This window comes from Erythrolamprus reginae, chromosome 2 (assembly GCF_031021105.1).
Source record: "Erythrolamprus reginae isolate rEryReg1 chromosome 2, rEryReg1.hap1, whole genome shotgun sequence".
NCBI lineage: Eukaryota > Metazoa > Chordata > Lepidosauria > Squamata > Dipsadidae > Erythrolamprus > Erythrolamprus reginae.
In genome coordinates, this window is record NC_091951.1 from 285,433,853 (window position 1) to 285,499,440 (window position 65,588).

Consider the following 65,588-nt stretch of genomic DNA (forward strand, 5'->3'; position numbering starts at 1 on the left):
CATTAGAATACTCTATTGTCCCTGTTTTCCCTTTCATAATGGGAATTGAATCTTCCTAGTGCCGGCAAAACTGACCTCCCAAAGATGTATATATCCCATTCTCTTCCCACTGGTACTGGCAGAAGTAAAATAGAGACACTGTAGGCACAGTGAGTACTGTGCTGCTGTCAATCAGTAGCTAAAACCCAGAGTGGAAGGTGTGTCGGCAGAATACTCAGATGGCTAATAGGAGTGGAACAAGTGCTAAGATGCACTTCAGCTTAGATGAACCAAATGGCAGAGTTTATGCTGGAAGAAGCTGGAAAACATCATGTTAAAACCAAAGCAGAAAAAGATTCTCCAAGGGTTGAGGGTGAACTGAATATGATGTTGTCTTTGTTTTTTAGAGAATCTGTTTGCCAAAGCAAAGCCAATCACAGATAGCAGCTTGTGTAGAAGATCAATAAAAAAGAATGTGCATGGGGGAATTGAAACTTTCCCTTCCCCCTAGGCTTAAAAAAATTATGCATGGTATGTCAGTATGTATGATTGGTTTCTTAAATTGGGTTTTTTTAAATTAACTTAAATATTAGATTTGTTTACATTGTATTATTATTGCTGTTAGCCACCCCGAGTCTACGGAGAGGGGCAGCATACAAATCTGATAAATAAATAAATAAATAAATAAATAAATAAATAAATAAACACTGCAAATGAAAGTGATCTACGTGTAATTTATGTCAATTGAAGTGTAGTTGGATTTGATATTTGTCCTGATAGCTGTTGATCTTGTAAGTATGCCATTATCAGGAATCCAGAATGATATTTAGAAAACTGTATCACTGATGCAAGTTCACCAGTGGAGAGGCCAAAAACTCCATCACTGGACTGGAGTACCGTTCACTGGAGAAAGAATTGCCGGTGAAAAAAACAGAAGTGTAGGGAGATGGAGAAAATGTAAAAAGAGGATGAGAAGGAGGGAGGAATAGATTGGATGAAGTTAAACCTTGTGGAAAGCTAGAAAGTGACTGCAGATAAAGTGGAGGAAAGCAAAGACCTCTAAAAGAGAGGACTGAATAGTGGAGAAGATTATGTCAGAAATGAGGAATGCACTAGATGAGAAGAGTGAGGTCATCAACCAGACATCTAAAGAGGATGTATGGGAGGATAAAGGATTTACTGAGAGGATGTATGAGAGGATAAAGACTGCTGGACCTGGGGGGCCCTTCACTCCTCCACTCGAAACAGAATACCATACGAGACTAGACTATCAATCCTGGGCCTAGAAAGCTTAGAACTAAGATGCCTTAAACAAGATCTAAGTATTGCCCATAAGATCATATGCTGCAACATCCTGCCTGTCAGCGACTACTTCAGCTTCAACCACAACAACACAAGAGCACACAACAGATTTAAACTTAATATTAACCGCTCCAAACTTGACTGTAAAAAATATGACTTCAATAACCGAGTTATCTAAGCGTGGAACTCATTACTGGACTCCATAGTGTCATCCCCAAACTCCCAACACTTTACCCTCAGATTATCCACGGTTGACCTCTCCAAATTCCTAAGAGGTCAGTAAGGGGTGAGTACAAGTGCACTAGAGTGCCTTCCGTCCCGTCCTATTGTCCTATCTCCTATACCTTTCTTCTATTCCTATATCTCTTCTTCTATTCTTTCATTGATATGTTCTATTACTATATCCTCTTTTCTATTCTTTCTTAGATATATTTTACTAGGAGTATCTCTTCTATAACCTTCATCATGTATTTTACTACGTGTGTATATATATATATATATACCCACTAAAACCCTCATTGGACAAAATAAATAACAAAATAAATAAAAAAATATGGAGGAACTGCCCAGATTTGGGCCAAGTGCACAGGACCAGAATCTGGGTTGTTGGGCTGGGCCACTGGGCCTCGGCATTGCTGCCGTCATGAATTGTGGGCTGCACTGTGATTGCAACATATCCTGCTAGAGAAGCGAGACAACCATTTGTACCAGTGGTGGGTTGCTACCGGTACGCCCCAGTTCGGGTGAACTAGTAGCAGAGGCGGGAGGCTCCATCCTCCTGCCCAGATGTCATCACAGGCAATCTGCACATTCACAGAATGCACATGAACACATTCACAGTTCCAAATCAGTTACAAAAGTAAGTGATCAGAAGTTTCAGTGGATAACTGGCAATAAGAGAGGCAGTTGAGAATCCTCCTCTGTAGTGACTCTTGATGATCCAACTCTTATAAGAGGCAGATATGAGGTTGAGATTTATTTGTTCGTTTGTTTGTTTATTAGATTTGTATGCCGCCTCTCTCCGGAGACTCGGAGCGGCTCACAACAACAAAACCGTACACATCCAATAGTTAAAAACAATTTAAAACCCTTAATATAAAAAACAATCATACATCTCATACACACCATACGGAAACGGCCCAGGGGAATCAATTTCCCCATGCCTGGATGGTAAGATAGTTGATGCAAATCAATAGAGATGATGTAAAATTTGGGTGTGAGAAAATCAGGAAGGTAGAGTGACTAATTCCAAGTTGCTACTGTACCAGATTGCATGTGAGGCTTGAATGGGATTTGCCTTCAGGTAATGGTGATAAGATGCTGAGCTTGTTGATCAGGTCGGCAGTTCAGTGGTTCAAATCCTTAGCACTGCACAATCAAGTGAGCTAGTGTTACTTGTCCCAGCTTCTGCCAACCTTGCAGTTCGAAAGCACTTAAAAATGCAAGTAGAAAAATAGAGACCACTTTGGTGGGAAGGTAATAATGTACTGTGAGCCTTCAGCATTTAGTCATGCCAGCCATATGACCATGAAGACATCTTCAGACAACGCTGGCTCTTCGGCTTAGAAAGGGAGATGAACACCACCCTTACAGCTGGAAATGACTAGCACACTTGTGTGGGGGAACTTTTACCTTTACCTTAATGATGATTCATTAGGAGCTATCCATCTTCCTGTTATCAGAATCACAAGCCTGAGGGGGAGAAGATAGAAAAGCAGATTGTGTTCATGACTGATAGGATTATGATTAAAATGCTGGGCTATTAAAGTGAAGAGAGTCCTGCAATTACTTCTGGTTCCCACTGGGTGACTTCGAATATCAGTCTGCTGTTGATAAATTCCTGACCATGTCTTATCAATTACTGTGTTAACAAAATCATTCATTACTAGATGCATTAACAAAATCACATTCTACTAAATATGTTAACAAATGAAGACCAATAGAGTGTGTATGCATCATCGTTTTTACATTAATTTATATTACACTGAAGTTATACATGTGAACTCTTATAACTTCTAATATTAGTACTAATGGAGACTGGAAAAAGATGGACTTTGTGGTTATAAATTTCTGAGGCAAAATGAAATCACTTTTTTAAAAAGTGAGCTCTGGCACATATATAATACTATATGAGTATCAAAAATGATTTACAGGAAATCCTTGTCTTACACTTGTAATGAAGTCTGCCCGTGATGGTTATAGGTCATGATGGATATAGAACAGGTCATATGACTGATCTGATTTAATAGCTTTTTTGTGGTGGTTGTTAAGTGAATCACTGCATTTGTTAAGCAAACACTGCAGTTTGTTAAGTAAAATTTATTGAGGGGATACAAGCAATAAAACTATCGACATCCCATGTGAAATATTTTTTTCTAAACCAAAAATGAACCTTAAAATCCAGAAGAGTACTTGAGACTTATTTTACTTAAATACCCAAAATGTTGCTATTTTTTTACTGCAATCTACTATACCAGTAAGTTCAGTTTGAATATTGTATAGACAAAGTGCACACATCTGTAAATGATTGAAAAATTGGACACAATACCACGATCATTCTATCCTAAATACATACAATAATTATAATCCAGTCACCCAAAATTGAAATTCCTAACTGAAATATAATAGTATTGATTAGGATTATACAGTATGTTGTGTTGGTGTCCCAGTTTCTTGAAAAAACTGCTATTGGCCAAAGTCACACAACTCACTACTGTACTACCAAACTAAGAAACAAAACAAAATGATATTACTGACCAATTTGTTAACCTGAATCTTCAGAATTCCAGGTGACAGGAACTCTGAATTCATAACATTTAGGGATGTGTAAATTATTCATATTATACACACATTTAATTCTGGTTAAAAAGCAGATTTATTTCAATTTTAATTTCAATTTGGGTTAAAATGTAATTTACTATGTTATTCAAGCTATAGGTTTTTTAAAAGGATTTAAACTCTTGCCAAACATCTTGTAAATCTGTTGCAATACACAATGATTAGATATTTACCCATTAACTTGTAAAGTATTTAAATGTAAACAAACGCCAGGCAAGGACATGAGGTAAACAACTTGACTGGATGCTTAGTGGGATAAGATTGTCTTGGAAGCATATATCCTGGTACATGGGATTTCTGAGCAGCAAGAAATGCCAGCATTTATACAGGGAAAACATTTAAATATTTTAATAGATTAAAATATTTAAAGGCAGAAGCAAGTTACTGTATGTAACATGAGGCCCTAATGTAAGTTACAGAGTTCAACATATTAATATGCCAGCAGATTCCTGTTCCCAATCTTCTGTGGGAATCTATAGTGTCATAAAATTTCTTGCATTCACCAAATGGTTGTCAGTTTTTCTCCAGTCCACCAAACTATGTAAATTATTCTTATTATGGTCTTGCAAAAAAAAAATCCTATTTAGATAATTTTATTGCCAAATTTTAGGCAAAATGTGACCAAATTATTTAGGTTTCTTTACAGCTATTGTTAGAATGCTTTAGAGTTAGGGCTATCAACTGCTCTTTGTCAGATGTTTAGAGACATAGATTAGACAGTAAAAAGCATTTCCTATTTTAGCTACTTTAAATCAATTTTCTGCTCTGGTTAGAAATTAATTAACCTTTTCTATTTAGAGAATGCAGGAGATCCAGAGTTCAGAATTTTTACTTTGACATGAAGTACAGTATTTAATTAGATTTCTATTATAAATTGAATGGATCCCTGTATTGGGCATCATTTTGCAATGTATTTAAAGGAATAAAATATAAATATTTATATTTAAAAAGTGAGGCACAGTATAAATATGCTATTTGAAAAAAAACTTGTCACGTTTAATAGAATTCTTTATTGGCCAAGTGTGATTGGAATCACAAGGAATTCATCTTTAGCGCATTATAATACATAATATGGTACATAATAGTACATTAATCCATACTACAGTATGTGTTAGAATTCTTGCTCAGATTCTTGCTCTAATTGAGATATTCAGATCTAAAGTTGAAAGATAATTTAGATATAAAATTAGATTTAAGACATGGCAGGAGATAAGGATTACTGCCAATTCCATATAATATTTATGGTTGCTCCACTAATACCTGTAATTCCTACTTGTCACCTGCATTAGATAGTAAACTAATTTCTTTCTAACTACTCAGTTGAGATTTAAAAACTATTGTGAATAAAATTTATGAGTAGAAATATTGGAGTTGGAGCATATCTTTTTTCTCTTGATGGAAACTCTTGCCTCCAAATTCTCTTTAAATAACTTTACACTTGTTAAATTCAGCAGAGAATTTAACAGCTTAACAGCTTTTTCTTATAGCAAATGCTAAACTCTCTTAAAATGTAAAAAATGACAAAATTAAATTTGATAATTCATAGGCACAGATACAGAGACAGAAGTCTGATTAGATTTTTGTTGTTGTTGTTGTTCTTATCTGTTGGTTATCAGGAACAGCTCATGGATTATTTTGTGTTTCAACATCAGCCCTGGTTCAAAATGTTTCTGAGTGTTTGAAAGTGAAAACAGTAACAGTTTGGAAGTGCTACAAGGCTAAAACTTAAATTTACTTTTCAAGGAGTATGCTCTATTGAATTCACTGCTACTAAACTTCCAAGTTCTATTGTTCAATTGATTGTTCTAAAGATTTCATGAAAAAGCTTTAAAGCTCTGTAGATAACTCCAAGAATACGCTACAACTTAAAAAGAAGCATGTTGCTATGTAAATGCTATCTCTTAAAAAAAAAAAAGAATAATTTGTGAGTAGAATCCCTTTGAACTGCTGAGGGAAAGTTCATGTCTTAACAGAGAGGTAAACTCTTAACACAGGAAAATAGAAACCTTTGAAGAACGGTTAAATCTATTTCTCTTCCCTAGTGATTTGGAAGCGTGCACTTTTTCACCCACCCTCTGCACATGCACAGGCAGCTTTGTGCACACACAGAGGGTTAAAAAAAAGAAAATTGTGATATCTGGGTGGGTAGGCAGAGCGTCGTGCTGCTGCCTCTACCAGTTCTCTGAAGCACCGGCAGCCGCCCCTACCAGTACGCCCAAACTGGGCCGAACTGATAGCATTTCACCTCTGCTTTGAAGTTAAGACAAGCAGAATGTAAGAAGGAAAAAAAGACAAAACCTACATTTCAAATGTTATGTGGGGAAGCAATGTACGTACTTAGAAAAAGTTTTAGCAATTTTAAAAAGTTGGCCCTACTGAAAACAGTGAGAGTGAAAATGTGTATAAGTAGTTCTCAACTTATGACCACGATTGATCTCAAAATTTAGGTTGCTAAAGGAAACATTTGCTAAGTGAGTTTTGTCCCATTTTACAACTTTTTTTGCTACAGTTGTTATGTAAATCATTTTAGTTAAGGTAGTAACATGGTGATTGAGTGAATTTGGTTTCCCTATAGACTTCGTCAGAAGATCGCAAAGACTGATCACATGACCTCAGAACCCTGCAATCACCAAAAATATGAGTCAGGTGCCATTTTGATCACATGAAAATGGGAATGCTGCAATGGTCATGTGACCATTTTTTGCGTGCTATTGTAACTTTGAATGGTCACTAAATGAACTGTTGTAAACTGAGGACTATTGTACACAATTTTTCAGGCTTCACCTAGTCAACATCGTCAAAGCATTTTACTGTAATTCCCATCATTCAAAGATACTGAAAACTGGAGATTAGAACTACAGATAGTCCTCAACGTATGACCACAATTGAACCCAATGTTTCTGTTCTTAAGTGAGACATTTATTAAGTTATTAATACCCCATTTTCTGACCTTTCTCGCCAGCTGTTACAATGAAACACTTCAGTTGCCAACCTTAAGTGAATCTAGTTAAGCGAATCTAGCTTCCCTGCTGATTTCGTCAGAAGGGAGCAAAAGGTGATAGCATGACCTTGGGATACAGCACCAGTCATGGGCCAGTTGCCAAGCACCTGAAGTTTGAACACATGATCATGGGGATGCTTCAAAGATTGTAACTGTGAAAATCTCCATAAGTCACTCATTTCAGTGCAGTTGTAACTTTGAACTGTTGCAAGTCAAGGACTACCTGTGTAATCTGTCAGAGCTCATAAAATTGAGAAAGACTGACTGAGTCACCGTTTTTCCCAATGTTGGAAAGTCCGTCCGAGGGAGGAAGATTTAAACCAACTTTTGATGGTGCAGAGTTGAGACTGCCTAAGTGCACCAGCATGCCTGCCATCGGGCACCCCATCCTAATATTTCTCTTACTAGTATCTTGTATATAAACATTGTTATATCTTTGTATACTACCAATACCTACTTGACAAAACAAAGAAATAAATAAATAATAAAGATTTCTGGTCGGAAATGCTGGAGCCATGTGGGGGTGAAAACTGGACCCTTGCAGCCACACCCTCTCAACAGAAGATCCGGATCACTTCCCTCTTTGAAGACAATAGAGGGAATGAAACAGATTTTTTTCCTTAAATGTCTGCAAATCCTACCTGCAAGACTATCTCTCGGTGACTTTAGGAAAGGAATGAAATGACCGCCCGATGTATTACTGATTCTAGAACGCGATCCTCGTGGACTTTTATTTTTAAATACCCCCACTTTTTATTGTAGTTCTGGACTCCAGAATTGGTTTGACTCAATTCTTGAATGAAATTCATGGCAAAGAATGAAAACGAAGCGGGCAGAAAAATTGTTCTGGAAAAAAAATTACAAGAGATGGGTACCTATGCGTGAAGAGCAGCCATTACGATAACAAAAGGGGTTTTTTTAAAAGAAAAAACAGCTCTTGGCCACCACCCCGCCAGAGAGATTGTAATCGTATATCATTCCTTCTGCCCCCCTCAGAGGCAGGTAGACAAAACCCGCCCGGCCCCAATAAACCAATGTCTGAACGTTGTAAGTGCACCAGCGTGCCTTCCGTCCCCCTGTCCTAATGTTTCTCTCTTACTAGTATCGTGTACTGTATATAAACATTGTTTTGTATACAGTACCACCAATACGTACTTGACAAAATTAAATATATAAATAAAAATAAATCAATTAACATGGCAAGCGAGTGTCTCTAGCCGCCCCTCCCCCATTGCCCCCTCGACGTCTCCGCGCTCTGATTGGTGGAAACGGAAACAAACCCTAGGGAAGAGAGTCAAATGGCAACAGACCCAGGCCACGTGACAGCGCGCGCACTCATTAGTCCGGGACTCCCTTCCAATCAGCGCCGAGATGTCGGATTCAAATTGGGACGGGTACTCTGTTCCCTTCACGGCAGTCGGTTAGTGACGAGCTCAGGGCCCGGAGAGGGGGATTTCGCTGTGGTCGCCGTCGCCATTCCTCTCATAATGGCTCATAAGCAGATTTATTATTCGGATAAATACTTCGACGAGAACTACGAATACCGGTACGAGAACGGGAGTGGGTGGGGCTGAGGGACACGTTTTACTTCGTTTGTGCCGTGGGGTGGGGCGGGGGGGGGAATGGCTGAAGTCGGCTTTCGATCCATTTGCCTTTGCCCGAATACGCAGAAGAAACAACGAGCAATTGGTCCCCTCAAATATAAAAAGGAGAGGCGGGGAGGTTTTCAGGGCTTATTTATTTAGGAAATGCCGGAGAAAGATGGCATCAATGCCCACCAAAATCATCTTTATATCGTAAAAGCCGCCAGGCAAAAGAGCTGAGGCGCTGCTAAGAATACAGTAACCGCCTGTGGTTTTCATACACACTGGACCTCTGAGGGAGTAACTTTTCTCTCATTCCACCCTGAACTCTTTATCCTGACCGCAGGTCTGAGGGGGGGAAATAAAAAATTGGCTGAGTCGGGGTTAACTCTCGGGGAAACCTAATGACCAAGTGGGCGTTGGCTGCACCGATGGCTCTTTCTTGTGCATCTTCTAGATTTGGGAAAATAGCTTTGACTGTGCATGGTGTGAATAGTGAAGACTTGTTTGTGGAACTGCAAATTTAACATAACACTAGATGCTCCTTCGAAAGGATCTGAATGCTACCCATGTTTACAAAAGTAACTTCAGGATTCTAAATTGGATCACTTCCAAAAAGCAATGGATTTTTATAAGAAACTATTTTGCTCATGAGTGGGTTCATGCATATAGAGCCAAACTAACCATTTTATGTGTTGAGTTTGATGTATACATTTTAATTGTGATAGGCATGTGATGCTGCCAAGAGAGCTCTCAAAACAAGTACCAAAAACACATTTAATGACTGAAGAAGAATGGAGAAGGCTTGGTGTTCAGCAGAGTCTTGGCTGGGTCCACTATATGGTTCATGAACCAGGTAAAATAAATGCAGACATTACATTTCAAATGAGTTACATTATATTACAAATGAGCCAGTTGGGAAGTGCAGCATAGAAATATAAATCAATAAATAATTTTTGGAAGCTATTTTCCCTAGAGACTTCGTGTTGCATTGATGCGAATGGGGAATGTTTGCATAACTACTGAAATTTCTGTGTATTTTAATTGTGGTCAATATTTTTCCCCTTGTGTAATTGGGAATTGTAGCAAAAAATACAAATGTATAGAGTCCTATGTAAATTAAGCTAAATTGTATAGTTCTTGCTTTGGAGAAGTAAACTTAGTTGTAACATATATATAGTGTGATACAAAATATTTTGAATTAAACATGCTTACATTTCTTTTAATAAATATGAACTATTTAGTTGTGATATGACTTCACAATTTGTTTTGAACGTGTTGGAGGGGATTGATTATCCTTCCCAAGTCAGTTACAAAGGCAGTGATAATGGGATGGGTTTAATCAGCATGATTGGCAAGCTTTCAGAACAGGTATAAACAAATTTCTATTTTTCTCTTGCAGAACCACATATCCTCCTTTTTAGAAGACCACTTCCAAAAGGCCAACAAAAATAACTTCTCTAAATTTCTGAAATTTTATGTACAAATGTATATATGTTGGTAGTATTCAGTGAATACTTGAGAAAAATGTACAAATAAGTCATTACCTGTGCATGAGCTGTATTATTCACAGCAACAGAGCTCAGTAAAATGCAAAGTTAAGTTGGCTGCTATGATCTTGAACTCTCATTGTTAACAAGTGCCTATTTGCTCTTGTCAATTTTGTTCAATAAAGTTTACAACTTACATGTAATGTGTTGCTTATAAAAATTACAATGATCTTTGGTTTATATTAGCAATGTGTCTTTATATAATTGTTAGAGCAAGTCATTCTGTGGCTTTTCAACTCCTAAAATAGGTCTGAAGAAATAAATCTATTCTTAAAATTAAATCTTGGTATGTATTTCATGGATATTAATTTTTTAATAACAGCTGGCTTATTTCTCAGATCCTACCTACCTATAGACCTGAGATTTCCTAATAGATGAGCTGGTCATAAATACCACCTGCTGTGAAACTAAGAAATTATCCATATCAAAAAAAGACTTATGGGAAAAACCAATTGACAAATTCACTGATTTGTGGTAATAGCTTGTTTGCAAAGTGCTTATGGATCAATTGCTCTGTTACATCTAAATCTTCCCCAATGTTGATATTAGAGTGAGTTTTACTGTTCCTGGGAAAACCTTCAATTTTTGAGAATTGGGGTGGTCTGTTTCAGTAATCTCTCATTTTCTGAAGGATAAATATTTAGCACGATTACAGTAAATTCCTTAAATCCTCTATGATGCAATTCACCAGAGATTTAAACTTATCAATTTAAACCTATTTATCAATCTCATACTTCAACAGGCTGGAAGAGTGAACTGAGAGTACCAAGATATCCTTTAATATAGCTAATTGTTAAAAGTATTACATTTAGAGATGGCAAAAATATAGGGCTTACATATAAAGGAACAATAGCTTGGAAACTACATTTTAGCAGGACTTGGGTGTGGTCATTGACAAGATGAATCAGTAGTATGATACACCTATGAGAAGGTACGTAACAGACTTGGCTTGCATTATAAGAATTGTGCCAAGGGTGCATGAAGTCATTCCATTTGTTACTGGTGCAATCACATCTGGAATTTCATGTATGATTTAGAGGTCTACATTTCCTGGATAATGATAGGTTATTGTACAGCAGGTTGCATGTGGTCCTGGATAGCTATAAGTTTGTAAAGTTTTATAATATATTTTTAGTGATATTTATATGAATTATATTACTGTACATACTTTATATGCAACCTGAGACAAGCCAGCCATGCTGTAGAGCAGAGGTGTGAAACTCCTATTGTAGGCTGTATCAGAAGTACTTCCTGGAGGGCTGGGATGGGTGTGGCTTGGTCATTGTGGCTGACTGGGTGGGTGTGGCTGTGGGAGGGGGGGCAGCAGGAGCGGGTCTGTTTCTGGTACGGTCTTTCAGGCCAACCCCTTGACCTATCAGGCCAGATCCAGCTTGCAGGATGCATGTTCAACATATATTGTACCCTGAGTCCTCGGAGAGGGGTGGCATATACAGGGTGCGTTCCAAAAGTAATGCAATTGAATTTCCAGCGCTGCTCCTATTGGTCGGAGTGGGACTGAAGCACTTGGAGTAGGTGGGGGGATTAGATTTATTGGATTTATATGCCGCCCCTCTCCGCAAACTCGATGCTAAACTTTGCCGCAAAACCGGTCTCAATGCTCTCCAAGCTGTGGAAGCGGCAGGAAGTCAGTTTTGTAAACCTCTGTGCGCTGATCGTGTCGCGAAAAAAAAAAATTGAGCAATTTATGCGATTAAGTTTTCTGCTAAACTGAAAAAATCTCTTGAGACTAACAAAATAATTTGTGAGGCTTACGGGGACTCTGCTCTGTCCTACTCACACATTTTGAGGTGGTTAAAGGCCTTTAAGGAGGGTCGGGAAGAGGTTCACAACGAACAACGCTCTGGGCAGCTGTCAATCAGCAAAACCGACAACAATGTGGCTCGTGTTCGACAATTGTTGGACTCTGACCGTTGATTATCAAGATGGTTGCCAATGAACTGAACTTGTTGTCCACTGTTGTGTTTCACATTTTACTGAAGATTTAGCGATGAGGAAAGTGTGTGCCAAGCTCGTGCCCAAAGTGTTGTCAGATGACCAAAAGACCAACCGAGTAGAAATTTCAAGTGAACTTTTGCAACATATAGAAATTGAACCCGATTATTTGGACAATGTCATCACTGGTGATGAAACCTGGGTTTTTGAATACGATCCAGAAACAAAACGCCAAAGCTCTCAGTGGCACACTGACCAGTCCCCCAAGCCCAAAGAGGCAAGACTGAGCAAATCAAAAGTCAAAACAATGCTCATTGTCTTTTTTGATAGTAAAGGAGTGGTCCATAAAGAGTTTGTTCCTCAAGGACACAGTTAACGCTGCCTACTACGCTGGAAAGACTCCGAAAAAGGCTCATCAGGATGAGAAAAGACATCTCTGCTACCTGGCAACCCTATCATGACAATGCTCCTTGCCACAATGCGCTATGAGTCCGTAAGTTCCTGGCCAAACACCAGGTGCCAACGCTGCCCCACCCCCCACTATAGTCCTGACGTCGCCCCAGAAGACTTCTTTTTGTTCTCTGAGATTAAGGCAGCCCTGAAAGGAACCCGTTTTTCATCCATAGAAGAGATCCAATCAGCTGTGACGAAGACCTTACGAGAGGTCCCCGAAGACATCTTCCGGGGCGTGTACCGGTCATGGCAGTCACCGGAAAAAATGTGTAGAGGCCTAAGGACAGTACTTTGAAGAATTTTAAGTGTTTGTGAAAATCTGTTCAATAAATTACTTTTAAAAAAATAATTGCATTACTTTTGGAACGCACCCCGTAAATCCAATAAATAAATAAATATAGTGTAAAGGATTCAGAGGAGATAATGAAAATTGTATTGAGACGACATGCAAATAGGCTGAAGGAACTTAAAAGTTGTCTCTTTTCCCCAGCCCCTCTGTTTGGCGGTGGGGACAACCAAGGGAGGCATGATTTAGAGCAAAAAGAAAAGTCAGAACATGTTTGAACATTTCCATGGCCACAGAAACTGATGAGAAATAGGTACAAGTTGCAGCTGCTTGTATAATGTTTAAATAACTTTCTAATAGAGTTTTATATAGGCTCCTTTTGAAGATTGGAGATCTCTATATATGGACATTTTTAATAACTGGGCGGCCATTTATCATGGATGTTTGTTTTCTGCGCATCACACAGGGCTGGGCTTAGATCTTTATGATCCCTTCCAACTTTACAATTCCATGGTACAGTCCTACTAAAACTTCAGAGCATAATGACAGAACATCCTTTTCTAAGCCTGAAACCTCTGAGCAGTGCTACTTTTCCTGGGTTGTTTTCTCCCAGCGTTTGGAATACTGATTCCCTTTTCTAAACCAACCCCTGATCTTTATGTGGTGTGCCTGTATTGACAAAACAATGTATTCTCAGGCTCAAATCCCCATTTATCTAGAACTTGTTCAACACAACTTCACACAGAATATTAAGAGGATGAATGAAACCATGCAAGGCATATGCCACTTTTAAGCCTTCCAAATAAAATTTGAAATACTGTATACCCTTAAAATACATGCAGTGCATTTAATGAGGCAAAAGAATGTTTTCTGTTTCGGAAAGTCAAATATAAGTAGATGAGATTTTACTGATACATAGTAGTATAGGCTTGCTAAATATCAAGTGTCGAATGGAAGAGCAGATTTCCAGGGCAATTCAGATGTATAGAGTTTTATGCGACTTAATTTTGAAGGGACTAAAAGCGTCAACTGACACGAACTTCCAGAAAAATTGGAAAATAGCATTGTATTGTAGAGTCGTAGTATTGTAGTCACTTCCTCTCAGAGATTGCGTTCCAAAAGCCCTCATGGCAGCCTGCTCTGCCTCTGCAGGCGGAGGCGTCTTCCCTCCCGCGCAACCGCGACCTGGCGCGACCGGTCGCGGTTGCGCGGGAGGGGAGCCGTCTCCGCCTGCAGAGGCAGAGCAGGCCGTCATGAGAGCTTTCGAACGCTTCCGCCCTACAAACTTCTCTTTGCCTCTGGCGTCATGGCGACCGTCATGTGACAACCGCGCCGCTTGCCGATTGGCCGCGGGCTCCGGCGGTTCCGGCGTCGCTTCCACGGACGCCTTTTGTGCGCGCCAGCTGGGTTTGTGGTGGAGGGTAGGGTAGGAGTCGCCGTTAGCGAGGCCCTTACCTTTGCTTGCCCCTTTCTTTTACCCCCGCTCCCCCGCCATGACTTCAGAACGGGGAGCGGGCAATGAGGTAAGCGGGGAAACTGCGGTCAGGCTGGGTCTGCGGAGGACTAAAAAATTAAGACCGGCTTTTCTTTTAAAGTCGCCCTGGCCGTTGTTATGTAACCGGCACCGAGAACTAAGCTCCCCCTCCCACCCCCGCGCTCCCGGTAAAGAGAAAGAAAAGGAAGCCTCTGCCTGAGGTATCTTCTTGATAAAACCCCGTCGCTTGCTTTTCGACGGGAGCCTCGAAGGGAAGGCGGAGAGTCCTTCTCTGCGGAAGGCAAAGCAAAATACCAGCGAAGAGCTGGTGGATGCAGCCAGTGACCCTTACGTGTGTGTTTTCACAACCCGCTAAATCGTAGTTAACAGAACTATAGCCCAAAGTCCGAAACCAAACAAAGTGCGTCACATTATAAACCATAGTGCGGCTATTTTCGTTTTAGATCAGCAATTGAATACAAACCGATGTGTTTGTTAACCGTGGCTTGCTGTTTAAAATATTCTGTGAACGTAGCAAATATACTGTGAATATTATCATTACGAGAAATTAATGGATTCCAAGGTGGCTAAAATTAAAATGAATCTTGCCTGTGGAATATTTTTCCCCAATAGTGTATTTGGTCTTGAACCTAATTTCAGTTCTCTTTTAAAAGTACAGTAGTTGAAAGTGTTGCCTTTTCTCTCCATTTGTTCGTTTTTTAAAAGGACATGTTTTTAAGGTCATGTATTAATGCCAAAACTTCTCACAAAATGCTAAAGTTCAGGAGACAGGGCTTTTTTTCCAATAAAAGGAACCTATTTTTATTCACTGGGTATACACTGCTCAAAAAAAATATAAAGGGAATAAACAACACAATATAACTCCAAGTAAATCAAACTTGTGTGAAATCAAACTGTCCATTTAGGAAGCAACACCGATTGACAATCAATTTCACATGTTGTTGTGCACATTCAACTTTGTACAGAACAAAGTATTCAATGAGAATATTTCATTCATTCAGATCTAGGATGTGTTATTTGAGTGTTCCCTTTATTTTTTTGAGCAGGATATTTTATCTGACTTTAAAGACTTGTCTCAGATAACATGAGGAATCTTACAATATAAAACAGTATTGTAATTTTATTTGCAAATGTAAATTATATCAAATAAGATGAATTAAAATAAGCAAAAACAACTTCCTTAAATTGAGTTCCAAACTTAGGAATTCGATAATATGCAACAATATCATTTTCTTCATATTAATATACAAATGGTTTTACCTAGTATAATTGAAATAATTGACACAACTATTTAAAGAGGGAGAGGGAATGATAGCAGTTACTGTAGGAAATATGAAAGCTGAAATTGGACTTTTCTTAGTATTATTTTAATCTGTAGGAAATACTTCTTATGTAACAGGTACTTCTTTTAAGGATTACAAATATAACAGTTAAACATTTTTAACCACTGCATGGGCATATGATCAAATTTTGTGTGCCTGACAATAATGAAGCCCGAAATAAGAGTAACGTTGGCAAAACTGTCAAAGATAACTTTATCAGAAACAGATGGCAGCAAGTAATGATCTTTGCATATATATAGAAGATTATTTAAAATAATATTGGTAGCCAAATTAAAACTAGGTAATGCAATAGGTCATTAGAAAAAGCTTATCTGCATTTGCTAGCTTTTCTTCTGAGAGCAAAGTGTATCCAGGGAAAAAGTAATCTCTGCTTTAATGTTGCCTGACACTTCTAGTAAGAGAGTTCTTGTTATTTAAATTCATTCCCATCCTCTGTGGTTAGCAGTGCTAAGAATATTTTGTGGATAACATGATACCTTCAAAATGAAGCAAAGATTATTCCACTTGGAGAAAGAATCAACAAGTGTGTGGTTCCATATGGCTTAATAGAACATACACAAGCACCATAACTACATACTGTGATTACTCACAGAATAAACCAATTTACTTCAACAGTATGACTGGGAATGTTGTAGAAATTAAAGATAACTGAGTCTAATGTCTTGGCTCACTACATAGTATAGAACAATGGGAATTGCAAGTACTGTACAAATATTTAATATTTCACTTGGATGGAATGGTGGCCTTTTACACACACACTTTGGCTAAGGTTTCAGTTTTTAATTTATGAATTATTTATTTCATCAAAAGGATAATTATGATTGTTTTTTAATGATAGTGGGCTTTTAACTTTAGTTTTAACTATTAGATTTGTGATGTATTGTTATTGTTGTTGCAAGTCCTCAGAGAGGGGCGGCATACAAATTATTATTATTATTATTATTATTATTATTATTATTATTATTATTATGGTTAGTTGCTGAAAAAATCTGATGTACAGTTGTAAAATTTTCAATATTATTTCAATGTATTCAAATTGTCAGAAATATAAAAATTATTCAGTAAGCATACTTTAGCTTAATATTTTTGCAATGTGATTTAATGTGTATATTTCAAAATTTGATTAAATGTGCACTTACAAGCAATCAGTATAAATTTGCCAGATTATGACTGCACTAATTGCAAAAAATAAATAATTCATATTCTTGACTGAAACACTTAGGTTTCCTGCAATATCTCTAGAAATAACCACTAGAGGGTGCACAGTGTATGTGTACTGATAGCTGAATAACTTGCTTCAGTTTGGTGGCTGCTTTATAAATGAAAGTTAACATTGAGCCAATGTAAACATACCCCAGTGTATATGCATATTATAATTTTTAGCTCAAATTAGCCGACTTCAAGTTAAAAAAATTTCTCACTGAATGTTACAGATTATAATCTGTGGTGGTCTATTAGGAATTGGTAGATATTTTTTTTATCTCCCCTAACTAGGGGTGAAAAGAGTGACTGGCCCAAAGTCACCTGGCAACTTCTGTGTTTAAGGGAAGATTAGAATCTTATCTCTCTACTGCTTGTCCAGCACCTTAGCTGCTACACCATGCTGATATTCTCTTTCTCTCTACATATACAAACATGCATACATACATAGAAATAGATACATATGGGAGTGTGTAATAAGATCACATGTTTCCTCTTGCACAAGCATCTACTTTAAATTACATCTCACATTTAACTAGTGCAGGACCATAGCAGGGTAAAAGTAGAGAGATTCCTGCAAAAGAAGAGAGGTTGCAGAAAGGGAGAAAATCCCTAAAGCCTATAGAAAGTCTTTTAACCTAATTTAATAGCAAAGATAGAAAAAGCACGTGTCTCTACTGCCTGTAATATCTTTCTTACTGATTGTAATTACCAAGAGAATATACAGTTGGCATTTTAATGTCTTCATTCTTTTTTTTGAAGAGCAGAAGAATCATATTTTTTCTCATGTGCATGCATAATGTTATAACTGATTGTGGATCATCTGAAAGTATATGTAATCAAAACTTATTTTGTAAAGCAGGGCATCAAGTTATCAGCAGAGGTCAAACCATTTGTCCCCAAATTTGCAGCAGTAACAGTGGCATGGTCAGAACCCTCAGAAGCATGTGTCTTTCCTGGATATTATACAACATGTTACCCATATGTTCAGGAGCCATCAATGAATAAGTATGTACCCTATATGTCTCATTTTTGAGGAAACTATTAACTTCACAAGATCCTGAATTAATTTTTTAAAGTTTGGTGTATTACATTTATTGGTTATTTATTTATTTATTTAATTTTGCAGAAAATGTTTTTTTTGTCTGTTGCTAGAATCTCTTTTTTAAAATAAATATTTTTATTAATTAAAAGCAAAATAAACAACCCTTGTATTTACAAATATGCATATGGGTCAAAGAAAACAGTATGGTTACTTATTGGTTATTTATTTAAGCAATGTATATGGCTCTCCATTCCAACAATAATTCTAAGTGGTATCATTGAAATGTTTCTTCAATAATTTAGACTACAGTATTTAGTGTATTTCTTAAGACACTTTAAAGTTGATGAGTGACTTAGGGCTTTTTCTCATCCCTAAATGTCTTACTTTTATTACCAGGTCCTTTTTTTGTTAGATTATTTTGCTGTTGGAACAAAAATATAGCTTACCATTTAATCATTAAAGGGAAAATCTTCATTGTCAACCTTCAATCTTGAAAGACTATGGTATTGTGTTCTGGAAAGAGTTCCTAGAATAGCATCTAAGTGTGGCTAAAAAGGCCAAACCAAGAGTAGTAATTCCTTCCATATTGAGCACAGATCCATTCTGTCCCCTGCCTGGCTCCTGGATTTTGCTGGTTCCAGTACTGCCTCTTTGTCTCAACCTGCCGAACAAGTGTCTCCTCAAAATGGAGAAGGCCATACTGCATCTTTAGCCTTTCAAGCTGAACAATCAGCAATCAAGGTTTCCCAGCTGTTAACGTCCATTCTCAGGGCTTTTAAATCCCTCTTACAGATATCCTTATATCGCAGCTGTGATCTCCCTCTGACCACTTTCCCTGCACTAGTTCACCATATAGGAGATCTTTTGGAATCCGCCCATCATCCATTCTCACAACATGCTCAAACCAGTAAAGACGTCACTGTTTCAATGCTAGAAATTCCAGCACATTTCAAGGCTGTGCTATTTGGAACTTTGTCTTGCCAATAATGCCAATGATACTTTGGAGACAGTGTATATGGAAAGTATTCAATTTTCTCTCTTGCTGTGCGTAAAGGGTCCAAGACTCGGTGCAATACAAGAGTATGTTCAAGACATAGGCGCTATAAACCTGGATCTTTGTATATTCTTTCAGCTTCTTATTAAGCCATAGTCTGAGTCTAGAGTGAGTCTAGAGAATGCTTTACCAATACTTTTATTCAGCTCAGTATCTTGAGAGTGAGTGTCGGCGATGGTTGAGCCAAGATACACATTCATGGATGACTTCCAATTCTTGTACAGGAATTGTAATATGGGGAGGTGAATCCATGACTTGCGTTTTTTTTTCAGGCTGATTGTTAATCCAAAATCTTGGCAGGCCTTGCTAAAACAGTCAATGAGTTGTTGAAGGTCTTTGGCAGAATGAGCAGTAACAGCATCATCATCAGTGAAGAGGAAATCCCATTAACATCTCAGCTGGACTTTAGACTTTGCTCTCAATCTATTGTGGCTACAGAGTTTTCCATCTGATCTGGTCTGGAGAAAGACTCTGTTACAGTTCCAAAAGCATGCTTCAGCATGACAGCACAAAAGATCCCGGATAGAATTTGTGCAAGGACGCAGCCCTGTTTCACTCCACTTCGAATGTCAAAGGAATCTGATGTTAAGCCATCAAAAACTACCGTGTCCTTCATTTTCTCATGAAAGGACCTGATGATGTTGAGGAGCTGGGATGGACAGCCGATCTTGGGGAGGATTTTGTAAAGGCCGTCCCTACTAATCAGGTCAAAAGCGTAAGAGCTATAAAAAATGGCTGTCTTTGTTCCCTGCATTTCTCCTCAGCTGTCTAAGAAAAAATACTGTATCGGTAGTAGAGCTGTTGGCTCAGAATCCACACTGTGATTCTGGATAGACTCTCTCTGCAAGCACCTGGACCCTCTTCAATACGACATGGGCAAGCAGTTTCTCTACCATACTAAGAAGAGAAATGGCATGGTATTGTTACAGTCACCCCTGTCACCTTTCTTCCTATATAGTGTGATTATATTTGCATCCTTCATGTCCTTTGGTACTCCACCTTCCCTCCAACAGAGACAGAAGATTGCATGCAGTTCTGTGGGGATGATCTCTACAGCACTTCAAAACTTCAGCAGGGGTATTACCTTTCTCCGGTGCCTTGCCTGAGGCGAGGGAGTCTAGAGCTGTGTTTAGTTCCTTCAAGGTTGGCTCACTGTCAACCTCTTTCAAAACAGGCAGGCACTCAATGCCATTCAAAGGCTTGTCAGTTATCACATTTTCTCTAGAATATAACTCAGAGTAGTACTGCACTCAGCGTGCCATCAGCTGCCTTGGATAACCTCACCTGTAGCAGACTTCAAAGGGGCAGATTTCTTCTGTGTTGGTCCTAAGGCCTGCTTGATGCCATCATACATCCCCTTGATGTTAACTGTCAGCTGCTATCTGGATCCGAGAGCAAAGCTACAACCAATAGTCATTTTCAAATCTCCTGGCAGCCTGTTGGACTTTGCTATGAGCAGTTTGCAGAACCTGTAGATTGCTTACACTGGAGCAGGCTTTATATGCAATCAGTGCTCTCCTTTGTTCCTTGATGGCTGGTATCAGCTCCTTTGAGTGGGCTTCAAACCAATCTGCTGTCTTTCTGATCTTACCAAATACTAACAGGGCGGTGTTATAGACCACATTCTTGAAATATTCCCATCTTTAGGACACGTTTGCTTCAGCCGGGCCTGAGAGCGTTTCCTGTAGTGCGTGTGCAAATTCCTCCACTTTGCCCTGGTTGCAGGTCTTGCTGATGTCAATTCATGGTCTTCCTTCCTTCTTTGAGTGATGCAATCTCTTTGTTTGCAATTTCATTCTGCTGCACACCAAGGAGTGGTCTGTATCGCAGTCAGCACCCTGTTAGCTACGTGTGATTGTAATATTGGGAAGATTAGAATGCCTGGTCAGTATCAAATCGAGCTGGTGCCAGTGCCTCAATCTTGGATGCCTCCAAGAGACTTTGTGTTGAGGTTTTGTTTTGCTAACACATAACCTACAGTAGCAGCAAAACTCCAGCAGGTGTTGGCCATTTTCATTCATCTTCCCAACGCCAAACTGACCTAAACAGGTAGGCCAAGAATTATAATCGGCTCCGACTTGAAGGATAAAAAGTGATTCTTTTTCAGGGACTTAATTGTTAGTGGTGACCAGATTGTAAAATTGTTTTTTAGATTCTACTGACAATGATAAAGTTAGTGCATATGTGCTAATAAGAGTGACTGGTCCTGCTAGCGAGTGGAGCTTTAAGGACAGAATCCTCTCGCTCCCTACAGCAGGTGGACTGTTGAATCCTGGTAGGGTGTTTTTGACCACAAAGTCCTCTCCGTATTCTCTAGTCTCATTTGATGGTTTTCCTTGCCAAAAGAATGAGAAGTTTCGCTCCTTAACAGATCCTGAGTCTGAGAGCCTTGTCTCTTGAAGGACAACGATGTCTATTTGCAGTCTGCTCAGCTTCATATCAATAACAGCAGTCTTGCGTACGTCATCTATTTCTTGCAGATCGTCAGAGAAACCGACAGTCATTATCCGAACATTCCAACTTTGGGGCTAAAGTTTTTTTTTTCATGGTTATTGCAGAGTGCAAAGTTATTAATCCACTTGTTGTTATGCCAATGAGGCATATTGACCTCTTCCACTGTCGAAAGCAACCCCTGGTGTCACGCTCTATGCCAATCAAGCAAAGACTTAAACCAGTGACTGCTGCTTTCTGTGTTGTTTCAGTGCTGTATGCAAAGCTGAAATCTCCTCTCCAGAGCATGAGGCCTGAGTAGGTTGGTGTATAGAGGATAGACTGTTACCCAAGCTGCAGATCCCCTCTCCCTATGTCACTTAAATAATCCAATGGAATGGCACAGCCGATACGTTTGGTTCCAGCTGCATTGCAGGAGTTATCAGAATGTGGCTGTACACAGTCACAAACTGTGGATTTTGCCTCAAGGTTTACTCCTGAAGCCTTTTCCAATGATGGATATAGCCACAAGGCAGTGGAAGTTTGGAATCAGTGTTTCCCTTCTCCTAGAAGATAGTTTAAGGGAAAATCCTATTGATATAAAATAATTCATTTCCAGAAACATACAGATAATTGTTGATACTTTCACAACTTGTGATGTTCATTATAATGTTCTGTTACATGTGAATCAGAAATCTAAACATCTAGTGCTAGCATTTATAACTGAAATATTTTCCAGCTATCCTCTTTTCTTTCTTGGTGTAGTACTGCTTGCAATTTATGGAAGAAATTCTACACCTGTAACCTAACAAGTATTTTTGAATTTTGTGAATCAGCTTTCATTCCATATCCCATGTCATTTTATGTTTCTTTCTTCTCAAAAAAATTCTTAGCAAAATAAACTAAGTGATTTGTGACAGTTTTAGAAAGCCATGTTTCTGCATTACAACAATTATTTCATAAATTGTTTCATTTGAATGCCACACATACTATGATATAAAATAAAAACATGTCTCTACAGTGAGATTATTTTCTTACTATAAAATGTTGATATGTTTGAGTAACCCATTCTGCTAAAAATCAATATGCTTATTCTGTTTAAGACAACAGCTATATATTGAAGAAGTACCATGGGATACCAACACCTGTCTTTCTCAGCGTGCATCTCAAAATCTTACAGGATATCCTTCTCTTGAGTACAATTCTTCATATTCTCCTACTGCCACACCAAGAACACATGCAGTTTCCAGCTTCCAGAGTCCAAACATTCCTAGTAAACAGGGTAGAGAGTACACCCAACATACTTCTTTTATCAGAAAAGAATGCGCCACTTTATCCAGGGTAAGTGATAATAGCTTAGCTATTTTCTGCTCTTTCTGTATTCTCGCCTCTTGCTCTTCATTTCCAAAGGAGGAATTAATACTGTTGAAAAGAGTCAAAATGGGAGCCTGTGGTCTGCATTCCGGCATGCTTTTTGATTCTTGGCTGTCATTGGATTCACAAGTAATGACTGCAGTAAAGAGCCCAAATACACAATTAGATCCACTGTTTCACCTGCAACCTTTCCTAAGACAAATCCAATGTGCTAACCCTTGTTCATGCTTTGTATTTCAATGCATCTATTACAAAAAGCATTTGGACTTCAGCTCTTTGCTGGCTGAAGAATTCTGGGAGTTGAAGTCCACAAGTCTTAAAATTGCCAAAGTTGGAGATCCCTGCTAAGATAGTCCTTGACTTACAGGCAAACTTTTGGGATCAGAACTTCCATTGCTAAGTAGGGAAATTGTTAAGTGACTGGCAGTCAATTTTACAAGGTTTTTTTTGGGGGGGGGGGGCACAGCTATTAATTAAATCACCTCTGTTGCTAAATACATCCCTCACTGACTTTGTTGGAAGTTCCCTGGGAGAGTTGCAAATGGAGATCACATGATTCTGTGCATTTTATGATAGCTGCTATCATAAAATGCATGCAAGTTGCCAATCACCCAAATTTTGACCACATACCTTTGGGGATGCTGCGATTGTTATCAGTGTGAGCATCAATCAGAAGTCACTTTTTTTAGTATCGCCGTAACTTTGAAAAGTTGCTTAAATGAATGGCTGTAAGTCCTGGACTACTTGCACATAGGGATCCTTGATAAAAGCCCAGTAGCCTGAATTAATAAAAATGCAAGAGCTGAGCTGCAAACCAATACTTGAATCATACAGCTGTATCTGTATTGCTGCAATTTATTTTATTAGCAGAAATGAAGTAGTAAATATCAACCATTTTTAATGTTTAGAGGATTACTGAGAAATCATCTTTCCCATATGAACATGTCTGATTATTAGGATTTTATTTTTTTTAAAAAAATTTTTTGTCAAGTACATATTTGTAATATACATAGATATAACATTGTTTATATACAAAATGAGTACTGATAAGAGAGAACAATTGGACAGTAGGCAAGCTGGTGTGCTTATGCACACCCCTTACTGACTTCTTAGGAAACGGGTGAGGTCAACAGTGGACAATCTAAGTGTAAAGTTTTGGGGGTTTGGTGACGAAACCACAGAGTCAGGTAGTGAGTTCCAGGCATTAACTACTCAGTTGCTAAAGTTGTGTTTTCTACAGTCACGTTTGGAGCAGTTCACTTTGAGTTTGTATCTGTTGTGTGCTTGTGTATTGTTGTGGTTGAAGCTGAAGTAGTCGTTGCCAGGCAGGATGTTGTAGCAGATAATTTTATGAGTATGCTTAGGTCGTGCCGAAGGCAATGTAGTTCTAAGCTTCCTAAGCCCAGGGTTTCAAGTCTGGTTGCGTAAGGTATTCTGTTGTGAGGAGTGGAGGGCTCTTCTAATAAAGTATCTCTGGAGACTATCTAACGCAGGGGTCTCAAACTCAATTTACCCGGGGGCCGCTGGAGGTAGAGTCTGGGTGAGGCTGGACTGCATCAGGTTTTCCACAAGAAAAGCTCTTACAAAAACATTCTAAGGATATCAAATGTCTTTATTTTTTTCATCTTATTTTGTGTTAAAAAATAAAAATAAATTAACAAATTCATAAGAAAAAAAATCAATAATAAATAAAATGATAATAATAATAATAATAGTAATACAGCAGATATAGAAGACTGAAGAAACCACATATAGTTGCTGACCAGAGAAATGTTATTATTATTATTCAGATTCAGATGTCTGTATTAACAGTTCTTTAACATTTAACTTTCTGGACATAAATGGAACATTGAACATAAACTGTTTTGAACATGGCTTCTTCTGCCTACTTTTTGCTGGTAGAGATCTGGCAGCGCTTACTCTCGCATAGCCGAACCACATTTGACTTAAGGGAGGAAGCCGTTCAGACCCTCAGTAGGGTTTGAAGATGCTCATCAGTAAGTCTGGACCTGTATTTGGACTTATTGAAGTTCAAGGTAGAGAAGAGCTTTTCACACAAGTATGTGCTCCCAAAAAGACACATGGTCCGCTTGAACATTCGGGAAAGCTCAGGGAAGCTGGGGGGCAATTCTCTCAAAAATTGCCCGATCTTGTCTGCTTTTCCACTCACCTCCCTGAACTTGGCTTTGAGTTCAGAGTTGCACTGCAGGTCAGTGAACACCATTTGAAGCACAGGAGGGGCATCTTGCACATCAAAGGAGAAGGGGTCCACAAAAATTTGAAATGTGGCTCTGTGTGTCTTGAAGTCTGCAAATCTGTGATCAAATTCCTCCTGTAGCTTCAAAATGACATCCACATACTCCTCACCACTGAATGGTGTCCGTGAGTGCCTTGCATGCTGGGAAATGGCAAAGGTTTGTCTGAGAAAACTGGGCTTTCCATAACATATGTTTTGTAGAGAATGCTCTCACGTTGTCATAGGCAGCATTAACAAGTTTCCCCTGGCCTTGTAACTTCTTCTTCAGTACATTAAGCTCATGTATTGATATCAACAAAAAAGCTAAGTCCATAAGCCATTTTGGGTCACTTAGCACAGGAACAACAACCCCATCTTTTTCCATGAAGGTTTTCACTTCCGCTCTCAACTCAAAAAATATCTTCAATATGTTTCCCCTCTGTGCAAATAAGACACGTCGGGATGCCCCTGTGCTCAACAAAGAAATATTGCACTTCCCACTTCCTGAAATTGTCTGTGCTCATCACCAGCCTTTCTCTTCACTGCAGGCTTTGAAAAAGACATGTTTGGAGCTGTGTATACTGTATATAATTCCATTTGGTGTCACTGTTTCAGTGTTTAGCAGCTAAACTTTAGCCAATACTTCTTTTCCACTTTTTTTTCTGTCTTGCTGAGTAGCAATTTCCGCAGCTGCCTCTGCTTCTGAACCCGGGGTAATGGTGCAAGTTCGCAATAAGCCCAGCTGATGTCCCGCCTCCGAGAGCAATATACCCCATCATGATTTGTAGGTTCATTCTGCTCCGCACACAACACTGAAAAGTGCAATTTGTATCAAACTCAGGTCGCACTAACATTAAACTTTGATATTGAGGTGGGAGCTGCAAACTATTGTCCCGAGGGCCGCAGTGGGCATGCGGGCTGCGAGTTTGAGACCCCTGATCTAATGTGTTTATGTCTGATATGCAGTGTGGATTCCAGATAGTTGAGCTTATTCAAGGATTGATCTGGAGAATGATCTGAATTGATCCGAAGAAGAGGCTCATCTGTGTGTGTTCTCTGTCTGAGAACCAATTGTTAGATATATGCAAAATGGCCTTCTGCATTAATCCCAGGAATAAATATACTCTCTTGTCAGTGTCTTTTCCTTAGGCGTAATTTGTGTTTTTTCTTTAATGTTCGTTTTGTTTTGCATGTTTTATTTTGATAACTCTTGAGTATTTGAATAAATAAAAATAATATAAGTGGAATATACAGGAAATCATTTAGAAAAATCAACTTGAAATATGTATTGTTTTTCTTTGTTATTTTATACAGAGACAACTGAAAAATAATGAAACAATACTGGAGGATAAAAGGCCTAATGGAAGTGATTTTACCTGCAGATCAAGAGAAAATTCACCTTATATGGCTCTGCATGGCAGAAATCCTATTAAATCTGGTACACTGGCTCACATGATTGAAAAAAAAGAGGCCAGAATGCACAGTGAGATCATTTTTAGATTACCTTTATTATTAAACAATATATTTAAATTGTTAAAATGCAACACTTTCCCATCCACACACAAAAAAATATTCTGAAATGTTCTCTATTGTAATGAAGAAGTCTTTGAGAAAAAAAAATCAGATTTTTGGATGTAGCTGAAACAAGCCGCAGTTGTGTGCACCTACATATTTGACACCTAAATCAAATGGGAGGGCAATGAAGAGAAACCACTTAATTAGAACTGAGCATGCTTGGTGTGGATATAATCATTAGCTGGCTTGGCTGGGGAAAGAGATGGTAATCAAGATAGTATACAGGGTAGTAAAATGTAGCAGCTTGAGTCTTTAAACAGAATTATTTGTTTTTGGCCTAAATATAATAACTTTAAAATAGTAAACTCATTATGGCTATTGAAAAAGATAACCATTAGTGTTTACATTTTGTTTTAAATTAGATAGGCCTATTAAAGTTATGAATGGAAAGTTCAAGCAAATTCCAAACACTGAGCATCTACCAGAACCTGCCTTTGAAATGACCTTGTCAGATTTTCCAAAACTCCAAGACCTAGAAAGTAACAATCTCCTGGATCTTCAAAAGCATGCATGGGGGCCGGTGGGCTCAGCAGAAGGAGATAAGCTGCCTCTGACACCTCCAGGAAAACTTGCAATTTCAAACATAACTAAAGAGGTTAGCCACTGGATAGTGTTTGAGATGTTGAACATAGAAGTGTTGATATTAAACTATTTCCTGATCAGTACAACTGCCAATCTCTATTAAGGAAAAATGAATAGAAATATATGTCCATGAAAAAAGTCAGTTCCATTGCATATTAGAGAAAATTTGGAACTGAATTCTTAGTTACCAAAAATGTTCCTATAAAAATGACCCTCAGACATTTTTATATATTATGTATAAAGTATCCTTTTGGGGGGGGGAGACAAAAGAATTATTTGATTTATATTTATAAAGAGAAAGAGTTGGGTTGGCAGCTAAAAATGTTTCAATTTTTCTTTACACTTGTGTATATAATAATTTTTATATGGGTTGGTTTATTCTGCTCTATAATAATTTTGTAGTTGTCTCACAGTGAGTTCAACGTGCTGAATGCAATAATATAGCTTACCTTTTGTACTATATAGCTAGCAGATAATAAATGTTAACAAATCATGCTTGCTAAATAGAAAATTTGGACGGCCAAGTATTTATTGGCCAAATGTGAGTTTTGATGTGTGGTGGTTATGTTAAATGGGTCTGATAAATTAACTTCAGCGATAGATTTTTTTCAAAAACTTTTATTCAGATAAAATACTTAATTTCTTCAGTTCTTTTTACTCTACCCTCTTCCCTCACTCTTTTATGAATTTAGCTTCATTTATTACATACAAATAGATAGGAAATTCAGAGTTTAAGTAGTAATGACCAATTTGCAAAGTATAAATCCACCCATTTCCAATGAATTCTATATAAGAGACTTAAAGATTTTTAAAATAAGGATTTTAGAGGGTAAGATTTTTATGCCTGTCTGGCAAAGAAAACGCACATATGTATGTATGTAGAGATGTATGTATGTATGCATGTATGTATGTATATACAGTGATCCCTCGATTTTCGCGATCTCGATCTTCGCGAAACGCTATATCGCGATTTTTCAAAAAATAATAAATTAAAAATACGTCCGGGTTTTTTTCTACGCCATGGTTCAATCATTTTCTCATTTCTCTTTTTTTCTCCCCTTTTTGCTATCATTTCTCTCTCTCTTCCTTCCACTCTTCTCTCTCTCTCTTTCCTTCTCTCTCCCCCACTCCACTTGCCCACGAGAAGAAAAAAAGCAACCTCTGCCGGGCAGCTCCCCTTGTGCCCTCGCTTTGTGCCTGGCTCTTGTCCCTCTCTTTTGGGGATTTTTTCTTCTTTTCTTTTTTCGCCTTTGCCGCTTGGTCGCCGCCGAGGAGAAGCGCGGGGAGGGCGAGAGAGGGAGATCGTGCCATGCGAGGTCCCTGCAGAGCAGAGGGGGTGGCGGAGGCGGCGGAGGCGTAGCGGCGGCGGCGGCAGGCAAGCTTGGAGACGCAGCCTCGGCGAGCCGAAGATTTCCGCGGCTCTGACCCAGAGCAGGAAGGGCTGGTGGGGGCGGCGAATCCACCTCCCCAGCCACCGGCTCCACCATCTGCGCATGCGCGGCCATGGGGAAAAAAGGGCGCGCATGCGCAGATGGTGTTTCCACTATATCACGAAAAATCGATTATCGCGAGAGGTTTTGGAACGTAACCCTCACGATAATCAAGAGATCACTGTACAGTGGTACCCCTACTTAAGAACTTTTCTAGATAAGAACCGGGTGTACAAGATTTTTTTGCCTCTACTTAAGAACCATTTTCTACTTAAGAACCCAAGCCCGGAAAAATTTCCCAGGAAATTTGAGAGCAGCACAAAGGCCCGGCCATTTTCCTGCTATTCCCCTGGATTTTTCTCTCTGGCGCTGTGTATGGCAGGCAGCCTCACGCCGGGGGGTATGGGAGGTGCATGCTCCTCCTTGCCACCTCAGAGTCCCTTTTTTTTAAGCCTTAAAGTTTTTTGATTCCCCTCACCTCACCTTCTTCCTTCGGCAGCGACTGTCCTCCTCCCACCCAAATTCTGAGCTTTTATTTCTTTCCTAATGGGTTTGCACGCATTATTTGCTTTTACATTGATTCCTATGGGAAAAATTAACATAAGAACATAAGAAGAGCCATGCTGAATCAGGCCAAAGCCTATCGAGTCCAGCATTCTGTGTCACACAGTGGCCCACCAATTGTCCATGGGGATCTTGAGCAGAAAGAGAAGGCAAGACCCTCCCTTTCCCCTAACTCCCAACAAATGGTACTCAAGGGAATCCTGCCTGCCTCAACCAACATAGAGGCGGCACATGGACATCCATTTTTTTGAGCAGTATATATTGTAGATACATCAATAACTATGACAGCTTAGTGGCATTTGTACAAATTTCACTTGGAAATCCTATGTTCTTTAACAGACACACTGAACACTGTAAGTAATAACTTAAGGGAATAAAAATATAACTAACAAGTTAAACACTATTAAACACTGATGTTCACTTACCTTCCTTTGCTGATTTACATAATGGGGATTGCTTCTGCTTAAGAACGTTTCTACTTATGAACCTGGTCACGGAACAAATTAAGTTCTTAAGTAGAGGTACCACTGTATTTATATTTTATTTTCAGTGGCTCTTGTAATTTGTAATTGACTGTAAATCAATATGGATTCTCCATTGTACATAAATTATATATTTGATCCTGAAGAATTCCTTTCTGCAACAACTGAAGTTATTCTGGAGCAGTTTTTAATTTTATTATGAACTATTATTTAATTTATTATCAGAGTGAGGTTTTACTTTTGGATTGACTATGAGTAGAGGTGCATGTGATAAATTATTTTTAAATTACACTAAATTGTACGTATTTTCAACTAAAGGTGTTAATATTTACTATAGGGTGAAGTATGTCGGAAAAAGCATTTGCCAACAAGACCCTTCAGTTCTTCATCAGATCCGGGAGGTAAGCACTATCCAGAATAATATAGCTTGGCTTCATGTTGATGCTGTATTCTGCTACTTTAGAATTGAAAGCCTTAACTCACATTCCAGTTCTTACTTTATAAAATAACTGTGCTTAAAATCTATTCATTCTGCGGATAAAATACCTATACATGTAATCAGTCTGTTTCAACATATACAATAATCATTGAGGATTTCCTGTTTTCATTTTCCCCATAAAATAAAAATCATGATTTCATATAAAGTCAGCTCTTAGTTTACTCTGATGCATTGGCATCCTTCAGTCTCAAAAGACCATGGTAACATGCTCTGATGTTAATTTGAATAATACATTATGTTCTCAGTTCCTCAGGCAAGAAAATAACCAAGCTCAGAGAGCACCAAAGATCCCTGATTTTCAACTCTTAGTTTACAAAGGTATTAGTTTGAATTAAATATTCTCTCTGTTCTCAGTTCCTCAGGCACATCCAGGCCATTTTGCCGAAATACCCTTATCTTGGGCCACTGTGCTTTCTCAAACTCCTAAAAAAGTTGTTCCAGTTTCAGCTCCAATTCTGGCAAGCCATCGTTTAGAAAGTAAAAAAACAAATAATACTTCTGAGGATTACAAGGTATGAAGATCAGTTTTCAAGCTCTCTCATTGTTTCGTAATAAACCAGAACTTTAGTGAACCTGCAGTACAGTGATCCCTCGATTATCGCGAGGGTTACGTTCCAAGACCTCTCGCGATAATCGATTTTCCGCAGTATAGTGGTGCGGAAGTAAAAACACCATCTGCGCATGCGCGCCTTTTTTTCCCATGGCCGCGCATGCGCAGATGGTGGAGGCGGGGAGCGACGAGAGTGCGGAAGCTGACAGATTGCTTTGAATGCCGGCTGCCCCCGCCCCCCCCCAGCACCCGCCCGGCCACCGTTTGCCGCTCACCTGTTCACCCGGCCGCTGTTTGCCGCTCGCCCGTTCACCCGCCCGGCCGCCATTTGCCGCTCGACTGTTCACCCGGCCGCCGTTTGCCGCTCGCTTGTTCACCCGCCCGGCCAGCCGCCGTTTGCCGCTTGAGAGCAAGAGGGGGAGAGATAGAGAAAGAGAGAGAAGGAAAGAAAGAAATGAGAGAGGTAGGAAGAGAGTGTGAGAGAGGAAGAAGCAAGATAGAGAAAGAGAGAGAGAAAGAAAGATGAGAAAGGAAGGAAGACAGTGAGAGAGAGGAAGAAAGAGAAAGAGAAGAGTGGAAGGAAGAGAGAGAGAAATGATAGAAAAAAGGGGAGAATAAAAGAGAAATGAGAAAATGATTGAAGCAGAGAATGACAGGAAAGAAAGAGAAAGAGACAGAGAAGTGACTCTTGGTGATGACGTATGACGTCATCGGGTGGGAAAAACCGTGGTATAGCAAAAAAAACGTGGAGTATTTTTTAATTAATATTTTTTGAAAACCCGTGGTGTATAGCGTTTCGCAATAATCGAGATCGCGAAAATCGAGGGATCGCTGTATAACATATTTAAATGCCTGGTTTTGTAAAAGGAAGAATGATAAGTGTTATAAAAATCAAACACATGAATAATATTTTTGCCTTGAATTAATAATATCCATTTCTCTAGAATATGTTTAATACAAATGGTATAAAAATATTTTAATGAATATATGAGATTAAGTAACCCAATTTTCTTTTTCTGTGCATAAAGACCCTCCTGATCAACTTTCATTGATTTTTACTTCATACCTCTTTTCCATTTATATTTATTATTTATCTGTATTTATTTAAAAGATTTATATGGCTGCCCATCTTAAATGTCTCTGGGTAATTCACGATAACAATAAACCAATAAATACAACGATCTCCTAAGAAATATTTATTTCTACTTATACAGCAATCAGAAAGAAGAGAAAACGCAAATAACCTTGAAGAAACAGCAAATAAAAAGAAGAAAAAGAAGAAGAAAAAGAAAGCCAGATCAAGCAATGAAATAGAGAAACTTGATATCCAGAGGTTATTAGTTCAAGACCCTCCAAGAATTCAGGTGCTAAAGCTAATTATCTGACTCAACTAATTATGTATTTGTGAAGGAATTATAGCACAGTATAATTTAAAGAAATAAATAATTATAATTTAAGCTTCACATGACAATCAAAAATCTTTTACATTTTATTTTATGTAAAAATAAAAATTAAGCCAAAATTCCAGGCTTTAGTATAAATTGCTTCACTTAATCATTTAAAATGTTAAGTCTTATTTAAAAATAAAGCCTTGACCTTTTTATTTTACTTTTTAATGCCATGTGTAAAAGTGATAATACATAAGTAGAGAAAATTACAATATTCATATAAAAGTTACATATTTTACTACTAAGTAGCACTTAGCACTTTAGATTTATAGACCACTTCATATATACCCCCAACAATGTGAGTCCTCATTTTACCGACCTGAGAAGGACAGAAGCCTGAGTCAACCTTGAGCCTGGTGAGATTTGAACCACTGAACTGCAGCAAGCAGTCAACTGAAGTGGCCTGCAGTACTGCACTCTAATTACTGCACCACCTAGGCTCCTTAATACTTTTAAGTGTTAAACTGATGTACTGATGTAAACAGTGTATAATAACTGTTTTTCTTTACATTCGTAACTTTTGGATTAGTACTGTTTCCACTAAAAACTTTATAATATCTTTAACAACATTAGGGATTTTTTTTCATCCCTGAAAGTGAAATAAAACAAACAAATACAGAGACACATACAGTACAGACAGTGAAAGTAAAGGACACAAGAGAATGGCTTTGCTTAATGCTTTTAGTTTAGTAAAACACACTGAAAATTCATGAAAATAACTATAATATTACGCTCTAAGTGTAATATTCTTACTTAATCACTTACTTAAACTAATTTGAGCTGCACATTCTTAAATCTCATTGGGGTTTCTTCTGAAAGGGGTGGCATATAAATTTAATAAATAATAGCTTTTGAAAATGGTGAGTTCATGTGCTTTGGTTTTGTATTTATATTCTGCTTTAGCGTTCAAAAACTTTGAAGTACATTATCCTTCATAATTTATCACACAAGACTATTGAAAATATATGTTCCATATTCCTTTTTACTAAACCAATATGCCTTCTGAATATATGAAAATGTGAGATGCAATCTTGAGAATTCAGAATCGGAGAGTCTTAATTATTGGGTCAACTTAGCTGCTCAATTATATCATCAAAATTAGAAATATTGTTTCTTTACATAAGACAGATGTTGCTTCTCTTTTTTTATCACTTCACACAAAAAGAAGAAAAATACTCAGAACCAGGAGCCAGAGATAAATGATATGTTTGTCTTTGAACTACTTACAATCGAGGGAGGGGGTTGGGTTAGCATTGTTCTTGTTTTAATTGTAAGGCATTTAAAAATCTCAGGAGTGACGCAATCTCAGAATTGTATTTGTAAGTAAATAAATTGTTTCCTATCCATATCTACTCAAAAATTTACTTTGATTTATGTAGGATGTTGAAGAATTCCCAGATTTAGCAGCTGCTTTTGACAGAAAACGTAAACAGGCAACTGAAAATATTCCTTGTTTAACACCTATTATTGAGAAGACTAAAGTAAGAATTATTATTTGTTTCCATTTTCACTTTTAAATGGGTATTCATTTTTTATTTTTTAATCTATATTTGTTTTATCATAAAAAGTAAAATATAAAACAGAAAAAGAAAAGAAAACAAAAACACATGTCCGGTACTAGTAACAAAAAAGAAAAAAATGGCATATAAAAAAGAGAGAAAAAGTTGATCCAATGTCACGTAAATTTAACATAATTTTTATTTTTTTTAATGGCTGGGGTTATTCCTCTCTCATTTCAAATCAGTCCTGAGCACTTTGCTCAAGTGTATTAAATATCACGAAAAATAAATGTAGTGGACTTCATTTGTTAGTCCACTGATAAATTATATGAGTTATAATAAAGGAATTGGGAATAAAAATAAAAGATACACTGACAGAAATTTCCTTTGTCTCCACCAGTTCTTCTGCAATCCAGTGAACAGGAAGGTGATATGATACAAAGTATCAATATCACCTTTTTTAACCAAAATTCTTGAAAGCTGCAAATATTCCTCATAGGATTTCTTAGAAAATAAACATAACAGATCTGCAGCATTAGAAAATAATCTTGGTAAAATATCCTTTCTGGTTTGCATTTTCATAAAAGGGTGTCTTACTAAATTTTATGATTGGGAATTGTAAGTATCCGTAAAAGGTATTTCGTGAAACATGCATCTTATGGCCTCACAACTGCTTCATGGCTCCCAATGTATTAAGAATGGCTGCTCTTCACACATTAGAAAAGCTTTGGTAATTATTTGGACTCAAAGTTGTTTGTTGATGACAACATCTCCAGGCATGCGAGATAGGATGGACAATCTTACCACATGTGGCACAGAGAGAGAGAGAGAGATGTGAAACTAAAGAACTGAAGCATAGATGCACATGTGAAAGCATCCATGGAATAACATATGAATTTAAACTTCTTGTCATAATTTTGCAGTTAGTAACTAGAATCCTGTTAACTGATGAAGTTTGAAGGCTGTTACCCATTACTAAATTAAAAACTATAAGTCCTTATTAACCAGCAACATGGTTACTAAGTGAAATAGCAACAAGGTGTGCATTCTTACTTCAGCTTTTCTTTGCAGACCTGCAAAGGTTGTAAATAAAAGGTCTGGTTGCAAAGGTTTTTTTTTCATCACCATTGTAACTTCAAACTCTTGTGAAGCAAGTCAATTGCTGAATAAGGACTACTTGTATTTAGATTATGCAACTGAGCCATAGTTTTTCACTCTTCATACCTTTTTCATTGTATTTGTTTTCCAAGGTAATCACAAAGCTCTCTACATTAGAGTCCCATGACCGTTCTCCTCGAAAGGAATTAATAATGCCTATGACAGATGTATTATCAATAAGAAAAACAGGCAAACAAGATTCACCAGCTCCAATAGACAAAAAGAAAATTCAGGTAAATTTTTTCTTCCTGTGTTACACTATCTTGCTGATGAGTTAAACAAATATTGCTGGATAGGCATGTTCACATTTTATTTCTTAGATAAAATTTGGAATGGAAAAAAAATCTCTGGGTTGTTTTTTGTTTACTTCCTACAGGATAGTCTGTCATCTAAGAAAAATAGAAAAAAGAGTCAGATTCCTGTGCAGCTTGATTTAGGGGGTATGCTGGCAGTTTTGGAAGAAAAACAGCATGCAGAAAAATTAAAGCAATCATTTAAACCTCTGGTGCTTTCAGGTATGCTTTTAATACTGTTTCTCTAGATGATAACATTCAAATCTATCACTCTTTCTATTTTGGACTTCATATATTCTAAGGTGAGGCAATTATCGAAAGACTTCAATAGTAGGAATAGAAAGAAAGAATTCAGAGAAAGGATATTATTTTATTATCTGTTCAGAGCAGCGTGGATTCAGAGCTACCAATTCTTTTGTCCTTGTTTTTGTTACATTATTTTAACATTTGCTTTGTTTTCCTATACTTAAGTTTCAATTTTTAATTTGCATCAGTACTTGTTCTTGGCTGTATTTTATGTAATTAGCCAATGCATGCTTTTCTTCTTAAATAGTCTGCTTTGAAGTAAATCTCTGCCTCCATTATGTGAGGCAGGTATAATCTATCGAAACCACTATGGGGATAATGCATAGCTCATTAGCTTTAATGTTTTTCAGTCTAAATGGTCCACTTTTATATCATAAGTAAGGCCAAGTATTGATGGCTTTGATAGTATTTCTACCATTCAAATAATGATAAATTATGATTATCATGATTTTTGGGTAATCTACAATTAGGTTGACAGTCTAAATCATTGGATGGATGTGAAAGATAAAGCAGAGTGCTCCACAAAGGTTTGTGGGAGCAGTCTGACTATATCACACAAGATTTTACAATAAGTGTGGTCAGACTTTGTTATAGATCTGAAATGCAAGGTGGTAATGACTTTACTGAATTTCAATGAAAAGTTTAATGACCTCTTAAATGTAATTTAAACATTTAGTGTTAAACTAAATGTTCATTTACAGCAGGGGTCCCCAAACATGGCAACTTTAAGACTTGTGGATTCAACTCCCAGAATTCTCCAGCCAGCTATGGAATTCTGGGAGTTGAAGTCCACAAATCTTAAAGTTGCCAGGTTTGAAGACCTCGGATTTACTGTAATAAGGCAAGATTGATAATAAATACTTGTTTGCAGTTGAGTGGATGAAGATGCAAGAGAAGGAACAAACTATAGTATTTTATCATAAAAAATAGCACTGATATAAAGAACTAATTACTTTTAGCTATGGTAGGAACAGGGCAGAGGAAATTGGCAACAGTTTACTTTTCTAAAACTACCATATTCCCAAGAGAAGGCTTGTGTAATGTATTGCTGCATAAAGAAAGGAAAATGTTCTGATACACATTCTTGAGTTCATGAGATGAGTTCACTGCTAAACCTGAATTATGCTCAAGTGCAAGTAATAGCTTCAGATTTAATGCTTCCAACAGATTATATTTACATATTTATATTTATTTCAGTTGGTAGTGGAGTAACATTGCCCACAAAGGAATCTCTCAGAGTGACAAAAACTTCATCATCAATTCAGAAAAATACTCCACACAATCCCTTGGACTCTAGTTCTCCATTGGTCAAGAAGGGGAAGCAGAGAGAAGTCCCAAAGCCAAAGAAGCCAACATCACTAAGAAAGGTACATTCCTCTAACCACTCCAAGTACAGTATAGTAGTGTAACTCTTGCTCCTACCAACATTTCTCAACCATGACAACTTGAAGATGTGTGAGCTTCAACTCCCAGAATTTCCCAGGCTGGCTGGACAATTTTGCAATTGAAATTGACATGTCTTAATGCTGCCGTAGTTGAGAAACACTGTTATAGATGCTTTGGCCTTCTTTAATACTTAATGCATACGAAACTCTTCAACCTGTTGCTATAAGAAACATATTAAGGACTAATACATTAATCCTTAGGGATGTGGGTAAGATAGAATTTGAGTGAATTCACTGTTAACTTAGAATTGCTGGAGGAGTTTTTGGGGGACAGAAATATAAAATGTATAGCTATATTGGCACAGTAGCATAACATTACTATCCTCCCATGAACTACCTTTTAGTTTAACATTAAAAAGATGCTTCTTCATGTTGATATGCCATAGTTTTCTCATAGAATTTCTCTGTTAATTTAAATGTTGCAATTAGCAACTGTCTGTCAAAGATATGTAACAGCCCTTCTACCCTTGTGAATTTACACCACCAAGTCTGCCTCATCCAATAGAACAGTTCAGGGTGATGTAACAAATAGTCTTCAGTTAGTGTTTTCTGCCATCATTTTGTTTTCTTTTTCTTAAAAAGGATTGTAGAAATAAGGCCAAAAAAATGAAAATATTTTCCCTTTTTTGCAATTGAAGGAATTTAAGGTCATTTAAAATAATACCTGTTTTTTTCAGTCTGTAAAGACCAAAGCCTTCTGATGCATGTTGCCACATTGTAATCTACATAAGACATAAGCTGGCAAAATATATCTGTTTAAAATAGTACTGAAAGTTTATTAAGAATACACAGTAGTAAAGAAAGCATGCAGGATGTTAGATTTTTAAAAATGAGTCTCAAAAATGAAGTATTAACAAAGACACAATGGGAAGGCTTAGCACAAAATGTTAACAAGGTACAGTGGTACCTCTACCTACGAACTTAATTTGATCTGTGACCAGGTTCTTAAGTAGAAAAGTTAGTAAGAAGAAGCCATTTTTCCCATAGGAATCAATGTAAAAGCAAATGCATGCGATTGGGGAAACCACAGGGAGGTAGAGGCCCTGTTTCCTCCCAAGAGGTCCCACGGAGGCTTCTCCCTGCCTTTTCCAATTACAGTTTCGGAGGCTCAGGTTTGTAAGTGGAAAATGGTTCTTGAGAATAGGCAAAAAAATCTTGAACACCCGGTTCTTATCTAGAAAAGTTCGTAAGTGGAGGCGTTTGTACGTAGAGGTACCACTGTAGTAGAAGAAAGACTACCTTTGGAAGAAATTGAATGAGGCTTGCTCAGTGCCTGTTCAAAATAAAATAAAATCCAAATACTACTCTTATCTTGATAATCGTGCACCTAGAAGTCTGCATAAGTTAGATTCTTTTTTGCATTCTGGAAGATTTCATATAAATTTAAGCTTAGATTCTTCTGTTTCTTTCTTCAAAGTTAGTCATGATTCCCAAGAACATTGAAGGGAAGGAGCAGGGAAAAACATCTATCCAATTTCTCCCATGCTCTTTAGCTGCCAAGAGAGAGGTGTTGTTCTTCCTCAGGGATTTGGACAGGTGCTCCCCAGATTTTTGGCCTATGGTGGGTCAACAGGAATAAAATCTGACCTATTGGGACTCTCCAAAAACCTACATTACTAAAGACATTCATTTCAACCCATCCCTTTGAGCACTTAAAGCAGGAATTCAGTATTTCCACATATTTAAAATCTATTCACTTGCTTTTCTATCTTTCATGGAAAATCAGACAAAAAAGAATCCTAAAGTAGTTAAATTTTGTCTGCCAACATTTCAGGAACCAGTTAACCTTATTTAGGGAAAGTCTAATGCAAGTATTTTCTTTTAAAGATTATTTTGAAGGAGAGAGAACAGCGAAAACAGCAACACAGTTTAGAGCAAATGGTTATACCGAAGAAAGCTGATGCTGTTCAGCAGAATGCAGACTCTGTTCCTGATGACGAGCAAGTTTGTAAAGCCCTCAGAGAAGGTACAGGGTTCATCGGTAACCAGTCATATCCAGGTGCTTGTAGGGAATTGATTTTTTTAAAAAAAATGTGTTAATGAATAATTGGTTTGGCTTGTTTGTGGTATAGCTGCTTCTGCACGTAAGCCTAGACATTGCTTTTTCCTACAGCGTGCACTAAAAATCTTGTTTAAAATTACCTTCCTTTTGCATATATAATTGCCACTTTTGAGCCTTTTGTAGATAGTTAAAACCTGTAGTGGACACGGTTGATCTTCATTATATCAGACTTGTATTGTAAATTGGCATCTAGGATTACCAGGTTTTCTACATGGTGCCATTTAATTTAGTAGAGAATGACTAATTTAGGCCGGGATAAATCTATTAAGGAATTATTAAAGTGAAAGTGTCATGAAAAATGACAAGCCACATAAGGAGAAGAGAAAGGAAAACCATGGAACAGGACATCTTACATATGTATTTCTATTTCTAGCAATCTTTGTACGCAAAGCAAATAGTTAACATTTAAAATAATCATATCATCATCCTTTAAAGGCAAGCTGTTTCATATTTATGATTATAGGTAATCCTCGACTTACTACCACAATGGAAGCCAAAATGCCTGCTATGCAGGTGGTATGTCAATATGTCTATTGTTCGAGTTGTCATATGAGAAGTTAAATCATACTTCTGAGGCTTCTGATCTATTAAAGAAAAAAAATAACCATTTGTGTTTACAACTCCCTTTTACGTAGAAATTGTAAAAGAAGTTGCAGAGGTCCCAGAACTTCTGACCCAGAGTAGTTCAGAAGTGGACTTGAAATGTACAGAATCCAGCGGCTCCACGCAAAACTCCATTGCACCATCACAGTTGAAATCCAGCCTTCCCAAAATCCATAGCAGAAGATTTAGAGAGTAAGTACATTGGTATCAATCATTCAAATGTTGCTTCTGTTAGGTGCCTGGGAGGTCTGTGAAGCAAGATGCCTGATGATAGTTCTCGCACATAGCTACAATCTGAATAGAATCCTTAAAGGCCTGTTCAAATGTTCAACTGAACATGTAAAAACTTTCAAACTGGATAAAGTGTGAAGATACCATTTCTTATTCTCCCCTACTTGGGTAATGTGAATGTTGGAAGGGAAACTCTATTCATACTGATCTGAAATGCCATGCAAAATTATGGGGTTTTCCCACCATGTTCAAACAAGTAATTTTGACTTGAGATTTCCAGCTGAACCTCTGAAGATCAGAAAAGTATGAAGCTGCATCCAATTTGACTTCCTCCATACGTTCAGTTACATGCTAGATTAGTAAAATTCTGGAATGACCTTGTAAGCAAATTACATTTTAGGGTGGAATTCTGGATTTGCACTTTTGAATAAGCTTGATCACTAGAAATTTTTGGTTCCCCAAAGAAGAAATTGACATTTTTGAACTGTCTTAGCCTTATATGTTTGGTTCAGGTGATGTTAATTAGGTGTCAGTTTGGTTCAGCCCCTGGTATAAGTAGGGATAAATATCTTACATCTTGACCTTGTGCCAGATAATAATCTATAGCTTTTCCAAAGACATTTCTTAATTCTATCCTTCCATCTAATTGGTAATTTTTTCCTTTTTGTACTTTGTTCAGTGTTGCCAAATGTAGGCATTTTTTCCTCCTCCGTAAGCCATCATACCGCTTGTCCAAAGTATTCTATGCTGATCATTATTTCAAGAGAGACATTAGACCTTATTTAATACAAAACTGTTTGGGGGTTTTTGTAGTCCACAACATTCTTAAATTTTTCTCCAAATCCGAAATCCTCATTCTTTCACTGTACCTCACTATCCAAGATTAATTGCTCTACATTTCTGCTGGGGAAAAATATGTATATATCTTGATTTTTTGTGATATCAATTTACCATTGCCATCCTGCAAGGGTTAATCTACTCTTTATTTCTGTAATGTACTGTCCATCTTTATTCTTGACCCTAAACTCCAAAATTATCTACCACCTTCAGTTCTTTTAGCTTTTAGTTGTACGTTCACAAAGTAAATGGATTGATATGTCCTTTGTTTTCTTACTATTTAACATTAATCCACTTCTCATTTTTATTTCAATGTTGTTTTGAGTCCAGAAGCCACCACATTCTGGACGTTCCATGAAATAATTTTAGGGCAGGAACAATTTGATAGAATTGAAATGAGAAATACTTTAGTATATTCCAGGCTTCAAGCAAAATAATATCTGGATGGGGTTAATAGGATGTTATGTGTCTCTCTATTAAGTAATGTATTATTATAAAGTGTCCTTACTTTCCAAAAACTAAGTCAGCATTTTACGCACATATCAAAAATTTCAAATTTCCAGGTTTGTTTCCAACTGTCTAGCTTTTTTGTTCTTATATAGATTGTCTGTACGATTTAAATTGAGCATTGTGTATCCTTTTCATATTTGCTTCCCAATTCTGAACAGCTATTTTTTCCACAAGTAGTTTTTACAGTGGCTTCTTGATCATTGTAAAGGTTCATCTGAGAAATAATTGGATGTTCTGGCATAACTACCCTGTTTCCCCAAAAATAAGATCTATCCCGAAAATAAGTCATGCTTTACATGTGCACATAATATAAGCCCTACCCCGAAAATAAGCCCTACTTAAGAGCCTGCACAGCCGACTGGCTGCCCATTCCATCTGGTTGCTTGCAGTGCTGTGATCATGAGGCGGGATGGTGGTGGAGCCAGGCCAGCCATACCCCAACACCTGCCAGGCAGTGGCAGCACAAACAGCCATGTTCAGCCGGAAGAGTACACAGACCCACTTCTTCTGCTTGCTCATAGCTGCAACCCAGCAGGAGGCAGAGTGGTGTGTTGGTATTGGTGGCACGGCCACAAGTTGAGGCATGTGTTGAGGTGTGGATGGCCTGGCAGCAGGGGCCTTGAGTTAAACCGGTGCAGGACATGTGAGGCAACTCCACCCACTGCCTCGTGACAGCAGCTCGAGTCCTGCCTGTCCCCCCCTCCATGACCAAACACAAGAAGTGAGCCTCCTATACATGGGAAAAAATAAGACTGAAAATAAGCCCTAATGCTTATTTTGATCCCCCCCCCCGATAAGACCCGGTCTTATTTCTGTGGAATCACGGTATTATATATTTCACATTCTAGCAAGTGTGTACTTTGATGAAGTAAGATATCTTAACTTATCTAATTAACTTTACTATATGTCCCACTTTAGCTATCTGAACTCATTAAGGGAGTGATTAGTTATTTCTATGCAATAATATTTTCCAATATCTGGCCTTCATAGTGTTGTTCTGTATATGAAGTAAAACTCTGAGTATCTTCTCTGTTTCTTCTGTAGGTTTAAACAATTCAGTAGGAATTTCATCAATGCTTGGTGCTATTCCTTTTGACAGCTGGTGTAATATCTCTTGTCGTTCACTTCTAGGAAAATCAATATATTCTTCCGCAAGAAATGTTTCTATTATTCTGAAATCCTGTTCGTAAAAAAAAGATTTGAGTATTATATTTCCAACTTCTATTTACTTCATTTGCTTTTATCCAATTTCTTTCAAGCTTCTTCCTATGCCCTAACTTGGCTGAAACCTCCCAGGATTTTTGTGATCTTTCTAAGGCTATCTTTACTTTCTTATCATTTGTCTTTATTCTTTTCTTTTTTACATTATTGAACTATCTAATCCTTTCCTGCTTGATGTTGAAAGCCTGTGTTGATTTATCATAAATCTTTTTGCCAGAGGCTTTAGCTTTCATCCTTTGTCTTTTCTCAATTCTCATGCTTTATCTGCACCTCATTTGAATAATTTCTTCTTTGAAATGTTTGAATTTTACAGGGTCTCTTATCTCTTCTGATCTCTCTTCAGGTTCTCTTTTACATAAGTGTATAGTATCTGTTCCCTTAACTGAGCTTAATTTCTGAATGTATTTCTCCCAGTGAAACTTTCTTTAGCATTTATTTAACTTTTAAAGTTTAACTTGTATATTTGACATCAATAATTCACAATCTGTTCCATGATCGTCACCTGGAAGTGAAGTGAATCTTCACCTGGCTGAACAAATTATATTTTTTGACCATCTGTTTCCTGCTATAAAGGAGATCTTATTTAATGTTGTACTTTCAGTGATGTCCATTTTGCTTATGGTGCCACATGAATATTGCATAGCATATTTTGGTTTACTATTCCACATATTGTATGTAACTAATGTAAGTATCTAACAAATCAGGATATAGCTGTGTCTAAATAAGAACAATTTTAAATGAGGACAATTGCCTGGGGTTGTTTGTGTTGTGTGTGTGTATTTATTATGAATGTTTCTCTTAAGGCATTTTTAATCAGTATTTTTGTACTTTATTTCATGGTTTCGAACTTATGTGTTCTGAACATAATCTTATTTATTTCTATGTATCTCTGATTAGAATGGAGAAGAAAGAAGGTAGGCAGGAGTCTCAGGCATTTGCTAAAATACTAAAACAATTGATTCTTTTTTTAGCTACTGTACCCAAGTGCTTAGTAAAGAGGTCGACAGCTGCGTTACAGATCTCCTAAAAGAGTTGGTTCGTTTCCAAGACCGCTTGTATCAGAAAGACCCTGTGAAAGCCAAGACAAAACGCAGACTCGTTATGGGACTCAGAGAAGTGTTGAAACACCTGAAGCTGAAAAAGTTGAAATGTGTCATCATTTCGCCAAACTGTGAAAAAATTCAGTCAAAAGGTATATTTTTGAACATTAAGAAGATATTTACCTAAGGCAAACAGATGACTTTTTTGTGATGTAGTTTAGTGGGACATTGGGAAATCCCTCAGGACAAAAATGAAGAGAAATTAATTACTCTTGTCAGCAAAATTATTTTAACGGTTCATTCTTTTAATTTGGTGATGATTTTTTTTATCACAGGTGGGCTGGATGAAACTCTGCATCTCATAATTGACACTGCCTGCGAACAGAATATTCCATTTGTTTTTGCTCTCAATCGCAAAGCTCTAGGGCACTGTGTGAACAAATTAGTGCCTGTTAGTGTGGTTGGCATATTCAGCTATGATGGTGCTCAGGTAAGTTGTGCTATAACCACTGTTTGCCCTCTTCAGTTAATATTTCAGCTTTTAAAAGTCTTAATTATTAGTATTACAACAGCTACTGCCAGCATTTAAAAAGATGCCAATCAATGCTCCAGGGTATTTTTCTACGCCCTTAAGTAACTTGGTGCTATTCTTAGAGCAATGCAGAATGGTTTGTTCATGATTGCTGGTAGTAACCCTGTTGCCACCCAGCAAACATGTCCGTTTTATGCAGTGACTTATACGTTCAGTGCAGATACAGTATCTGTAAAAAGAAAGGTTTTGAGTGCGTGGCTAAAGTTACTTTGTTTGTTAGATTTATATGCTGATCATCTCACTCTCAGAAGCAACCTTTTTCAAATAAAAGTTGACTTTCATTGAATCAGGGCTCTTCATGGATGCTTTGCAGTCGGAAGATGATTTTGTCTCAAATGTATATCTGTCAGATACTCCTTTGTAATAGTTATTGAGTAACATGGAAGAAAATTATGTTTATGTTTGAAACTTCAGCAAATTGCTTTCTTTTTGCTTTCCTGCAAACTCCTACAGAAATTCCCTTTTGGTTGCAGCAAAATATTATTTCTAACTTGTTTGAAGAAAAAATTGCTGCACTTTGCCCATGCCCGAGTTACTCCATGTAATTCAGAAGATAGTATATTACAAGTGTAAACAAGATGTACTGTATAGAAGCTGATTAAAAAGAGATAAGTGATTAATCCAAGGGCCTTTACAAGAGAAGATATACATATTTCCCAAATGCTCCCACTTCCTGAAGTTAGTGGGGGGGGGGGGAACCTAATTTTCCATTTAATTTTAGTATCACCTTTCCAGTATTTCACTATCCAACAATAATTGCAGTTGTTGGTTTATTAGCATCAGTCCATTCCTTATATTGGTGCAGCATCTAGGGCTGTTGTCAAGATAATAAAATCTTTTGCTGCCTAGTTTAACTTTAGATTCCTAGATGCACTTAGCACAAATAGCACTTAGAATTATACACCGCTTTACAGAGCTTTACAACCCTCTCTAAGCAGTTTACAGAGTCAGCACATTGTCCCCAACAATTTGGGTCCTCATTTTACTCGCCTCGGAAGGATTGAAGACTGAGTCAATCTTGAGCCTGCATACTGCCGAAGTAGCCTGCATACTGCACACTAATCACTGCCCCCCCCCCGGTAGATGATCAACGTATTAAAATTATTAGTATGATAAGTTTCCCTACATTCTTATAAATAAGATCCTAGTGGTAAATACTGTGAAAGTTACTTATGAATCAAGAAGTGAAGAATTCCCAAGATGGACTTTACCTGGAACAAAAAATAAGAAAATTGGTCTTATTTATCTGTGCAGTTCATGGAAGCCCAGTTCATGGAAGTAGAGTTTGTTTTCACATGCAATTATGATCTTGGCCACAGAGATGTACAGAGGAACTATAATATGAAAATAATTTTTACATAGGTATCATCACTGCAGTTTTGTTCAACATTTTTTTGTTTCAGTGTGCTATGCTTGTAGATTCTGATTGCTGGCAAATTTTACATAATGTTACTACATATTCTCTATTACACAATATTCAGTAGGCAGTTCAAGCGCTTTAATTTCCTGTGTGTTTTATTATTTTATTAAGTGCTATTTTCCAAAATCATTTTTGTAATCCCTTGTGTTTGGTGTTTTAGTCTTTTTTTTTAAAAAAAAAAACAACCCTTGATTTCCACATACCATTGAACTTGGGAACATATGTCATCTTGATACTGTTGAGGTATTTATTCCCCAAATATGGAACTATGCTATTTCGGGATAATCAGTAATATTTGGATGAGAAAGTTCTAAAATTAATGTTAAATGCAAAATGCCCAATTCTTATACATTAGGATTACTTTCACAAAATGGTGGAATTGACAATGGAAGCAAGGCTGGCGTACAAGGAGATGATTTCAACTTTAGAAAAGGAGTCAACTGAAGAAGTAAAACAAAGTGACTGTACACTTGAAACCCACCAGAAAGAGAATTGTGCACTAGATAATGGCATAGTGCCCCTTCAAGAATCTGAAGAGGATTCCCCAAATTACAGTGAGTTTTCAGGGCCTTTGTTTAAAATACGTAAATTGTTTTTGGTTCATCTGCATATTTTCATCTTTAAGGTAAGCAGTTTTTATGATAGCAGAGATACCACAATTCAGTGATTACAAAATGTTCTGGATGACTCGAGAATGTTCTGTTCCCCTGCCACAAGTATGCCATCCATGGAGTAACTCAAATTTTTCAAAAGTAAATTTATTAAACCAGAAACTTCAGACGTTGAGTTCCAGGGGAACCGAATATTCTGGAATATTCTTCAATTGCAGATTTGCACGTTTCTTTGTTGTAGCTGAATATGTCATTTAATTCTTCAAATCTTGATCATGCTAATCTTGGTTTGTTAATCCTTGCTGCAGTCTGTGTTTCAGTCTTTAGAGTGTCAGAGACTGCCTTTAAACAAAGTCTTAACCTGAGAGTTATATTATAGCAGAATAACTAAAATAGCATAATACCCAAAAATAAATACAGGTAATCCTTGAAGTACAACAGGCTACTTAATGAACATTTGAAATTACAACACAAACCTCAAAAGTTAAATACAAATTGGTTACAAAGTTATAAATTCTGCAGTGCCCCCACTGTCATTCACATTTGTTATTGACCGCAGTGGTGCTGCAGCATATCCACTCACCTATTTCCCTCCATTCTGCCCAGTCAGATTCTCAGTGGTGCTGGGCCTCCTTTGCCAACATACTGGTACCATACACTCTTCCCCAGCTCCCGTCACCATTCGCTTGCCTTTTGATAAGCTCAGGAAGTCAACTTACCGCCGCTACCGATGCTAATGCCCGTGCAGCTCTGGGTGACCAGTGAATGTGCATGCACATCGAAGTGAGATTTGGCTTCTGCGCATGCGCAGGAAGCAAAATTTTGTGAGAGGATGCAAAAAAACCACCAAAACCTCCTGCGCAGTCACCCATCTTCTTGTGAAATTTGCTTCATGCACAGAAGCCAAATTCGCTCCAATGCGTGCTGCACACGCCCGGCGGTCACCCAGAGATGAGCGTATATCAGCACCAATAGCGGGAGTAAGTTGCAACCCCCGCGTGATTACGCTAGTTTTAATGCTGGCACCCCTAAGAAATCATACTGATTTACGGTGGCTGGAGAGGAAAGGCTTGCAAGATATCAAAATAGGCACGATTTCTTAGCTTTACACCACTCTTACACTGGTGGAGCAAAGAAGAAGTCCCACCTCTTTTGCTTCCATGGCAATCCTTTCCTCCCCAGCCAGGGTAGATAACTACTGATTTATTCTGATTGTTAACTGTTGTTCATATGTCTTTGCCCAGAGGAAGATCTTTTAATGTTTTGATTGTTTTTTTGCACCTCTAGTTAAGATCTGGAAGCAAAAGCTTGAAGAGGAGTATAATCCCTACATCCTGGAGCTGGAAAAACTCTCAACCACTGACATGTTGCCTTTGGGTGTTGAGGAGCCTCAGTAAATCAAGACTACCTTCTTTGGCATTATTGACTTTTACTTTATGTGTGTGTCTGAGTGTATATAGACTTGTAAATAGTGAGTTACTTAAATTCAATTATCTGTCCTATAGGATAGAAAACCCACAGTTTAATTTCTGAGATAATTTAATGCCAAAGAATTCAGAGCTGTTCAATAACGTCCCTCTGAGGGCGCTTCAGTGAAAGCGCTTGGCTCATGCAAATGGAATACAGAACCAGAAAGGAATTGAATCAGGCTAATATGTATTTTCATATAGCAATACCATAGAGAAAGCACCTTTAGCATAATGCCAGATCTCTGCTCCGTATAAGCACAGTCTCTAATCACTGTTCACATAATTTCCTATAATTATATCACTGGATTGATACAAATGTGCTACATTGTGCTTGTAAGTGGTTTCTTTTTCTCTTTATGATAGAGAAAACAACTGCATAAAATAATATGAAATGAAAAAAATAAGGGAACACCATTGATTTTCTCGGGGACATTATTGTAAATATATATATAAAATATACTAATATATAAATAATGATTCCATTTGGATACATGCAAATTAACAAAACAAAAAAGCAATACTGTCAGCTGGTTTATTTGTGATGGAACAGTTTGGTGTAGGTTATGGGTGTATCATTAAAAGATGATACGATGCAAAGTGGAATTATTAAATACATAGAGAATAATCATTAATTTATTGGTACTGTATTTTCCTATTGGAACTGACAGATATTTGTTGCAAATATCCTGAATGGGGTCCTCTCAGCTGTCAACAGTTTATTAAATATTGGTGGTAGATTATAGTCATGTGAGGCATGGTGGCCTAGCAGTGAAGATGCTCACCTCCCAATCCTTATAATAGTGTCAGATATTTCCTAGGGCACAAAGAAAAAAAAAATCTCCTGTAAATGTGGTTTTAGAAAGGGCATCCAACCAATAAAATGCTCAGCTTCTTTTACCCAACTGTATCCCAAATTAAGGGGTTACAGGGTCATAAAAGGGAGCTTAGTGGTAGGTTATAGTTATATAGAAAATATTCACCATAAGAATATTTTTTGCATACAAACTCATTTCTCTGTTAATGGCTGTCTTGAGAAAGCTAGCAGGATTCCGTGGTGCAGAAAGTGGCAGCAGTGCAGGACGAGAAGCAGGCAATGTGAAATGACTTGAGTTTATGAATTATATTATAACCTTTCCTATGGTTCTGCTAAAGGTGCAGTTTAACCCATCAAAGAAAACAATGTGAAGGGTCATTGTGTCCTAGGACAGCAGTCCTCAACTTTGGCTTGGCGCCCCAGCAGTGGGGAGAAGAGACAGTTCCCAGTGAGTGGCAGGTGAGCACGCATGAGTGCATGCAGCTCCATCTGTGTGAGTGGCTGCCACTTGCGCGAAGGGAGCTTCCAGCACATGCACATGCTCACCTGCCACTTGTTTGGCCCAGTTCCAAACAGGAAAGGCCCAGTAATGGGCTGCAGCCCAGGGGTTGGAGACCCCTATCCTAGGATGGTTTTTTTTAAAAAAATATTCCAGTCCTTTGTATTAACTTTTCAGAACCCAAATAAATTTACAAGATGAAGAGAGGTTGACCTGATCTATCAGCATTGTTTTTTCCTCCAATGGACCTAGAGGTCTTGTTTCAGCCAGAAGGACCAACTTGTGTGCGAGTTGGACACCCCTGCTCAGACTGTTTAGCCATTCTTATTTTTACCAGAGGGGATATGGAGGATTATTTCATTTTGGACCACTTTATGCTAAACTTTCCAACATTTCTGTGTCTTGAGACAACTGACTAATTTTACAACTACTGTATAAAACAATATTTTTTTTGGTAGTCTCTTATATTACAAAAGACTTTTGCACTAAAATAACTTCAGGTATTTTATTGTTGATCTTACTGGACAGAGAAAATGCTGCTTTTCTTGTGTACTTCTTTGTGTGCCTTTTTAAAAGCATGGAAATTTTCATTGTAATTTCCATAACATTCCAGTCACACTTGCAATTTACTAACTTGGGTGTTTTTCCCAGTGCTCTGCTTTTCAAATGCTATTTGCTCCTTTATTATGTATCAATAAGAACTGGTAAGGGAATTTGGTTAAAGTTTGAATGTCTTCCTCTGCCTTTACCTGCATAAAACGCAAGTGCTTGATTCAACAAAAATGGATACAATAAAAACCTTACTTCTTTATTATCAATGCTAGGGTTTGGGGCCAAGTTGCCTTTTGCCAAGGAATGCACTTTTTAAAGAATGGTGGGGCTTTTTCATTGTTCATCAAATTTTGAAAACAAAAAACTTTTAAAAGTTGAAAGGGTAACAGTTTTTTGTTTTAATGTACCTGAAACAGCATCACTAATTTTGAACAATTGTTGTTGGAAGATGTTCTGGTGGATGCAGAAAAAGAGAATTGCAGGTAGTCTTAAGCTACCTCGATCTATAATAAAATACCTTAAAGTCACTGCTGTGTGTTATAACACTGGAGATAGCATGATAGCTCAGACTCTTATTATTTGCAATATCTTTCTAGTCAACAATTCTTTATACATTTCCTAGCAAATGAAAGTTTTCAAGAAGATGTGAATTTTCACTGGGTTCTCTCTGTATTGAAATATGTAGTTTTAAAAATGGAATGGGAAAAACGGGAAAACCCTTCATCTAAAGGTCCAGCATGGGTCGAGCAAGTATGCCTCAATGACTTGATAAGATTACTGATGATTACTGATTACTGATGATTGGAAATGTTGTAATTTACCTTGCAGCATCACTATGAATTTCTGCATATTCCACAAGAATTCTGTGAATTTTGCTAACATAAATTTGAAACCCAGGGAAGCAGATTCCAATTGGATGACTTGATACATAGTAGATGACTTGATACATGGTAGAAGACTGATGGCACAATACGTTTTTGCTAGTCAGGCTCCATCTTCACCTTTAGGTATAGTGTAGTTGTCGCAGTTAAATACACACACACACACACTGCTCAAAAAAATAAAGGGAACACTTAAAAAACAATATAACTTCAAGTAAATCAAACTGTCCACTTAGGAAGCAACACTGATTGACAATTTCACATGCTGTTGTGCAAATGGAATAGTTGTGCAAATGAAATATTCAATGAGAACATTTCATTCATTCAGATCTAGGATGTGTTATTTCAGTGTTCTTTATTTTTTTGAGCAATATATATATTTATTTTTTTTAAACCCTATTTTTCTATTACCCGATTCAGCAGACCAACCATTTTTAGGCTTCAAAATGACAATGTTATGGCTAAAAAAATTCATTTGAAAAAAATATTTGAATTTTTCAGGAGTATTTGCAGGCGTAATCCATTTTCCTCCAAAGATCCCGCAATTGAGTAACCAGACTAAAGAGAATGAATCTACCTTGCCTGAATTATATTGTCTTAATAAATGTATGTTGCAATGTGATTTCATGTACTAGCCCAGCTGGCATTGTTCTTTTGAATAGGTAAATGCCGAAGTCATCGGTCATGGGATTCGATAAGTATCAGGTAATGCGGTTGTGCACATCTTGTAACATCCTTTTTTTCTTGGCATGGAGATATTTGCAGAGTACCTGATGGCAGCACTTCAGTACACACTGTTCACATTAGCTGATAAAGCAACAAGCTAGTTCCACTGCTGTCTTTTACTCTAGATTGATTGGCACACAGGTCATACGTGAGCTAATTCAGTGTCAGGGTATCATTTCTTTTTCAACACTTTTAGCCTCCTGCGCTGTGCCACTTTGGTTGCAACTGTCCTAAATAAATACAAACCAGAAAAAGCCTTTTAATTCTAATGAGTCAATATACAGTAATACATGTAATACCTTGTCCCTGAGCTTGCTGATCATAAATTGTACTTTCTACAGGGACTTAAGACTTTGCACGCTCATCTCAACTTCTCAATTTCAATTCAGTCTTTATTGTAGTCACGGACCAGCACAACAATCTCAATAAACTGACAAGAGTGCAATTCATAAAAGTGCACTTTGAACTACTACAGTCATATTAGACTGCTGTGGATCCTTTGAATTGGCTCTGGGAGCATTCTGGAATAAGGATTTTGTGGTGAAAGTGAGCTAACAATACCAGGTTTCTTCAGTGCATTTGCTGCTTTTGGCAATGTGAATACAGTAGAGTGCCAACGGAGTGACTCATGAAAGTACAAGATCACCCCGATATGTAAAAACATCCAAACCATCTCTAGCAATTGCCAAATGTGGCAATTGAGAAAAGTTGCAGGTTGATTTGCTGGGTTTCAAACCAATTAATATGAATTTAGAAATGGTAACTGACCAGCCCAAGACTTCCCAAATAATATTGTAAAGTACTTTGTGACTTGCGGTGTTCTTGTTTTGTGGCCAAAATGGTAACAGATCTGCACAAGCTAAGTCAGTTTGGCCAATTTCTTCTAGGCACCCTGAAAAAATAAAATGTTCTTCCTTCATCTAAACAAAATGAAAATTCACCTGCCCGAATGTAACACCTACTAATGTGTTTTTCCAATTTTCCAACAGTTTCTCATGCTCGCCAATAACACTTCTCCAGCTAGCAAACTCTCTTGACCAGGTCTCTCGATGGTTGCTACCTAAAAATAGTAAGCAACGGGAGGGAGAGATTTGGGTTAGGTAACATTCAAATATAATGGGTTTTTTTTATGTTTTTTAAATTTATTAGATTTGTTGTGAATTGTCTTATTGTATGCTGTGAGCCGCCCCGAGTCTACGGAGAGGGGCGGCATACAAATCTAATAAATAAACAAATAAATATTGTTATTTTTTTAAAATTGTATGTTCCCTTATCAAGATTTAGAGGTAAGCATGTGATGCTATGAGAACATTTACATAGTTCAAATCATGGCAAGGGTATTACTTATTTTGTAAGCTTTATTTAGATAAAAGGGAGTTACCAAAAAGCAGCTTAGTATATTGTGCAATAACATTGACAGGAAATATTTCTGGTTGGAGCACAGGCACCCAGACTTGCTCATTTCAGCATTTCTGCTACGTGTTAAATTATCGAGAGGCTGCCAAGTTTTCTTCCACTCCGGCTGCATCCTTTAACCACAACTGATAATTTTGCAGAGATGCCAATTTGCTCGCGTTGGAACAAGTCAGCATTCTTGATACCATAAATCTCTGTATTCCCACTAGGTCCCCTTTTAGTTACCTTAAATGTGCAGTCAAGCTGGCTTATTAGGTTTGGTCAGCTCGGGACTTTCTGTCTCGGGGCTCTCTGGTTTGAGAGTTGTGTGTGACATCTTGAAATCTGAAAAAAAGTCACTGTCCAATAGAGACCCCCCATTACCTTCCACTGTGATAGAAGAGGTAGAGGCTTTGCTCCCAGATTCTGAGATCAGCAGGCAAGTGTATTCTGAATCCTGTGCTATAGCATCTTTCACCCAGCTTAAAAGATGCACTCGCCCATTAGACAGCAGGTGGGTTTGCTCATATGCAGAGGTTGCCATTTTTTGCCCATTTTTTTTCCATATAAAATGTGCGTCTCTGGATGCTGTGGAAAAGTGGTCGGTCATACAAACAGGACAAGCACAAAGTCAAAGACATTACAAAGTATCCCTGGAACAGGATACTCTAATAACACATTTTTGTATCTGCTAGAAATCCTGAGATCTTCCAAGCGAAATTTAGTGGGAAAATTGGTAAAAGAAAAACTATTTCCCAGTTATTTTGGTGATTAACTGAAATGCCCTTGCCCTTGTCTCCCTTCACCCACCTACATGTCATATAACCCCATTGCCATGATTTCTGGGTTCATTATCTTCTAGATTTCTTAAAAACAGATTTGAAAGGCTAGAATTAGGGACAAAAACCCATTTTATTAACTATAACTGGAAAGTATCCCCCCCACAACCAATTGTTCCATAAATTGACAGGAGCCACCATCCAAAAGATATAATGTGATGGTGCTTCCCCTAGCACTCAACACATTTCCCATTATCATCTGAAGATGTCAGTTTAGCTGTAAGTATTCTTTTTCCAAGATGATTTCTCTACCCTTCAATAGAGATTATGTATATGATGTATATGTATATCCTACCTTTAATCCAAGAGCTCAACATAGAATAGGGTACAAACAAATGCACTTTCAATCCAGCCTTTCTCCAACAGCGCAAGGAGAAAGACTTATGTATAGTAGAATGAGCACAAAAACCAAATCTAGAAATGACAAATTCTAGAAATGACAGATTGGACCCTTACAATTGCTCCAAAAAGTACTACCACGTCATCCTTTTAGTATGTTTAATTTTGTCTTTGAGTTAATTTCTTTTGTCCTGGGACCATACACTACATGGTTTGGGACCAGATTATTTACAGGACCATCTTCTGCCTCACACTTACCAGCGACTGATAAGAGCCCACAGACTTGGCGTCCTCCAGGTCCCATCAGCCAAGCAGTGCTGACTAGCATCAACATGGGGAAGGGCCTTCTCGGTGGCGGCTCTGGCTCTCTGGATTTGCACCACCCCCACTCTTTAAAACATGGCCTTGCCAGCAGGCCTGGGTTGTTGAGCAACAGCACTCTGCTCTGTCCAGAAGTGATGAATGATAGATATATGGATATCTTTTAATATTGGGGTTTAAATTATTGTATACTGTTTTATTGTTGTAAGTTGCCCAATGTCCGTCTGGAGATGGGCAGCTTATAAATCGAATAAATTTGTTAAATATGATCCCTGATACTCTATTTTTTTTATTAAAAAAAATCAGATTGACTCTTGCTCATAGAAAAATTAACAAATGCTTGCTCCAAAACATACTGTATTTACATTGGATGAGTCCCTCCCAATTTAATATGTCATATTAAATTGATCTCACAATTTGCTATTGAAGGCACTGATATAATGCTCTAATCACACTTGGCCAATAAGATTCTATTCCATTCCATTCCATTCTGACATCAGGTTGAAATTCTTTCCTATTTTTCCAGCATTTTGGGAGAGGTTTGCACGTAAGCTTTGAGAATTGAAGAAAGGAATTCATGTTGGAGGCAAACCATTGCCTTGCGATTTCAAACATCACAATCTCAGGTTATGTTTCCAAACTGTCAGTGCTCTTGGGAGCCATTGAAAAACATTTCATTCCTACAACCCCTTTCTCAAACAGGCTACCTCAAAGAAATAAATGTCTTCTGATCTGGCCTACAGGTAACTTCTGCAGCTGACACCCTTCTGATAGCTTCCCAAGCAGGACCTTGGGGTGTGACTGAAGGTGTGCTAATCAGACAGCTTGCCTTATTTTCCCATGTAAGTTTCAGAGTCCCCAAAACAGGATTCCCCCTTGTTTCAGCACCATCCTATTTCTGTTTTCTCAGTGGCAGCAATGCGCCTTCATTTCAAGTCATGGAGGAGTGGAATTTTCTTTTTTCTTTTACTTTAGACCAGTACTTCTCAATTATTTTCTGTTACCCACCCACCCCCAGGAATAAATAAACATTTTGTGCCCCCTGCCCAACTCTCCGATCTGGGCCCCAATGGAATTTTAGTGTTAATATTTATGACTTTACTTATTATAAGCTGCATGCAATCAGAATCTGCATAGCAAACCAGTCAACGAAGCAGTGGAAGTGATGTGCGGGTGCCTGGAGGCTGTTGGGGCCTGGATGGGTGTCAACAAACTCAAACTCAACCCAGACAAGACGGAGTGGCTGTGGGTCCTGCCTCCCAAGGACAATTCCATCTGTCCGTCCATTACCCTGGGGGGAGAATCATTGACCCCCTCAGAGAGGGTTCGCAACTTGGGCATCCTTGATCCACAGCTCACATTAGAGAAACACCTTTCAGCTGTGGCGAGGGGGGCGTTCGCCCAGGTTCACCTGGTGCACCAGTTGCGACCCTATTTGGACCGGGAGTCACTACTCACAGTCACTCATGCCCTCATCACCTCGAGGCTCGACTACTGTAACGTTCTCTACATGGGGCTACCTTTGAAAAGTGTTTGGAAACTTCAGATCGTGCAGAATGCAGCTGCGAGAGCAAACATGGGCTTTCCCAGATATGCCCATGTTACTCCAACACTCCACAGTCTGCATTGGTTGCCGATCAGTTTCCGGTCACAATTCAAAGTGTTGGTTATGACCTATAAAGCCCTTCATGGCACCAGGCCAGAATATCTCAGGGACCGCCTTCTGCCGCACGAATCCCAGCGACCAGTTAGGTCCCACAGTGGGTCTTCTCCGGGTCCCGTCAACTAAACAATGTTGCTTGGCGGGACCCAGAGGAAGAGCCTTCTCTGTGGCAGCCCCGACCCTCTGGAACCAACTCCCCCCAGAGATTAGAATTGCCCCCACCCTCCTTGCCTTTCGTAAGCTGCTTAAAACCCACCTCTGCCGCCAGGCATGGGGGAACTGAGATACACTTTCCCCCTAGGCCTTCACAATTTTATGTATGGTATCTTTGTATGTATGATTGGTTTTTATATAATGGGTTTTTAACTGTTTTTTAGTATTGGATTTTGTTGTACTGTTTTACTGCTGTTGTTAGCCGCCCCAAGTCTGCGGAGAGGGGCGGCATACAAATCCAATAAATAATAATAATAAATAATGCAAACTATTGGCTGGTGAAGGCTGCACTACTCACTTACCTGGGAGTTAGTCACACTGAACTCAGTGGAGCCTATTTTCAATTAGGGGAGGCAATTGAGAGGGATCACACATATTCCTTGGGGTCACATGTGCCCCCTTTGCATCGCTCGCACCCCTGACCCACTATATGAGAAGCACTATTTTAGATGAAGGGCTAATAAATACCTAATTTTTGATTGCATGAATACATCCCTTACAACAATTAAAAAGAGATTGAGCACAATTAATACTAAAAAAAAAATACTTTGTACTGGTACTTGCAACCATTAACTCTCTCTACTTGCAATTTAATGTATTCCAGATATATTAGCCTGCAACTTCCAATTTTCCTTAACACTCCATAGCTAATGGCCATGGGTTTTGCTATACTGTATTCCTTCTTGCTCCAAATGCTCTATTATCATCCCAGTGCTGAAGAAACCCTCCATCAAGGAACTGAATGACTTCAGACCATCTGTAATTATGAAGACCTTTGAGAGACTAGTGTTGGTATTGTGTTTGAATTTGTTTCCAAGGTATAATTCAACCTTGGCTTAATGGCATTAGTAGAAATGATTTTATAGATGAGGACATTGCAACGAACCATTAAACTGAAACCATTTGGATGTCCTTGAATACTTGCATCATTCATTAAAGGAAAATCAATGTACTTACTTTTCTTCACATTTCAGCGATGCTTGTGGAATTAAAAAAATATTAATGGTTATCAAATGCAGGAATCGCATATCAATTTAAAATATTAAAGTGAGATCTGGAATTATATGCCTGGAATGTGTACAGACCATCCAGATACTGCTTAATAACTCCCAGCAAAAGGAAAGCTTATTAGCATATTTCTTCTAATGTTTACTGGCATATGTATCCCATATTTCCTTTGCAGTTATATATGCTGCATGAAATAGAAAACAGAACGGGGAAAAGGCTTTCAACCTGAGGGCAATAAATTTGCAGAATCTGGAGGCATACACTTTCAATATAAAACAAGCACATTTGCAATTCTTTATGCATTAAATCACTGCTGAATTTAAATACAAAGCTGGTTGTATCTTAAAAGTCTACTAGGGTTCCAGTATTGCACATCAACACCTGAGCCAAGTACAACTTTTCATACTCGAGGAATTCCAGTACAGATATGATTTAAGCTGCACTTTATGTTATAATGCAGAGGCTAACATCTCGCTTTTAAGGCTGCAGGTCTATCTATATTCGTATGAGTCAGGGTTGTTGTTGAATAAACCAAAACGTGATCTGCCATTTTCCTCATAGACAAAAGTTTCACTTCAAAGGTTACGTTCTTCTAGTCCAAGTTCCCATTACTGATGATGAACTATTAATATAAATGATACTGCAAAGCTGCTTATGGAGAAAAAAAAGTAATTTCCATTACAAAACAGAACACTAAATTTCTGTATTGTTCTGAAATGTTGAAGAAAGATCCTGCAACTAAGTTACAGATTCAGAAGCACACTTTAAAGCAGGGATCTCCAACCTTGGCAACTTTAAGACTTGTGGACTTCAACTCTCAGAATTCCTCAGCCAACAAAGTTGAGTTGAAGTCTTAAAGTTGCCAAGGTTGGAGACCCCTGCTTTAAAGCACCATTCACCTTAGAACAAAGTTTGAAATGGTCTGCTAATAATTGTAAGTTCACAATGTTTGATGAAGAAAAACCATTATGCTAGTAAAATCTTCTCAAAACTAAAATGTTTGGGATGCAGAGTTCAATAACTGTTGTTAGTTCAATTTACAACAGACGATATTGCTAGAGTTAATCTAGTTTCAGTTGGATCAAGTCTCACTTAAGGTGGAAAAAATAATAATATTGAGAATGGAAATCAACATGAGAGATAGGAATGGAATCAGGGCAAAAGCACAAGGTAAATGCAAAAAAAAAAATTAAAGAGATTAAATCATTTTTTGGGTATACATTCAATCATCCTGATGGAAGAATACTCATTCCAACCTGGAAATGTGAAAATTTAAGGAAGACTAACCAAAGATTTTTCATTGTGACAATATATGTGTCTTAACTTCTCAGTATGTCACTGTATATCTCACATTTGCTGGTGTAGCAAACAGCACTTTCTAGAAAATATGCTTAGGACTACCGTATCCCTAAATAGATTTTAAGAAAACCAAAAAGATTTTTTTTTAAAAAAAAATTAGTGTTCTCAGACTAAAATGGCTCCAGGAAAGACACAATGAAAAAGGAAATCTAAAAGATATCCTTCACCATAGTAACATTTAATGCAGCTGCGAGAGCAATCATGGGCTTCCCAAGATATGCCCATGTTACACCAACACTCCGCAGTCTGCATTGGTTGCCGATCAGTTTCCGGTCACAATTCAAAGTGTTGGTTATGACCTATAAAGCCCTTCATGGCATCGGACCAGAATACCTCCGGGACCGCCTTCTGCCACACGAATCCCAGCGACCGGTTAGGTCCCACAGAGTTGGCCTTCTCCGGGTCCCGTCGACTAAACAATGTCGTTTGGCGGGACCCAGGAGAAGAGCCTTCTCTGTGGCGGCCCCGACCCTCTGGAACCAGCTCCCCCCGGAGATTAGAACTGCCCCCACCCTCCTTGCCTTTCGTAAAGTTCTTAAGATCCATCTCTACCGTCAGGCATGGGGGAACTGACACATCTCCCCCGGGCCTATACAGTTTATACATGGAATGTTTGTGTGTTTGTTTGCTTTTAATAATGGGGTTTTTAGTGTTTTTTAAATTATTAGATTTGTTCTTACATTGTTCTTGTTATTGTTGTGAGCCGCCCCGAGTCTACGGAGAGGGGCGGCATACAAATCTAATAAATAGATAGATAGATAGATAGATAGATAGATAGATAGATAGATAGATAAAAATAAATAAATAAATAAATAAATAAATAAATAAATAAAGATATGGCATTATTTTTCACATTTTTGAACGGTACATCTCCATCAGAGAGGGACTCTCATAAGGCTGTCAGCTGAACCACTCTGAAGGAAAGAAAAAATCTGTAACCCTTTGAAATTTTAAAGTCCTTTTCATACAACAGGACTATTTGCTGTGCCTTCTAATTTCTACTCTGGGCACATGGGAAGCAGGGCAGCAATTATTCAGGGATGTCCAAGGAGATTATAGAAAAAAACAAGATGGTTGCCAAGATGGCTCCTACTGTTTTTATGTGTGACACATGATACACATAAAAAAAAATAACAAGTGGAGCTTTGATTATGTCATTATGGCCATCATCTTGGCATTTTTGACTCTGCCCACCCATTCCTGAACCCCAAATAAAGGTTCTCTTCCTATTATCCCACAAGATATAAACTGGCATGATTCAGAAATTGTAACTGCTTAATTGGTCTAGAACAGTGTTTTTCAACTAGTGTGCCGTGAGACATGGTCAGGTGTGCCGCGAAGCTCAGAGAGAGAAAGAAAGCAAGAGAGAGAGAGAAAGAAAGAGAACAAGAGAGAGAGAAAGCAAGCAAGAGAGAGAGAAAGAGAACAAGAGAAAGAAAGCAAGAGAGCAAGACAGAGAAAGAGAAAAAGAAAGCAAGAGAGAGAAAGAAAGAGAGGGAGGGAAGGAGAGAAAGAGAGCAAAAAAGAGAGGAAGGAAGAGAAAGAAAGAGGGATGGAGAGAGAGAAAGAGGAAGGGAGAGAAAGAGGGAGAGAGAAATAGAGCGAAAGGGAGGAAGAGAGAGAGAGAGAATTTTTTTGTCCAAACTTCCCCCCCCCCCCCGCTCAATGTACCCCAGGGGTTCGTAAATGTAAAAAATGTGCCATGGCTCAAAAAAGGTTGAAAATCACTGGTCTAGAAGACAGTAATTAAAGATTATGCTCCAGGAGAAGAAAAAGTTGGGTCGTTTTTAGGAAAGATTGTGGTGAGGAAAATTGTCTTGGGTCCCACATATGGATTGGGCCTCACCCAGAATATGGTTGAATTTTTAAAGCAGTCAAATGGATTTAGCCGTTTCCTTCAAGACACTACATCAATTAAGGTAAAATTCTAGTAATTATTTCAGTACTTTGGATTTCCCAACATACTTCGGTTTTCAGTGGATAAAACAATAGAAAGAAAATCAACTTATTTCATGTTACCTTCAATATACCTATTAAAGAAGAGATCTGATGGCAAATTAATTTCAAGTGTTTGTTTTAAAGAAACAGAAAAAATAAAGAAACATCTCTAGTGAAACAGTATAGGAGATAATGATTTAAAATCCTTGGTTCAGTAAAGATTGATTGATTGGTTGGTTGATTGGATTTGTATGCCATCCATTTCCCTTATAATGACATGGTTAGTTAGTTAAGTCCCTACAATCTTCAAAACTGAGATGAAAAGACTGTTTTAAACCAGGTTCATAAAGCTCTCAAAATAATCAAAAAGCACAGGCTGGAAGAGAAGAGAGGACATATTCCTTGAGATATTTTGACATATGCTGGCATGAGAAGTAAATGATGTTTAGGCTACAAACTTCCTATTCCTGAGTCTCTCAGCCTTAGAAACTCCCTAATAAAAAGACAGCAGATAGAGAAAAAACAGCCACCTATGATTCAGCACATTTGATGACTATGGGGAAGTCAGTGATACACCAAATCATCTGAAAATTAATCATAGCAGGAGGCTCTACACCCAACATTAACTTGAGAGATAACCAAGAACATTTAGCAATCCTTATAAACTCAACTCCCACCATCCCAGATATATTTTTTTAAAGAGTGACCTACAATCAAGAGTTTAATTTTCTCGGAATCAAGTCTATCTATGATTCCCAATTCACAGTTTTTCAATTTGACATCATGATTCTGAATGGGACTGAATCCGTTTTGGGCCAACTGATAGGTTTGAAATATTTAAAAACTGCCATAAGGTCAGTTACAAATTAAGGTGTGGAAATGCTCACTCATTGAACAATCGGGGTGGTTAGCTTTAAGGCTTCCATCTTCTCAAACGCCAAATTGAATCAGCTAAAAGAATAAGAACTTGAATACAAGAAAGAAATGTAACTTGAGTGTCAGAACACATGTTTGGTTCCATTTTTCTCCCCTTTCACTCAAGAGCTGATCTTTTCTTTCTTTCCTTCCTTTTCTGCCTTTCCTTCCTTCCTTCCTCTCTCTCCCTATTTATTTATTTATTTATTTATTTATTTATTTATTTATTTATTTATTTATTTATTTATTTATTTATTTATTTATTGGATTTGTATGCCGCCCCTCTTTGTAGACTCGGGGCGGCTAACAACAGTAATAAAAACAGCATGTAAATCCAATACTAAAACAGCTTTAAAAAACCTTATTGTAAAACCAAACATACAAACAAACAAACAAACATACCATGCATAAATTGTAAAGGCCTAGGGGGAAAGAATATCTCAGTTCCCCCATGCCTGACGGCAGAAGTGGGTTTTAAGGAGCTTATGAAAGGCGAGGAGGGTGGGGGCAATTCTAATCTCCGGGGGGAGTTGGTTCCAGAGAGCCGGGGCCGCCACAGAGAAGGCTCTTCCCCTGGACACACATACACACACAAACCTCCTCATCCTCTACTTGGGCTTTCCTCAAATATTTTCTAATTATCCATCTGCTTCATCCTTTCATGTTTGAACAACCTCTTATCCTTACTCCCAAGCATTAGACATGTCACTCTTCATCATCCATAGTTCCTCTGGCCTCCATAGCTCATCAGGGAGTAGTACTGAGATCTGTTCTTCACTTTAAAGTGTTGGGGATAAAAAGTGCAGAATAAAGTGTTTTGAATGCAAAGAGTCTAGAGCAGTGATGGCGAACCTTTATTTCCTTGGGTGCCAAAAGAGCGTGGGTGCACACTATTGTGCATGCATGAGTGCCCATACCCATAATTCAATGCCTGGGGAAGGTGAAAACAGCTTCCTCCATCCCCTGGAGCAGCGGTCCCCAAACTACGGCCCGTGGGCCACATGCGGCCCACTGAGGCCATTTATCCGGCCCGCCGGTGAGTGATGAGCACAGGGAAAAGAGAGAGAGAAAGAAAGAAAAGGGAAAGAGAGGGAGGGAAGGAGGAGAGGAATGAAGGAGGGAAGGAAGGAGAAACGGAGGGAACAAGGAAGGAAGGAAGGAAGGAAGGAAGGAAGGAAGGAAGGAAGGAAGGAAGGAAGGAAGGAAGGAAGGAAGGATGAAATGAATGGAGGGATAGAGGAAGGACTGTTTTGGGGGGGGTAATTTTTTTTAAATTTTTCTCTCAACATACATTCAAACAACACAGTGTACCATCTAATTTTCCATGAATAAAATGCAGTACAGTGATACCTCGTCTTACAAACGCCTCATCATACAAACTTTTCGAGATACAAACCCGGGGTTTAAGATTTTTTTTGCCTCTCCTTACAAACTATTTTCACCTTACAAACCCACCACCGCAGCTAGGAAACCCTACCTCCGGACTTCCATGTTTTTGTGATGCTGCAGGGGAATCCCAGCAGGGGAATCCAGCAGCACAAAAACGGGCACTACGCTGGCAACGGAAGTCCAAAAGTGGGGTTTCGCAGCAAGGGGAGCCTCAGTGAAATCGCAGCATTGCAAAAACACAGAGGTCCAGAGGTGGGGTTTCGAGGACTTCGGTGTTTTTGCGATGCTGCGATTTCACTGATGCTCCCTTTGCTGGGAAACCCCACCTCCGGACTTCCGTTGCCAGCAAAGCACTCGTTTTTGCGATGCTGGGATTCCCCTGCAGCATCTCAAAAACACAGAGGTTCAGAGGTGTGGTTTCCCATGGAGGGGAGCCTCAGGGGAATCCCAGAAGCACAAAAGGGGTGAATTTTGGGCTTGCACGCATTAATTGCTTTTCCATTGATTCCTATGGGAAACATTGTTTCGTCTTACAAACTTTTCACCTTAAGAACCTTGTCCCGGAACCAATTAAGTTTGTAAGACAAGATATCACTGTATTTTGTTAGTAACTAATATCAATCATTAAAAAAGTTGCAACAGGTTTTTTTTTCTAATTTTGTCATCCAGTTACATTCATTTTCCTTTAATTAAATTTCCTCCTTAATGTTCCTTCAAAAAGTGCAACACCAATTATATTTCTAACTTATTAACCACTATGCCAAAGTGCTTCCTTCTTTCTTTATACATTTTTCATAAGCCAAGAAAACCTTGTATAGCCAAAAGAAAATTAAAAATAAAACATAAACATATATGAATTTCAGACCTTCTCCCCCCTCTAAACAGTACGTTACCATTTTGTTTTTTACTTTAAAACAAGGTATGTGCAGTGTGCATAGGAATTTGTTCATAGGTTTTCTTTTATAGTCCAGCCCTCCACCAGTCCGAGGGACAGTGAACTGGCCCCCCTGTGTAAAAAGTTTGGGGACCCCTGCCCTGGAGGCTGAAAACGGCCTGTTTCCCAACTTCTGGTGGGTCCAGTAGGCTTGTGTTTCGCCCTCCCCAGGCTCCAAAGGCTTCCTTGGAGCCGGAGGAGAGTAAAAACGACCTCCCTCATCCCCACAGAGGCTCTCTGGAAGCCAAAAACGCCCTCCCAGAGCCTCTGTGCGAGCCAAAAATACACATGCATGTTGGAGCTGAGCTAGGGCAACGGCTCGTGTGCCAGAAGATATGGCTCCGTGGGCCACCTGTGGCACCCATGACATAGGTTCGCCATCACTGGTCTAGAGTTTGGGTGTCAAACTCAAGGCTCAGGGGCAGGATCCGGCCTACAGGTACTTAGATTTGGCCCATGGGGCCAGCCTGGAAACAAAAAGACCAACCTGCAGTGCTCCAGCCAGTGAAAAAGGGCTCCTGAGCTCCTTTGCAGCTGCCGCAGCCTCTTACAATCCTCTGCCAGTGGACAAGTTAATTGTTCACTGGCAGAGGGTTGCAGGAGGCCATGGCAGCTGAAAATGGAGCTCGGGAGCCCATTTTCGCTGGCAGACCACTCGTGCCACTGCAGGAGTGATGTCGAACTGGCCACACCCACCCTGGCCATGGCCCCTTCCCCACAAGGTCAAACACAACCCTAATGTGGCCCTCTATGAAATTGAGTTTGACACCTTTGCTCTAGAGGCATTTGTAGAAATAGGGATGGCAGGAAAGTAATAATCCAGTGCCTCACTTTAAAAATTCAAGGCAGAGCAATTTGATGTATCTTTGCAGTGGAAGATGCTCGAAATTAAGACTACCTTAACTCCTAGCTTCAGTTCTAGGACTAAAATAAAGCTCTGGAAGCTAATTGCTTCTTTTCCTACAATGAGAAATTAAATACTTTTTAAATGTATTTAATGTACATGACAGTTATTGGTTCTAAAGGCCTGCAGAAGTATTGACGTGGCAAGCAATGGAGGTATCCTGTGCTATTTAATGCTATTTCACTCTAGAAAACTTCCAAGAACCAAGATTCTGCTGATGTGTAATAATTTTTTTGTGAAATAAATCACACATCCATGACGAGACTCAAAATAATCCATGACACTCCTAAAAATAATTATTTTACGCAAACCAAATCCTGTTGTTGAATTATGTCAAAATGCTCTGTTTTGGAATACCTAGTGATTATAAAAAATATAGATAAAATCTTTCTGCAAAATATGCAAAGCCAAATAAGGGTTGAAATAAGTAACATTGCCTGCACCTGCTGATAAGCAGAAGATTGAGAAACACTTTCTGGAAGTGGAAGCAAAACAAAATGCAAGACTACACTGGATATAAAAAGTTTTCACACTATTAAAATGCCAGGTTTTTGAGATGTAAAAAAAAATCAGATGAAAATGATAAATTACTTCAGAACTTTCCCCACCTTTAATAACTGAGAAATATAGTGATACCTCGTCTTACGAACCCCTCTTCATACGAACTTTTCGTGATACGAACCCGGTGTTTAAGATTTTTTTTTGCCTCTTCTTCCGAACTATTTTCACCTTACGAACCTGAGCCGCCGCCGCTGGGATGCCCCGCCTCCGGACTTCCGTTGCCAGCTGAAGCGCTGGGATTTCCCTGAGCCTCCCCTCGCTGGGATTCAAAGCAGTGCCGGCAAAAATGAAGGGAATCCCAGTGAGGGGAGCCTCAGGGGAATCCCAGAAATGCAAGAACGGGCGCTTTGGCTGGCAACAGAAGTCCGGAGGTGGGGTTTCCCAGTGAGGGGAACCTCAGGGGAATCCCAGCGCTTTGGCTGGCAAAGGAAGTCCCTAGGTGGGGTTTCCCAGCGGCGCATGGCAAAAGGGGTGATTTTTGGGATGGGGTTGCACGTATTATTTGCTTTTATATTGATCCCTATGGGGAAAGTTGCTTCATCTTACGAACTTTTCTACTTACGAACCTGGTCACGGAACGAATTAAGTTCGTAAGACGAGGTATCACTGTACACTGAAATCTTTTTTGGGGGGTGGGTGGATAAAAGACTTACCATAATGTGGTTGTGTTGTGCACACCCTCTTATAAGTAGGGATGTGGTTGTGTTCAGAATGAACCAATTAGATTCAAACTGATGTTAAACAGTAATTGGGACGCACAAGCCATCAATTAAAATGGATGTGTGAAAC

At 38.3% G+C, this 65,588-nt stretch overlaps 2 protein-coding genes and 1 long non-coding RNA gene across 8 annotated transcripts; all 3 read left to right on the top strand.

Moving 5' to 3' along the window:
• The first annotated feature begins 8,477 nt into the window (after positions 1–8,477).
• Positions 8,478–10,534, top strand: CKS2 (CDC28 protein kinase regulatory subunit 2). Its single transcript, XM_070736292.1, has 3 exons — positions 8,478–8,666; positions 9,432–9,559; positions 10,106–10,534. Exons 1-3 carry the CDS (start codon positions 8,608–8,610, stop codon positions 10,156–10,158), a joined length of 240 nt encoding a protein of 79 aa, XP_070592393.1. The 5' UTR covers positions 8,478–8,607; the 3' UTR covers positions 10,159–10,534.
• A 3,762-nt stretch (positions 10,535–14,296) lies between these two features.
• SECISBP2 (SECIS binding protein 2) lies at positions 14,297–47,499 on the top strand. 6 transcript variants are annotated; one of them, XM_070742815.1, is made up of 18 exons: positions 14,297–14,468; positions 17,846–17,991; positions 22,616–22,853; positions 26,437–26,605; positions 27,060–27,292; positions 30,093–30,156; positions 30,609–30,766; positions 32,019–32,168; positions 33,632–33,733; positions 35,002–35,142; positions 35,286–35,424; positions 36,706–36,875; positions 38,781–38,952; positions 39,651–39,810; positions 43,389–43,609; positions 43,793–43,947; positions 45,825–46,023; positions 47,368–47,499. In XM_070742815.1, exons 1-18 carry the CDS (start codon positions 14,439–14,441, stop codon positions 47,475–47,477), a joined length of 2,757 nt encoding a protein of 918 aa, XP_070598916.1. In that variant the 5' UTR covers positions 14,297–14,438; the 3' UTR covers positions 47,478–47,499. The 6 variants fall into 6 exon arrangements, with proteins under 6 accessions (XP_070598916.1, XP_070598918.1, XP_070598920.1 ...); XM_070742817.1 differs by having other exon boundaries at positions 38,781–38,934; XM_070742819.1 differs by having other exon boundaries at positions 38,781–38,919.
• Positions 47,500–52,010: 4,511 nt separating this feature from the next.
• On the top strand, positions 52,011–56,709 carry LOC139162447 (uncharacterized). Its single transcript, XR_011558332.1, has 2 exons — positions 52,011–52,090; positions 56,396–56,709. It is a non-coding gene; the product is annotated as an uncharacterized lncRNA (long non-coding RNA).
• Positions 56,710–65,588: the final 8,879 nt, after the last annotated feature.

Excerpts from the sequence above, each read along its gene's own strand:
- SECISBP2 (XM_070742814.1), top strand. The coding sequence starts at position 14,439 with ATGACTTCAGAACGGGGAGCGGGCAATGAG. Across the intron at positions 26,606-27,059 it reads AAAAGAGGCCAGAATGCACA|ATAGGCCTATTAAAGTTATG; the intron begins GTGAGATCATTT and ends GTTTTAAATTAG. Across the intron at positions 38,953-39,650 it reads CGGTAACCAGTCATATCCAG|AAATTGTAAAAGAAGTTGCA; the intron begins GTGCTTGTAGGG and ends CCTTTTACGTAG.
- CKS2 (XM_070736292.1), top strand. The coding sequence starts at position 8,608 with ATGGCTCATAAGCAGATTTATTATTCGGATAAATACTTCGACGAGAAC. Across the intron at positions 8,667-9,431 it reads GACGAGAACTACGAATACCG|GCATGTGATGCTGCCAAGAG; the intron begins GTACGAGAACGG and ends TAATTGTGATAG. Across the intron at positions 9,560-10,105 it reads CTATATGGTTCATGAACCAG|AACCACATATCCTCCTTTTT; the intron begins GTAAAATAAATG and ends TTTCTCTTGCAG.